Genomic DNA, 71,921 nt, shown 5'->3' with positions numbered 1-71,921 from the left:
AAAGGCACTTTTGATGCCCATTGAAATCCTAAATGCCAAGCCTTTCTCCTGTGTGGCTGAGAAGGGAGACTCCCCCATCAGCAGGGAGAAAAAAAACCCATCACACTGTTGAGCAAAAGCAAGAAGAAGCAGTCAGTGAAGTCAATGGGAGGGGAAAGTTCCAAGTAAATGCATTGAAGGGGTGCACTCCTATGCATGCCTACTTAGAAGCAAGCCACACAGATTGCAATGGCACTTGCTCCCAGAAAAGGAAAGCCTTTCAGCCAGTGAGTTTACTCAGAAGTAACACACTAGCACACACCCACACAAAGTGGAACAAAACGCTAAGGCGAAATACACAGGGTGGAAATGGTAAAGAGAGATGGTGGGTGATATGCTAGTTCGGCATAGTTCGGAACCTGCCACAAGGGCTGATGCTGGGAGGTGGCAGCAACGTGTTAAGGAAGAGACCTGTTGCCCACTGGGCGTATTTAGCCTTAAGAAGAGAAGACTGAGGGGAGAAAGGATAGTGCTTTTCAAGTACTTGAAAGGGTGTCACAGAGAGGAAGGCCAGAATCTCTTCTTGATCATCCCAGAATGCAAGACATAGAATAATGGCCTCAAGTGACAGGAAGCCATATTCCAGCTGAACATCAGGAAAAACTTCCTGACTGTTAGAGCAATACGAGAATGGAACCAATGACCTAGGGAGGTGGTGGGCTCTCCCACACTGGAGGCATTCAAGATGAGGCTGGGCAGCCACCTGTCTGGGATGCTCTGACTTGGATTCCTGCATTGAGGAGGGGGTTGGACTCGATGGTCTTATACGCCCCTTCCAACCCTACTACTCTATGATTCTATGATTCTAAGTCACCAGCATGGCTAATGACAAGTGTCAAGGAAGTTATTAGAGAAAAGAAACACTCGCTTCAGAAAATGGAAGTCTTGTCCAAATGAGAAGAACAAAAGGGAGCACAAGCTTGCACAAATGTGATGCTAGCAGACTATAAGAGATGGAAAAAAGCATTTCAAAGAACGTATCACTTACAATATCAAGGCCAACAATAAATGATTCTTTAAATAAATCAGAAGCAGGAAACCAGCTAAGGAGGAAGTTGGACTCTTGGATGACACTGGAGTTAAACGCGTACTAAAGGAAGACAAAGAGATTGCAGAGAAGCTGAATGAATTCTTCTTGGTCTTCACTGCAGAAGTTTAGGACAGATACCTGTGCCTGAACTGATATCTTCAGGAAGAAAGTCTGAGCAACTGAGGCAAACTCTGGTGACAAAAGATGAAGTTAATAAATCACCACACCCAGACTGTATCCATCCTAGAGTTCTCAAAGAACTCAAAGATGAAATTGCTGACCTTCTTACCAAAAGAATCAACATAGCCCTAAGATCAGCCTCTATTCCAGAAGCCTGGAAGATTGCCAATGTAACACCAATCTTCAAAAAGGGATCCAGAGGGGATCTGCGAAATTACCTACTGGTTTGCTTAATGACTCTTCTGGGTAAATTGGGGGAAAGTATTATTAAAGTTCAAATGATTATGAATGTAGAAGGAGAAGCCCTACTGAAAAAGAATCAACATGGCTTCCAGAATGGGAACTCCTGTCTCATTAATAGGGATGTACGAAAGTCATGTCATCCCAGTGTGCAGCCACTGTAAAAAAGGCCAACTCCATGTTAGGCAGAATTAGAAAAGGAATGGAGAACAAAATGACCAATATCTTACTGACTTTCTGCAAGTCTATAGTGCAACCACATTTAGAATATTGTGTATAATCCTGGTCACCAGACGTAAAAACAGATACTGTCGAGCTGGAGAAAGAGCAGAGGAGGACAACAAAAATGATGAAAGGGCTGCAGAAACTCCCCTAGGAGAGAAGGCTACAACAGCCGTCAGTGTTTAGCTTGGAAAAACGGAGGGTACAGGGAGACATGATAGAGGTGTTCAAAATGATGCATGGTGTGGAGAATGTGGATAGGGAGACATTTTTCTCCCTCTCTCATAATAGTAGAACCCGAATGGGGTCATCCCATGAAGCTGATGGGGAGCAGACTGGAGGCAGATAAAGAGGAAGGGCTTCTTCACACAGCACATGGTTAAACTATGGATTTCTCTACCACAAGATGTAGTGAGGCCCACCAGTTTGGATGGTGTCAAAAAGGGGTTGGACAAATGGATGGATGATAAGGCTATCCATGGTCCAGAAGGCTATATGGTACCTCTAGTTTCAGGAGAAGTGTGCCTAGGTATGCCAGTTGCTGGGGAACATGGGTTGGAGCGGTAGGAGTGATGTGTCGAGTTTTGTTGGGGCAGAGATTCCTCTTTAGGTTACAACCAGCCAGAAGCCTAAAGGAGCTATCCGAGATGTTGCACACATTTGGGGGATAGGGTCCAGGACCTTGGACAGATCGTTGAGACATCTGGCTGGTTGTAACTCAAACCCAAAATGGAAACTCCACCCCACCAAAATCAGATCCACCTTGGTAGGAGAGTGCTGTTGTTCTCTGTCCTGCTTGTGGGTTTCTGGTGGACAGCTGGTCGCCCCTGTTTGAACAGAATAGTGGACTAGATGGACCCTTGGTCTAATCCAACATGGCTTTTCTGATGCTCAGATGTGAGGGGGCTCCATTTTGCCCTTTGCCTCAGGCAGCAACATTCTCCTAATTCTGATCAATTCTTGGAGATCATTACAGATCTGGACTGGTGAAGTTTTCCCCAGCACAAGCATATGTGTGTCTACTCACACACTTGAGAGCCAGTGTGGTGCAGTGGTGAGAGTGTTGGACTGGGAGCCGGGAGTTCCGGGTTCTAGTTCCCACTCAGCCATGGAAGCTCACTGGGTGACTTTGGGCCAGTCACAGCCTCTCAGCCCAACCTACCTCCAGGGTTGTTGTTGTGAGGATAAAATGGAGAGGAGGAGGATAATGTAAGCCACCTTGAGTTCCTCGGAGGAAAAAAGGCAGGACGTAAAAGCAATAATCTAAATAAATAAAATAAAATACACGGAATGAACTCCCACTGTGCTCAGTGAGGCTTGCTTTTGAAATGCAGGTGCATCTGGAGTTTCATGGGACAGGAGAAAGCGGGGAGGGGGTAAGCCTCTCATATTGGTTGAGGACCCCTGTCAATCAGATGATGTTCCCTCCAACTACCACCCACAAGTATGTTTGGTGAAGAAATGAAAATTGCTTCACAGAACATGCTTCGTGGTGGGGTTTGGAACCTGGCATGGACCAAATCACAACCCTGAGAAGCTCTGGATGGCTGCCGGGTGGTCATGATGTCATGTATCCCTTACGACCTTCACACACAGCCAACTCAGAGTAAATCACTGGTGGAGACACCCCTCTTCTCACCAAACATTCAGTGAAGATATGTGTGTTGTTCTGCTTCCTATCAAATGGCTGCAACACAAATACACCTAACTACATTTGCTCCCTGATTATGGGAGGTAATGCTGGGGATGGAGGGGGAAGCTGCCTGATGGCAGTTGTGTTCAGACCACCCCCAAGAAAGAGCCACCCTGGCTCCACTCTGTGTCCTGTTACAAGGTTGAAAAGCAAAGGGTTTCCTTCTTCTTCTTTCAGTTGAAACTATGATAGGGAACCGTATTTATCCAGCCATATGTCATCATACTGAAATAAATGTTGCCTCACTGTTCATGGTACTCCTAATTCACCTTCAAAAGGCACAATGGGGGAAAAGAAGGAGAGTGAATAGCTAGGAATAACCAGATGTACCAGGAAATAGGGTTGTGTCCCGGAAACAGGACCAATCAGAATGCAGGTTGGCAAAAATTACATCTTATTAACACATCTGTACTTACCTATGCAATCCGGTGAATGGTGGCTTGCAGAAGACATATGGTTCTTGTTTGCGTATGTATCGTACAGATACGACTCCGCTCACAAGCTGATCTCCCGGCCGGTAATAATGGATGGATCCATTTTGATCTCTGATCACGTTCAAGGGGCACTTTCTCTTCTGCATCCCACAGGCTGCACCGGGCAGAAACAGCAGCAGGAGCAGTGATATCATTGCAATTCGGCCGGCTTGCTCTACCTCCCTTTTGACTGCTCCTCTGAACTCGAGAGCCAGGAAACCAGAAGAAGGCAAATAAATAAAGAAATTACCACCCACCCACACCCGCAAGGCTGGTGCTGCAGGATCTTTACAAACACTGATGGTGCCCAGCTCTGGCTTCAGACCCTACGGGGAATTTGATGGAACCTCACACAGACAGAGTCACCTTAGCAGCCTGCCCTAAAGCCCAAGCTCTCAGTGGTACAGAGATATTTTGCCACCAAATGTTGCAGGCAAGAAGTTACCCCATGTTTTCTTTGATTCCAATGGTTATCTTAATGGTCTCAACTGCAGTCTCTGGAAAAACCTCTTGAGCTTTGGTAAGAATACAAATAAATCACTATGATTTTGAGAATTCTCAGGGGAAGGAGTATTACCTGTGCCACTCTCTCTGTAGAGCTTTTCGTGCAGGTGGAGAGCAGCAGAAAAACATGTTTGTGAGATCTGACTGGAAGCTTCAGCATCTGATACAGGTCAAGCAGGGGGAAAAGTGAGCATGGCTGGACTTCAGCTTGACAAAGTCAGGTCAACACTGACCTTGTCATAAGAACGCTGCCATAAGAACCAGGATCAAGACAACACTTTTGGATGCATTGTCTATGAATGAGCACTCACAGCACCATTGTTACTAGTGAACATTATGAGCACATGAAACATTTCCTTCTACTGGGGGAGGAGGAGACTGCATTAGGTGGACCAGAGGGCTGTGGAGGACCAGACCTGTGCCCACCAGTTTTTACCTGGCAGTTCCTGGGCATGAGCGTATTGTAAAACGTGACGGCCAGACAAAAAGCCAAAGGGCCCTAGGGTAAAACACACCCACAAGACACTTCTGGAGGGGGATACCATGGATGGGTGTTGGTATGCTGTATTGCTCTGGAGTCCTGATCCGGTCAGTTCCAGTCCTCAGAGTCTTTTGTTTATCAAGCTGAAACAAGCCACGTGTGCAAAAGATGACAGTTTCTGGATAGAAAATGGATGCAGAATAAATATGTACAAAAAAGGTCCACACCTCCCTTCAGGTGACGAAGCAGTAGCCACACCCTGAATGTCTGTCTGGGTCCCAGGGGCACAATGAGCAATGCCTCTCCCCTCCTTTCTCATACCAGCAGGCTGACACACACGCAAGAGAAGGCAGGCTTCTCCCTCACCCGAAAAGGTGGTCAAAACGTTTCTCCTGGGGCTCTGCTTGCCTTTGGGGTGGGGGAGTCTCCCAACTCTTCTGTGAGCCTCAAGGTAATTCACCCCAATCACTTCCTTCAGGATGATGTAACTGACCCTGCATAAACAGCTTCAAGGCAGCTTGTGATTTGCCAGCCCGTGTCCAAGGCCTGCTTTCGTAACCATAAAGTGTGGGTTACGTTACACTACACAGGTCTCTAGGCATGTTGGGAACTATGTGGAGTCCATGTTTTCTGCTCACTAACCAGCTCACTACATATACCAGTGCTACACGCCTTTGATTCAAAATGGGAGAGTTGGAGTGCTGCTTTTTTTTTTAAGGGGGAATATAGAGGGCATAACGAAACTTCATAGAATGGAGAGAACCGGTGGGACACGTTCAGCTCTGGATGCAAATGCTATAGGAAGAACAGGGAAGAGCGTACCAGAGATGGCGTCATTCTGAATGTCAAAGCAGGCAGAATGTCAAACAAACTACAAACATAACAGGGGGCAGGCCCCTCTACAGGATCACTGTGGGTGACACCATCTGGCCCCCAAAGCAGTTTAGTACTGGGGACATGCTATCGTCCCACTGAGCAAAATGCTCAGGTCGCTCTTCAGATGGAGAATAAAATCGGGCAGTCATCTGAAGGAGAACGTTTTGCAGTAATGCATGACTTCGAATACTGCATCGGGAGATCCTGAGTGGGGATCCTCTTGGCAAGTAGGGAAGAACAGCTGGGAGGGTTCCTTGAATGGAAAGAGATCAAGCACATTTGACAGGCGCGAGGGCAGAAATCGCCCGCCACCTGCGCACTCTCTCCATGTCTGCCATGTAAATGCTTGAGCACATTGCCCAAAGGGAGGGAGAAGAGGGTAAAAAGCCTCCCTGCAAAGAAAGGTGACAGATCTGATCCCCCACCCACCAAGCTCACAATCAGCATCCTCTGTTGATTCAGAGCACCCTCTTGAGTTCAGTGAGGCTTACTTCCAAGTAAGTGTGCCGAGGTTCCCAGACTTACAACACAAGCTTATGTCTGCTCAGAAGTAAGTCGTAGCTTTCCTGGGGGCTGCGAGGAAAAAGTACAGCACAAGTTAAGAGATGAAAAGCAGACCTCACCTCCACTGCTCCTTTGCACACATGCCAGGGAGGGAGGGAGACACTCCTTTGATTCAAACCATGTGTGTGCTGTGTAGTGGATCAAATCCTAATCCTGCAAAGAAACCAAAAGCAGAATGCCCCAGTAAGGTTGTGGGGCTTTTTGCTAATGTAGAGACACCCATGTTGTTGTTTATTCGTTCAGTCGCTTCCGACTCTTTGTGACTTCATGGACCAGCCCATGCCAGAGCTTCCTGTCAGCTGTCGCCACCCCCAGCTCCCCCAAGGTTGAGTCCATCACATCCAGAATATTATCTATCCATCTAGCCCTTGGTCGGCCCCTCTTCATTTTGCCGTCCACTTTCCCTAGCATCAGCATCTTCTCCAGGGTATTCTGTCTTCTCATGATGTGGCCAAAGTACTTCAGTTTTGCCTTTCATATCATTCCCTCAAGTGAGCAGTCAAGGCACTCTCAGAATTTTCCTCCAGCACCACAGTTCAAAAGCATCCATCTTCCTTCACACAGCCTTCCTTATGGTCCAGCTCTCGCAGCCATAGGTTACTACAGGGAATACCATTGCTTTCACTATGCAGACCTTTGTTGTCAGTGTGATGTCTCTGCTCTTCACTATTTTAACAAGATTTGTCTTTGCTCTCCTCCCCAGAAGTAACCTGTTTTCTGATTTCCTGGCTGCAGTCAGCGTTTGCAGTCACCTTTTCACCTAGAAATACATGGTCTGTCACTGCCTCCACGTTTTCTCCCTCTATTTTCCAGTTATCAATCTAGCTGGTTGCCATAATCTTGGTTTTTTTGAGGTTTCACTGCAACCCAGCTTGCAGAGACACCCATAGACTGGACAAATGCGGGTTCTCATCAAGACAAAGATGTAGCATTGCTTCATTTCCTAAATGACCATGCTCTAGAACTTTTGGCACAGCACTAGGGATGACAGAGAATCCCACCACGGATTCCAGTGAGAATGTCCTCCTGCCCCCCACCCCCCACACAGAATCCCCCCGGAATGGAACTTACCTGGGGCGGATGCAGCAGTGGCGGCAGCTCCGGCAGCTCCGGTGGTGGCTCCGGCGGCAGCTGCGGCAGCTGGTCTCTTGGCCGGCCACAGCCAGGCTGCTGCGGCTGCCATTTGCATCCTTGAAGCTGTGATAGGCTATGTAAGTATTCACATAGCCTATCACGGCTGGGCAAAAAAAAAATCAGCGTACGTAAATGGCGGTGGCTATGGCTGCTGCCATTTGCGTTCCCTATTTTTGCCATTTTATCTTACGTAAATATTTACATAGGCTATTACAGTGAAAAAAAAAGGGGAACACAAATAGCTCCCTCTACGCTATTTGCGTTCCCCTTTTTTTCGCCGTAATATCCACGTAAATATTTACGTAGGCTAAAACGGTGAAAAATAGGGAACGCAAATTACAGGGGCCGTAGCCGCGTCTATTTGCGTACGCTGTTTTTTTTGGGGGGGGGTTGCCCAGCCGTGATAGGCTACGTAAATACTTACATAGCTTATTACAGCAGCCTGGCTGGATGCAAAGGGCAGCCGCTACAGGGGCCGCCATTTGCATCCGCAGCAGCCCGTCCACAGCCGGAGCTCCTGCTGCAAATGGCCCTGGCTGGCTGCGCCGCGGAGCTGCTGTGGAGCGGAGCTGGCCAGGCAGGATTCGGGGGGGGGGAGGATCAGATCACTTCCCCCCCTGTCGTGGATTCCGGTGGGAGAGGTGGAGCGCCTCCCCCCCCACCGCGAATCAATTCCGCGAAAAGGAAGTGACTTTCGTACACTATGTAGGTAATAATGAAATAATTGTTATTTTTATTTATAGGTAGTGAAACAGCATGGATAAGTTGTTCAGTCGTTCAGTCGTGTCTGACTCTTCATGACCCCATGGACCATAGCACGCCAGGCCTTCCTGTCCTCCGCTCTCTCCCGGAGCGTGCTCAAGTCCATATTCATTGCATCGGTGATGCTATCTAGCCATCTCATCCTCTGCCGTCCCCTTCTCCTTTTGCCTTCAGTCTTTCCCAGCATCAGGGTCTTTTCCAGGCAATAGGTGGCCAAAATATTTCAGCTTCAGTTTCAGTATCTGTCCTTCCAATGAGCACTCAGGGTTGATTTCCTTTAGGATGGACTAATTTGACCTCCTTGCAGTCCAGGGGATTTGTAAGAGTCTTCTCCAGCACCACAGATCGAAGGCATCAATTTGTTGGCGCTCAGCCTTCCTTATAGTCCAGCTCTCACAGCCATATGTTACTACTGAGAAAATCATAGCTTTGATTATGTGAACCTTTGTTGGCAAGGTGATGTCTCTGCTTCTTACTATGCTGTCTGGGTTTGCCATAGCTTTCCTCCCAATGAGCAAGTGTCTTCTAATTTCATGGCTACAGTCACCGTCTGCGGTGATCTTGGAGACTAAGAAAATAAAATCTGTCACTGCTTCCATTTCTTCACCTTCTATATGCCAGGAAGTGATGGGGCCAGATGCCATGATCTGAGTGTTTTGAATGTTGAGTTTCAAACCAGCTTTTGCACTCTCCTCTTTCATCCTCAACAAGAGGCTCTTGAGATCCTCTTCACTTTCTGCCATTAGGGTGGTATCGTCTGTGTATCTGAGGTTGTTGATCACTCTCCCAGCAATCTGAATTCTGACCTGTGATTCATCCAACCCGGCGTTTCTCATGATGTACTCTGTATATAAGTTAAATAAGCAGGGCGACAATATGCAGCCTTGTCGTACTCTTTTCCCAGTTTTGAACCAATCAGTTGTTCCATGTCTGGTTCTTACTGTTGCTTCTTGACCCTCATACAAGTTTCTCAGGAGACAGGGAAGGTGGTCTGGTACTCCCATCTCTTTCAGAATTTGACACAGTTTGTTGTGATCCACTCAAACCTAAACAATATTGTTCTTTACAGCATCAGATTCTCTTTTCACCACCAGACACATCCACAGCTGAGTGTCCTTTCGGCTTTGGCCCAGCCGCTTCACTCTTTCTGGCGCTACTTGGAAATTCCCTCTGCTCTTCCCCAGTAGTATATTGGACACCTTCTGACCTGAGGGGCTCATCTTCTGGCGTCATCTCTTTTAGCCTTGTGATACGTTCCATGGGGTTTTCTTGGCAAGAATAGTGGAGTGGGTTGCCATTTCCTTCTCCAGTGGACCACATTTTGTCAGAACTCTCTGCCGTGACCTGTCCATCTTGGGTGTCCCTGCATGGCATAGCTTATGGCTTCACTGAATTACGCAAGCCCATTCCCCACAACAAGGCAGTCATCCATGAAGGGGAAGGCTGTCTTTACATGAGCCATTTATAGTGCACTTGTGATTGGTCACTCAAGGATGTTTTTGGATCATGTCCTCCTTCCCTCCCTCCATGTTGGTTATTTCCTTTGCTGTGGTCCGGATCTAAGGAGAAGCCCCGTTCTAAGGATCACAATGTTAAATTCTATCTTTAAACTGAACTGTGGTGGATCCAGGCTGCCTAACAATGGCTAAGCCTCCATTCAGTCTCCCCATCATCAGAAATAACACCCCCGCCTCTCAGGACACTCTGTCACTGACATGAAGTGGCCATACTGGAGCATGCAAACTTCAAAGAGGCAGTAGAACAAGAGACCCCTGAGCCACAATTAACTGAGAAGTTCAACTCTATCTGTTGTGGCTTGAACTGGGATAGAGAATTTTATCACACTAATAAAGCAATCCTATGGTCACTGGGAGAACATCCTGGTGACCACAGAACATGGTGGATTCCCACTTCTGAGGCCATAGGCACCACTACGCCCCAAGTACAGTTGATGCCCTTAACATCTTTCCAACTCCTTTAATCTACCAAGTGAAATCCTTGGGGTTTCCTCATTCTGCTGCAGGGTTACTGTAAGCCTTTGTCCTCTTTTCCTCCTCCTTGCCTCCTTAATCATTTTTTGTTGTTGTTATGATCAAAGTTTATATGCTGTTTTCCAGTGGGATATCAAAGTGGTTAACATGGAACTATGAAATTATAACAATAAAATTACAATAAAATTTTATATGTTTTAATTGTTTTATAATAGCCGAAGCTCTCTGGGTGGTTCACAAAAATTGAAACCACAAAGTGCAGCATAATACGGACGCTTAAAACTAGGGCTGTGCATGGATCCCCCACTTTGCTTTGGATGCTGCTTCAGACCCTCCTAATCAGTGCCCCTTTTACTCGGACTGATTTAGCCACCCCCCACGTTCTGCAATAGCTCAGGCTTCCGGAGCAGCCTTACGGACAGCCTCAAAGAGAACGCATATTAGAGTACTCCAGCCTTGAGCTGACTAATGCCTGCAACACCATGGCCAAGCTATCCCTGTCCAGGAACACGGTACTGAGAGCCCTGATCCGCAACAGAAAACCTGTTCACTCAGAAGTAAATCCCAGCAGGTTCAATGGGGCTGAAGTAAACATGCCAATGTTTCCTCTCTTCAGACCCTTCATTCCATCTGACATTTTGAGTTGTATCTGAATGGCCAGAGGAAAAAAAGACTCTGCCTTTCCCAGGGACACAAGCTAAAGGCATCTCTCTGCATCCTGGAGCACTGAACCAGGGGGACAGACAGCTGTGATGAGGATATGGAAATAACTGTTTAGAGAGTTAAGCACCCCATGATCTTTCTGCCTGTGTGTACAATGGATTTCTAAGATAAAGTCCATGATTTCATAGTTCCTGTCGATATTATGTTCCATATCAGCAAGGGGCTTGGGGAGGTGGGGAGGTGGGGGAGACCAAAAGATTGGAGCAACTTAAACCTCTTTCCCAACCTAACGTCCTAAATGTAATTTCTTTCTGATTAGCTCTGTTTTCACTCCCTTTGAACAAGACACATTAAGGGCTGACTCCCACAACTCTTAGCAATGTTGTCAGAGAGCTGTATATTGTGAGAGGTTTGGAGCCCAGAGGAACTCCAGTGCCTGCTGTGAGTTTCAAAGTATCCACTACCATCCAGGAAGGGAGGTCCTTTGCATCCCCCTTACTCTGGAACAAGGTAAATATACCCGCTTGGACTTTTGTTTCTCTCCCTCCTTAAGGCCTTTTCACTTGGCAGGGGCACAATTAATTACATTGCCGATAAATCGGTTGTGCTCACTAAAACATTTCCTCCATTCAAAGCTTTGATATGAATTTATCTCCTATATGAACCACACTCCTGGTCCTAAGAATTGTCCTTGTTCCAGATCTAAATGCCTTGATGCATTTTATTTAATATATTGCTTGATTGATTATATTTATTAAACGTTCTCACTGCTACTTTCTCAAAACTCCTTCCCCGTTCTAATTCTTTCTGCTCACTTAATCTAATCTACCCGACATTACATGTTTTCTTTCCATTTTCGGGGGGGGGGAGGGAATTCCTTCATGTTGTGTTTGTGGGCTTCCCATTTGCCCCTGTAAGAATTGTGGTACTGCACAAGACTCTTGGACTGAACCAGCGGGGTTCTGCTTATGTTCCTAGACTATTCTTCCACTATTAGTCTCAAGGCACCTTTCCTCAAATCTCTTCCCTTGTCCTAGTTTTTCTTGCTCATTGAATCTCCTGGGACTGATCATGATGTTCTTCATTCTAAGCTCCGTGTTGCAGCGGTGCCTTGCCAAATATGAACAGAATGCCGTGAACAAAATACTGGATGAGATGGACCCTTGGTCTGATCCAGCATGGCATTTCTGAATATGCTGTAGCAAGCTTTAAGGGCTGGGGCAAAGACACTTGCTGAATCTTTGGAAGAAGAAATCTTCTTGATTTAGGATCTCTCTCTCCCGCTCTCTTTCCCTCTCTCTCCCCAGGGTGCAGAACCTCCTGTTGGACCTGCTGTGGCAGCCAGTGCCAGAGGAATAGATGATCTCCTATGAGCTGTTCTAAGTATGGAATTCGGTGGAAATTGGTGCGTGCTGGGAAAGGATTTCTGTTTCACCAATGAAAGGAGGGACCTGTGTAGTCCCTCATGAATAGGCAGACTGGTGAAGAGCGTTGGGCTTGGACTGTGGAGAAGAGAATTCGAATTCTTGCTCAGAACCAGGGATCACTGCCTTGCGCCAGTCCCTTTCACTCCGCCTAACTGAACTCACAGGGTTGTTGTGAGAACAAGGTGGATATTTGTAGATTGCTTTAAGAAAGAAGAAGGGGAAGAAGAAGAAAAAGAAGGAGAAGGAGAAGGAGAAGGAGAAAGAGAAGAAGAAGAAGAAGAAGAAGAAGAAGAAGAAGAAGAAACATATATGCATCACCCTTCACTCTTCTCCACAACCAACCTGCAATGAAATAGCAGACACCGTGGCTTCTTTGGCTAGAGAGCAAGCTGAAAGGAGGATAGGACAACCAGGAGAGGACAAAGTTGTCTCTGGTGGGCTTGGGACCCTGGTCTTTTTCAATCCAAATGCTTGTCTTATGGGTCTAACATTACCAGCCTGACTTTCAGATCGGTGTGTCTTCTTTATGCAATGAATAAAAAGCTTGTCTGGATAATCTCAAAGAAGGGGAAAGAAACTGCAAGTGTGCTATCAACATTTATATTTTGTAAACTAAACAAATTTCATGTAATAGACACTCCCCAGGGATCTACAAGATCTGCATGGCCTACAATGTAATACAATGGAAATTTGGAAGTTGAGATTGTTCCTTAGGGTTGTCTCCTTTTGTCATCTTCGATGGGCTGGAGCCTGGAGTGCTACTCTGCGGCACTCCCGAGTGGTGGCGCTACTGAGATGCTCCAAGAGAGACTGAGCCCCAATATGCCTCCCTGAGCAAGACTCTGGGGGACAGAAAGAGGAAGGCAGTTGGACCTTCCCTTTCTGGATCATCCTGGGGCCCACTAGAAATTAACTAGCAATGTACGAATGCTATGAAATCCGTTCCGTTTCTTTTTCATAGCTTGTTAGGGGTCTTTCGTTCCATCATCCGCTGTGATTTGAGAAAGTGTATTGAATCTGGTCTGCGTTATCTGGTTCACCATTTGCAAACTCCGGAGGTTTGCCTGTGTCTGCCTCTTGTCAAGAAGGGAGGGAAATCCCATAGAAAGCAAATTGCCTTCTGATTGGGGGTGATACAGGCACTGCTTTCCCACCCAGGCACTGCTTTCCCACCTAAAGCAACTGCTTTAGAAAAAGATCGTAAAAGTTGCCAAGCTCTGCCAGATGAATTATGGCTGGGGAATGCTGCGAGTTGTGGGACTTTTTTCCTGTCAAAACATGCATAGGGTTGTCCCCTAAATAGCCAGTGAGATCCAGACTTTGAAGGCTTTCTCCTGCTTGGCTGAAGAAGACTCCCCCATTAGCCCAGGGAGCCAATTTATTGGGAGTAGGGGTGTACGAACCCCACTCACCATTCCGGCTGGCGGCATCCATGGGGGGGGAGGTGCTCCATCCCTCCCTCCAGAATCCTGCTTGGCTTGCTCCATGGTGAGTCTGCGGAGCTGCCAGCCGGGCCCATCCGCAGCGGGACTGCTATCCGCTGCTGGGCTGCTGCGATCGCCATTTGCGTCCCTGCCCGTGGCCGTGATTTAGGTCCGTCCCAGGGGGATTTTGGGGAGTGGCAGTGTGGGGGGGTAGTCCATTCCACCATGGACTCCAGGGGGGGCAGTTTCTAAAGAATCCAGCATCGCTGGAGTTTGTGGCAGATTTCTCTGCCATCCCTATTTGGGAGGTACTGGGTAAAACAAGGGTACATACAATCAAAAAAGGGATCCTCCTAATTTCATATGATTTTTAAAGGGGAGATGCACAAAACCAGTATCCAGTCACAGAGCACATCTCCCTCCACTGACTGAATTTTTAAAAAATGCACCTGCCCTCAATCCTGCATTTAAAATGGGGTTTTCTGCTTCCATTTTTAATGCAGGATCACAACTGACTGCCTTTACACAAGCTCCCTTACAAATTCCTAGTGGCCACTATTTGTGCCCCTGTCTTTTGCCATGATAGGCTACGTACATATATATGTAGCATATCATGGCAAAAGTGGGAATGTGAATGGTGGCCGCAGATGTGGCCGCCATTCACAAAGCACTGTGAACGGCAGCAAGTAAGTGCTCAGTTTCGTGTGCCTTTCGCGGGGTGGGGGGTGGGGGGCTTCGCTCCACCACAGATTTCAGGGGGCTGAATTCACTGGAATTCGGCCTCCTTGGGATACGTGGTGGAATTCTTTGATGCCCCTACTACCAGAGAGCCGCTTCGCATGAATATCTCTAGAGCTGGATGTAAGTGATGTTGTTCTGCTATGGAATCCAGAGGTTGGATTCTCATGAATCTGGCCTCATTTGAATCCTCAGCAGAATTCTCTGACATCCCTAAAATTAACCAGCCCTGCATGCATTCTAGAATAGTTTCCTGCCATCAGAGGAACTATGGTTTAGATCAAGATTCTGGCAGGAGAAGAAGCTTTCCCCATTCTTAGCACTCAGTGTCAACATTTCTTTTGATCATGAGATGCTCTTTTGTATTCACATCAGGCCTCCATAAAATAATGTAGCATTTGGGAAGAAAGATGCAGCCCAGCAAGCCAGCACTGGAGGCCAAGATGGAGAAGACCTGCACAGCCACCATGTATTTCCCCTTGGTGCTCAGGTAGGTGGGCACAAAGGACACCCAAACACTGCAGAAGACCAGCATGCTGAAGGTGATCAGCTTGGCTTCATTGAAAGCCCCAGGCAGCTTCCTGGCGAGGAAAGCCACCGTGAAGCAGATGGCAGCCAGGAAGCCCATGTAGCCAAGGGCAGTGTAAAACATGGTGACAGATCCTTCGTTGCATTGCAGGATGATCTGTCCAGGCTGGGAGTGCATGTCAGAGTCAGGGAAGGGTGGAGAGATCCCCAGCCAGACAATGCAGATGATAACTTGCACACTACAACAAGCAAGAACAATGACATTGGCCAAACTCTTTCCCAGCCATCTTCTCACCCCATTCCCTGGCTTCGTGGCCAGGAAGGCCAGCACCACAGTGATCGTTTTGGCCAACACAGAAGAGACAGCAACTGAGAAGATGATGCTGAAGGTCGTTTGTCGGAGAAGGCAGGTGGCTTTCCTTGGCTGGCCAATGAATAGGAAGGAGGATGAAAAGGAAATGAAGAGGGAGACAAGGAGAAGGTAGGAGAGGTCCCGGTTGTTGGCTTTGACTAGAGGAGTTTCAAAGTATTTAATGAAGATTCCCAACACGAATCCCGTGGTTAAGCACAATAATAGAGCAAAGGAAGCCAGGGTGATCCCCAAGGATTCTTCATAGGACAGGAAGGTTATAATCTTGGGGACACATTGATCTTGGTCCTGGCTAGGCTGTTGATGCGCTGGGCACTTGTTGCAATGGTCTGCATCTGAGAAGAAGAGTGACTTCGTTTTCACTAGCATCAATATACATCCACAACAGTCTCTTACCTAGGGATGGGGGAGAATTTCTCCCCGAAACTTCGGGGGGCCAAGTGCCAACGTATTCGGCCCCCCGAAGTAGTTTTGGGGAGAAATTCTCCGCACCCTCCCGCCCGCCCGCCCCCCCGGGATGGGACTTACCTTTCCTGAATGTCGCTCCCGTTGGTGGGTCGCAGTGGCGGTTCGGCAGGGCTTCGACAGGGGCAGGGGCGGCAGCCAGTCTTTCGACCGGCTGCCGCCGCCGCCATTCCAAGAAAAGTAAAAAAAAAACAAAACGCCCTTGTGATTAACGTAGCCTATCACGGTTAGATTTGCAAAGTCAGCCATGATAGGCTACGTAAATCGTCACGTAGCCTGTCACGGGGGCGTTTTTTTTTTTAACTTTTTATTTCGCGGCCGGGCGAGGCGAGGCGCCTCCTCCTCGGCCTGAATTTCGGCTGGGAGAGGCGGGAAGCCTCCCCCCCGGCCTGAACTTCTGGGGGAGCAGCGAAGTGCCTCCCCCCACCGCGAAGCAAGCTGCGAGACCAGGTAAGTGACTTTTGTGCATCCCTACTCTTACCTATTTTATTACAAGGATGAAAGATGGCAAGATGGGAGAGAGAATGTTTAGTAGGGATGAAGAGACGCAAAAGCTCAGTGGGAGAGGACATCCCTTCTAGATGCTCTTTGATAAGATGATGGGCTTTGCACGTGCAAATATGCACGTTCAAATTTGATGTCACCAGTGAGTTCAGTGCAAACACAGAATAGCATAAGATGGGAATGATAGAAAAAAGATTCATGTATTACATTTAAATCGTTCAATGTTGAAGTGCTAATTGATTGTTGTGTTGATCTTGAAAAACTGATCTCCCTCAACTTTCCCTTCCCACCACTCCCCTTCCCTTCCTTGTCTTCAAAATTTTCTTTTCTTCACCTCTTTCTCCCCCTCCCTCTTTTTATTGATCTGATCCTGTTTGGGAGAGAGTAATTTTGGGAACCCTAGGATACAAATGTAGTAAATAAATAACTGTACAAAAATATAAATAAATTCTACACTCCCCTGACAGTAGGGTCAATGGTGGTGTATTCCAATGTGTGTAAATAAAATAATATGAAATAAATATCCTATGTTATGCTCACAACAACCCTGTGAGGAAGGTTGGGCTGTGTGGCTGTGAATGGCCCAAGTCAGGAAGCCCCCACTCTGAGGAGGGATTTGAACTCAGCCCTCATCATTTCCAATTTAACACTTATCATCAGCCTGGCTAGTTCTGACAGACCTCATGGTGAGGCAGTTCCATGCCAGTAATAGCCATTTTCACAAAACCTTAACTCACCCTCTGATGAACCCTATATCTTGATGTACCAGCTTGCATGTCTGCAATGGGGCACCCCTCTGAAAGTCCTGAATAGACACAGATCTTGGGTTTTATTTCCAAATTCACATTCCCATGTCAATACGCCCCACTTTTTTTCTTTACAATAACCCAATTAGTTGGATCTGGCTAATTCTTTTGTAATTAAGTTTCAGAATCATTAAATTGGTGGAAGCATCCTTGAAATACATTTCTGGTTGCCTGCCTAACATCATAGATGGTGCGTCTATTTCCAGTGCCCCCCCAAAAAAAATCTGTCTTGGTGAAGAGGTTGGCTTTTAGTATTCTCACACTCTGTTAAGTAGGTGAAGCTTCACCCTAAGTCTGTGTCCCTTTGGAACCATGTGATTCAGGAGTCCAGAGATGCTCTGTAAGGATTTAGAGCTTTCCTGCATGAGAACAGTTTTTATGTCACTTCAATCTCTTCTCATGGTGATGACACACTCACATGATCCAAGGCCGACAGTTGTTTTCTTGTGCTTCTTCATAATTAGTTGAAAGACTTAATAAAAATCATCATATCTACAAGGGATTTAGCAGGGTGGGTCAAACCATCAGTATAACCAGAATCATTTTACATGGTGGAATGGCTGAGCAAATGATAATGCTTTAAGCAAACTTCCTTGGGGAGGCCATTTCAAGAGCAGGGGGCCATGACCAAAAAGCCCCCCCCCCTCTGGTCACCACATACCTAATTTCAGATGCTGGGGAGAACTGGAAGAGAGCCTCTCCTTATAAATATAATGTTTGCCCATGCTCCAATATTGTCCCCATTTCCCAAGGGAACACCCTTTCCTCTGAGGTCACCCACCTTCCTGAGTGGAGATTGACCCTTCCGCACATGGCGCACAGGCATAGCAGCAAGGCGGCTCTCCTTCCTGGACCTCCTTGGCATGCCCAGGGTGACAGCTCTCGACGCACCTGGAACGAGGCACAGTCTGGCAACAAAGACAAGGAGCATCAAGGAACAACTATTAGGTGCATTTGTCTCTGTGGAAAGGAATCGTGGTTTTGAAAAGGATACAAACCCATGAGGAACTCCGGTCCCAGAGACTCCAGGCTCTTATTCGGTGGGAAGCACTATTGGTGCAATTGTGGATTTCAACAGTCATATGCCACCTTTATTTCCATAAGTCAACTCAAGGAGGCAGAGAATGTGAAAGGCCCCACAGTACAATAAGAAAAGAGGCTAAAATATAGGGATGGCAGAGAATTTCTCCACGAATCTCGGGGAGGTCGAATGCCAACGCATTCGGCCCCCCGAAATTAGCGGTGAAATTCTCCACCACCCCCCTGCCACCCCCCCGGGATGGGACTTACCTCCCTCAAATGTCCCTCTCGGCGGCGGGTCCCGGAGGTAGTTCAGCAGCGGTTCGTTGGGGGCGGGGGTGGCGGCAGGTCTTCCGACCAGCTGCCACTGCCGCCATTACAAAATAAAGTAAAAAACAAACAAACACGTGATAGGCTACGTAACGATTTACGTAGCCTATCACGGCTAGATTTCCAAAGTCAGCCATGATAGGCTACGTAAATCGTTACGTAGCCTATCATGGGAGACTTTGGGGGGGAAAAAAAGCACGCACACAAATGGCGGCGCCCATGGGTGCCGCCATTTGCGTTCCTTATTTGGTCCCGGGTAGTCTATGTAAAGATTTACGTAGACTATGGCGAAAATCAGGGCAACGCTAGAGATGGCGGAGAATTTCTCCACGAATCTTCGGGAGGCCGAGTGCCGACGCATTCGGCCCCCCGAAACTGTTGGGGAAATTCTCCGCCAGCCCCCTGCCCCCCCGGGATGGGACTTACCTTTGGCCAATGTCCCTCTCCACGGCGGGTCCCGGCGGCGGTTCGGCGGCGGTTCGGCGGAGGCGGGGGCGGCGGCCGGTCTCCCAACCGGCTGCTGCCGCCGCCATTACAAAATAAAAAAGTACAGTAAAAAACAAACAAACAGACACCCGTGATAGGCTATGTGATGATTTACGTAGCCTATCACGGCTAGATTTCCAAAGTCAGCCATGATAGGCTACGTAAATCGTCACGTAGCCTATCACGGGTGACTTTGCAGGGGGGGGAAAGCGCGTATGCAAATGGCGGCTCCCCATGGGCGCCGCCATTTGCGTTCCTTATTTGGACAGGGGTAGTCTACGTAAAGATAGGTAGAAAAATAAAAAATAAAAAAGTAGAAAAATAAAAAAAGATTTACGTAGACTACAGCGAAAATAAGGGAACGCTATTTGCATTGCCCTTATTTATTTATTTTTTTTCCAAAGTCACCCGTGATAGGCTACGTGATGATTTACGTAGCCTATGACAGCTGACTTTGGAAATCTAGCCATGATAGGCTATGCAAATTGTTACGTAGCCTATCACGGGTGTTTGTTTTTTTACTTTTTTTTCGCGGCCGGGGAGACGGGGCGCTCCTCCCTGGCCTTTCGCCGGCGAGGGAAGGGGAGCCTCCCCCCCCGGCCTGAATTTCGTCCGGGCAAGGCGGGGTGCCTCCCCCCCTCAACTGAACTTTGGGGGGAGAACCGAAGCGCCTCCCCCCACTGCGAAGCAAGCTGCGGGACAAGGTAAGTCCCGTTCGTCCATCCCTACTAAAATACGACCATGTTAGGGATGGCGGAGAATTTCTGATAATTTCTCCATGAATCTCGGGGAGGCCGAATGCCAATGAATTCGGCCCCCCGAAATTGGCGGTGAAATTTTCTGCTAGCCCCCGCCACCCCCCCCGGATGGGACTTACCTCCTGCGAATGTCCCTCTCGGCAGAGGGACCCGGCGGCGTTTCGGTAGGGGCGGGGGCAGGGGCCGGTCTTCCGACTGGCTGCCGCCACCATTACAAAATAAAGTAAAAACAAAACAAAACCACACACCCGTGATAGGCTACGTAACGATTAACGTAGCCTATGACGGCTAGATTTCCAAAGTCAGCCATGATAGGCTACGTAAATGCTACGTAGCCTATCACGGCTAACTTTGGGGGGGGGGGAAAGCGCGTACATACACACACAAAAAAAGCTCATACGCATTTGCGTTCCTTATTTGGGCCCGGGTAGTCTATGTAAAAAATTCGACTATGGTGAAAATAAGGGCAAAGCTAGCCGGGTATACTGGCCCTGGCCAGGGGAGTGCCTTTCACCATGAGCCCAGTCAAGAGGTTCCTGTGATTCCCAGCACAAACATATGTCTGACTACTCAGAAGTAACTCCCATTGTGTTCAATGAGGGTTGGTCCTGAAAAGTGTACTCCTGAAATTACTGAGATTCCAATGAATTAAATGTTTCCAAGCTTTGAAGCTTCAAAGGATTGCAACAGGATGGGGGAACACTGTGTTCTGATAATGCTTGTTGTTCAGTAATTAATGCGATGTGGAGGGAGAGAAAAGAAGAGTGATTTCTGTGAAGACATAGGAGGAAACCTCCCAGGATTCTATTGAAGGAGAAAGGGGAGGGAGAGCCTGGGGGGCGGGAGGTACTGTTATTATTGAACAGCCCCTGCTAGTCAGACGACATTCACTCCAACCCCCACACCCCACAGAGAAGTATGTTTTCTGAAGTGGCAGTGGGATTTTCTCTCCAACCCTTGCTCCTATGGGAAGATTTCTGGATGTCCATGGAACAACCGGGACAAGGAGCTCAGGACTAGGGATGTCAGAGAATTCCACCACTGATCTCGGTGAGGCCGAATGCCAGTGCATTCGGCCCCGCAAAATCTGTGGCGGAATGGCCTGCCACCCCCTTGCCCCCACACGGATCCCCCCCGGGACGAGACTTACTTGGGGCGGATGTTCCGGGGGGCAGCGGCTCTGGTGGTGGCGGTGGCAGCGGCTGTGGCAGCTGGTCTTCCGACCGACCTCCGCCGCTGCCATTTGCAGTCTGGAGGTTTTTTGGGTTTTTTTACAGAGACGTGATAGGCTACGTAATGATTTAGGTAGCCTATTACGGCTGAGTTAAAAAAAAAAACGCATACGCAAATGGCGGTTTTATTTGCATTCCTTTTTGATTCGCTGCTTTAGCCTACGCAAATATTTACATAGGCTAAAATGGTGAATCAAAAAGGGACGCAAATAGCGCCTGCTAAGCTATTTGCGTTCCCTTTATTTTCGCCGTCATAGTCGATGTAAATATTTACGTAAACTAAGACGGCCAAAAATAAGGAAAGCAAATGGCGGCGGCCGTAGCTGCCACCATTTGCGTATGCGTTTTTTTGTTGTTGTTTTTACCCAGAGCCCTCCACAGCTGGAAATCCGCCTGCGGACAGCTCTGGCCTGGACCTGGCCAGCTGCTCTGCAGAGCCACCAGAGAGCACAACCGGCCGTCGAGGATTCCCGGGGGGGAGGAACGGATCTTCTCCCCCCATCGAGGAGTCCGGGGGGTGGGACGGAACGCCTCCCCCCCCATGAACATAATACATGGAAAGGTAAGTGACTTTTGTACATCCCTACTCAGGACCAGAATGCTTGAATGCCATCATGCCATTATTCTAAGGAACAGATGCAGAAAACCTCCTTACAAAACCTCCCCTTCACTCTGCATTAGAATCAGAAAACAGGCAGATGGGGAGAGATGAAGTCTGACCAGCCCACCGTGCTATGAGAAAGCACCTTTTTACAGGGCAATTCTGCACTGGTTTGCTCAAAAGTCAGCCCCATTAAGCTCAATGGATTTACTGCCACATCAGTGTCGATAAGAGTACAGCCATTATTCAGTGAATTACTCATGCTTAAATGATGTCACAGGCAATTGAATGAAACCAGACATTCCCCTCACCTCCGAAAGCCGAGAGGGCCACACCATGGCATTGGGGTTAATGGTGAGCTTTATGCCAGCCGGCACCTGTCCCTCTAGACTCCCCACTGTAACCCTGGCCTGAGTCTGATTGGGAAACTGCACCCAGTTCACGAGGTCAAAGTCAGCTGCCAGCTCTCCGTTCTCTTCCAAAGACAGTCGGTCCATGGAAGCATTGTAAAACTTTTCCAGGAAAATGTGAAGCTAGAATGACAGAGAAAATAACCAGCTTTTAGGAAACATGAAGCCATGTTAGGTATGTCAGTTGGGTTCTACTTGCACTCTATGGATTGGAGCTGATGCACACCTAAGACTTTTCTACATGATGGAAAAATCCCACAGCCTCATTGGGGCTTTCAAGTAGAAAGCCCCATCATCACCCTTTCCATGATGCAATGAGGATGGGCTTCTTTGGACGACCAACACTTGACATGGAACTGATGATGCCCTTTCTCTGCAGCCTTATTGGGGCTTCCTATATTTTCAGTGACAATATCAGCTAAACTTTAGTACTACAACCAGCATTATGCACTGGCGATATGCCTTGTTTTTGTTTTCATTCCACCTTATCTCCTATTGTTTTGAAGGTGGGATATATAGGGGAAGTGTGGGAGACATTCTGGGCATTGAGGACATTGTGTAAGGGACCCACAAACTTCCAGGAGTGACCAGTCATAAGCATGCCATAAATTGCACATGTAGAGATGCCTGTAGACACACTGTTGCTTTTCCAAAGTCAAAATTGAGATACATTCTTGATTCCCCTCTTGTAGGGATGTACGAAAGTCACTTACCTTTAACGAAATTTGATTCGTGGGGGGGGAGGTGCTCCGTCCCTCCCCCTCCGAAATTCTGGTGGGGGAGGCGCTCCATCCCTCCACCCCCGAATCCTGGCCAGCTGGGCCCGCAAAGGGCCGCCGCTGTAGCCACCGTCGTTTGCATCCCTGCAGTCAGCCATGATAGGCTACATAAATGTTTACATAGCCTATCATGGCTGAGTAAAAAACAAACAAACAAACCGCGCGTTTGCGTTCCTTATTTTGCGTTCTTTATTTTGGCACGTCTAGTCTACGTAAACATTTACGTAGACTATGGCGAAAATAAGGGGAAAGCAAATAGCAGGTTTTGGGTTTTTTTACTCAGCCGTGATAGGCTACATAAATCTTTACATAGCCTATCACTTTTTTTTTTTTACTGGAAATGGCAGCGGTGGCAGCCGGTCGGAAATACCGGCTACCGCCGCCGCCTCCGCCGAACCGCCGCCAAACTGCCACCGGAGCCACCGCCGCCGCCAGGAGGATTCACCCAAAGTAAGTCCCATCCCAGGGGGGGCGGGGGGGCAGACCATTTCGCCACCAATTTCGGGGGGCCGCTGGCATTCGTCCTCCCTGAGATTCGTGGTGAAATTCTCTGACATCCCTACCTCTTTCAGCTCCAGGACCTTGTGATGAACAGGCTCAGCTAGGGATGTCGCGAATGTTCGTTTCCAGCTTTGTGTTCAATGACTGTCTCCCTGTTTGGCCCCCCGTACTGGAGTTCATGAAGCTTCCCTCGCCCGACTCTCCTCTGTTCTAGTCAGAAGATTTCCTTGAAGCTTCGGGCGCTATGGCGATCCTGTTCGCCCGCCCCTCCCCCCAGCTTTCAGCGATCGTCTGCCCCGCGAATGGCTCCAGCAGCAATTTTGAGCACTTACCCTTCATCTTTGGACATTCCCCCCACCCCATGTGCTCATTTTTGGAGGAAAGGCGCAGCTGCCAGGGGCAGGGCCCTTTTGATTTTGGGAATTCAATGTAGGGATGGACTAAAGTCTTGGTGGACTAAAGCCACCCTGCAAAGTCTTGGTGGAGCGGCTCCTACCTACCTTTGGCAGGTACGGATCCAGCCACTGCTGTCTGCCATCTGGTTTGTGGATGCAAATGGCGTCCCCTACATGGGACGCCATTTCTGGCCACAACCCAGAAGCAGAAGGATGTCCGGCTGCGGGCGGCCCCCGGATGGTGGCTCTGCGGACTTGCCGTGCAGCGCAGCTGGCCGGGGAGGATTCCTGGGGGAGGAACAGATGGACTCTCCCCCTGGCAGAGATCCCCTGGGGACACAGGTAAGTGGGGTTTCATACACCCCTACTCCAAATATCCCTGATTTACCAGGGGGTAGCCCCATAGCCCAGTCCATTGCCTGTCCCAGTGAAGTCCCAGCGCCCTCCTCAAAGAGTTTTGGCACACTTTCTGGGTTTACAAAGACTCAAGCTTGCTTCTGGGGGAATTAGCAAATGTAGCCTGAAGCCTACACACACCCAGAAGGAAAAGTAGGGGTGGAGAAGGGCAAGCTACAAGAACAGCATCCTCCAAAGTAAAGCCTGAAGCAATAAGCCCTCTTCTGCAGACAGGACAGGAGCTCCTGCACAGAAAAATCCCATGTCTGATAATGTGCGAGTCAGGCAACAAAAGACTCAAGTGCCCTGCCCAGGATTAGAAAAACAAAGGAACAGTCATCATGCTAACAGAATGAAAAAGCCTCGGATTCATTCACTATATGGAAAGTTCATTGCTCAACTGGGAAACACAGGGGCCTGCCCAACACACATGAGATGAGAGCAAGCTAGCCCAAGAGGAAAATAAATAGTAAACTTAGAATGTAACTCCACCATTTGAGAGAATACCTTCACAAGTAGAAGAAACTGAAAGACAAGGAGTTCTTTCATAAATGAGAACAGAGAAAGACTGACTGACCATCGCATGCCCAGACCAGACCCCAGCATATAATTGTGCATGTTCTAAGACAAGAAAGCACGCAAGGGCCCAGATCAGAAAACTGATCAGAAGACAAGAAAATGGTCAGAATCATTCAGTACATGGAAAGATCATTGTAATGGTAGTGGTGGGGTCTTGACCCCATATCTCCTGATCTAGTCCAACACTCTAGCCACTACACCACACTGCCTCCAACAGAGTGGCACCCTGACATCAGAGTCTATAGCCCCCCCCCCATGTTTTCCTGCACTGGATTGTGTACCCAAACAAACACACACACCCCAGACCCCAACATCACTTTTTGGATCACTTGTTGCCCCAGTTCGAGCAGCTCTGGTTTAGCCTTCCGCCCTTCCAGTCTGTTGAATTCAGTGTCACTATGAACATTGCTCATTTTCTTGCTGATCACAACCTTTAAATTGCATAGTTGTTGCATGGCATAGATGCAGTGTTTTGAACGAGCAACAGGTTTCCAAATGGGAAGATGTAGGGATGTACATAACACCCACCTGGCTCTGGGCCGCGCAATCTGCGGTGGGGGGGAGGAGCTCCATCCCTCCCCCCGGAATCCTCGATAGGGGGGTGATCCGGTCCTCCACCCCGGAATCCTGCCCAGCTGGATGCACTCCGTGGCCAAGCTGCGGAGCCGCCAGCCAGCTCCGTAGCCACCGCCATTCGCGTCCCTGTATTGAGTCGTGATAGGCTACATAAATATTTATGTGGCCTATCACGGCAGGGGGAAAAACCCCAGCATACGCAAATGGCGGTAGCCGCCACCATTTGCATATGCTGGGTTCCCCCCCACACACCGTGAGAGGCTACATAACTACTTATGTAGCCTATCACAGCCTCTGCAGGGATGCAAATGGTGTCCTTGCATTAGCCGTGATAGGCTATGTAAATATTTACGTAGCCTATCATGGCTATGAAGAGGAGGAAGTGAATGGCGGCCGCAGGACGGCCGCCATTCGCCAAGCAGCGTGGACGGGAGCAGGTAGATGCTCCATTTCGCACGCCTTTTGTTGGTTGGGGATGGCAGGGACTTCATCCCGCGTGCCTTTCATGGGTTGGGGGGCGGGGCTTCGTTCTACGAAGGATTTCGGGGGCCCGAATGGACTGGCATTCAGCCTCACCGAGATCCGTCGCAGAGTTCTTTGACATTCCTTGGAAGATGCCTCTGCAAAAAAGGGCACCTTGTGATACCTGCTGCACAATCACGCATCCTCACATGCAATGCTTCACTGTTATCTCCACCAGCATTGCTTGGGAGACGGGGCACAATTATGCCAGGTCTGTCCCTTCAAATGGAGAGTGATGCACAGCCAGTATGTTGCCAGTGCGGCAGAGTGGCGAGAGTGTCGGACTGGGAATCGGGAGATCTGGGTTCTAGTCCCCACTCAGCCAAGAAGCTCACCAGGCGAGTTTGGACCAGTCACTGACTCTCAACCTAACCTACCTCACAGGGCTGTTGCGAGGTTAAATAAAGAGGATGGGTTAGTTGGAAGAGGAAAAAATGTGGGATGTAAGAAAATAAATAAATAACGCAGGGAAGACTTGTTTTTAGATGGGAAATTTGTTGTTGTTGTTCAGTCGTTCAGCCACATCCGACTCTTCATGACCCCATAGACGATAGCACGCCAGGCCCTCCTGTCCTGCACTCTCTCCCGGAGTGTGCCCAAGTCCATATTCATTACATCGGTGATGCTATCTAGCCATCTCATCCTCTGCCGTCCCCTTCTCCTTTTGCCTTCAGTCTTTCCCAGCATCAGGGTCTTTTCCAGAGAGTTTTCTCTTCGCATTAGGTGGCCAAAATATTTCAGCTTCAGCTTCAGTATCTGTCCTTCCAATGAGCAGTCAGGGTTGATTTCCTTTAGGATGGACTGATTTGACCTCCTTGCAGTCCAGGGGACTCGTAAGAGTTTTCTCCAGCACCACAGTTCGAAAGCATCAATTCTTCGGCGCTCAGCCTTCCTTATAGTCCAGCTCTCACAGCCATACATTACTACTGGGAAAACCATAGCTTTGATTAGACGGACCTTTGTCGGCAAGGTGATGTCTCTGCTTCTTACTATGCTGTCTAGGTTTGCCATAGCTTTCCTCCCAAGGAGCAAGCGTCTTTTAATTTCATGGCTACAGTCACCGTCTGCGGTGATCTTGGAGCCCAAGAAAGTAAAATCTGTCACTGCTTCCATTTCTTCCCCTTCTATATGCCAGGAAGTGATGGGGCCAGATGCCATGATCTTCATTTTGTTAATGTTGAGTTTCAAACCAGCTTTTGCACTCTCCTCTTTCACCCTCAACAAGAGGCTCTTGAGATCCTCTTCACTTTCTGCCATTAGGGTGGTATCATCTGCATATCGGAGGTTGTTGATAATTCTCCCCGCAATCTGAATTCTGACCTGTGATTCATCCAACCCAGTGCTTCTCATGATGTACTCTGCATATAAGTTAAATAAGCAGGGTGACAATATGCAGCCTTGTCATACTCCTTTCCCAATTTTGAAACACTCGGTTGTTCCATGTCTGGTTCTTATTGTTGCTTCTTGACCCTCGTACAAGTTTCTCAGGAGATAGGGAAGGTGGTCTGGTACTCCCATCTCTTTCAGAATTTGCCACAGTTTGTTGTTATCCACACAATCAAAGGCTTTAGCATAGTCAATGAAGCAGAAATAGAGGTTTTTCTGGAATTCTCTTGCTTTCTCCATGATGCAGCGAATGTTGGCGATTTGATCTCTAGTTCCTCTGCCTCTTTGAAACCCAGCTTGTACTTCTGGTAGTTCTTGGTTCGCATACTGCTGAAGCCTAGCTTGTAGGATTTTGAGCATCACCTTGCTGGCATGTGAAATGAGCGCAATTGTGCAGTAGTTTGAACACTCTTTGGCGTTGCCCTTCTTTGGAATTGGAATGTAAACTGACCTTTTCCAGTCTTGTGGCCATTGTTGAGTGTTCCACATTTGTTGGCATATTTGAATGCAGCACTTTAACAGCATCATCTTTTAGGATTTTAAATAGCTCGGCTGGAATACTGTCATCTCCCTAGCTTTGTTGTTACTAATGCTTCCTAAGGCCCACTTGACTTCACTCTCGAGGATGTCCGGCTCAAGTTCAGTGACCGCACTATCATGGCTATCAGGGACATTCAGATCTTTCCTGTATAGTTCTTCTGTGTATTCTTGCCACCTCTTCTTAATCTCATCTGCTTCTGTGAGGTCCCTGCCTTCTTGGTCCTTTATCATGCCCAATTGCACAAAAGGTTCCCTTGAGATCTCCAATATTCTTGAAGAGATCTCTAGTCTTTCCCGTTCTGTTGTTTTCCTCCATTTCTTTGCATGGTTCATTTAAGAAGGCCTTCTTGTCTCTCCTTGCTATTCTCTGGAACTCTGCATTCAGTTGGGTATATCTTCCCCTTTCTCCCTTGCTTTTCGCTTCCCTTCTTTCCTCAGCTACTTGTACAGCCTCATCAGACAGCCACTTGGCTTTCTTGCATGTCTTTTTCTTTGGGATGGATTTCGTTGCTGCCTCGTGAACAATGTGACAGACCTCCATCCATAGTTCCTCAGGCACTCTGTCTATCATGTCTAATCCCTTAAATCAATTCCTCACCTCCACTGTATATTCATAAGGGATATGATTTAGGTCATATCTGAATGGTTTAGTGGTTTTCCCTACATTCTTCAATTTAAGCTGAAATTTTGCAACAAGAAGCTCATGATCTGAGCCACAGTCAGCTCCAGGTCTTGTTTTGACTGCCTGTATAGAGCTTCTCCATCTTTGGCTGCAAAGGACATAATCAATCTGATTTCGATATTGACCATTTGGTGATGTCCATGTGTAGAGTCATCTCTTGTGCTGTTGGAAAAGAGTTTTTGCTATGATCAGCGTGTTCTCTTGGCAAAACTCTATTAGCTTTTGTCCTGCTTCATTTTGTACACCAAGGCCATGCCTGCCTGTTATCCCAGTGATTTCTTGACTTCCTACTTTAGCATTCTAATCCCCTATGATGAAGAGGACATCTTTTTTTGGTGTGAATTCTAGAAGGTGTTGTAGGTCTTCATAGAACCAATCAACCTCAGCTTCTTCGGCATCGGTGGTTGGGGCATAGACTTGAATTACCGTAATGTTGAATGGTTTGCCTTGTATTCGTACTGAAATCATTCTATCATTTTTAAGATTGTACCCCAGGACTGCTTTTCCCACCCTTTTGTTGACTATGAGTGCTACTCCATTTCTTCTAAGGGATTCTTGCTCACAGTAGTAGATATGATGGTCACCTGAATTAAATTCGCCCATGCCTGTCCATTTTAGTTCGCTGATTCCCAAGATGTCGATGTTCAATCTTGCCATCTCATGTTTGACCACCTCCAGCTTACCTTGATTCATTGATCTGACATTCCAGGTTCCTAAACAATATTGTTCTTTACAGCATCGGATTTTCTTTTCACCACCAGACACATCCACAGCTGACTGTCCTTTTGGCTTTGGCCCAGCCGCTTCACTCTTTCTGGCGCTACTTGGAAATACCCTCTGCTCTTCCCCAGTAGTATATTGGACACCTTCCGACCTGAGGGTCTCATCTTCCGGCATCATCTCTTTTAGCCTTGTGATATGTTCCATGGGGGTTTTTTTGGCAAGAATACTGGAGTGGGTTGCTGCCATTTCCTTCTCCAGTGGACCACATTTTGTCAGAACTCTCCGCCATGACCTGTCCATCTTGGGTGGCCCTGCACAGCGTAGCTTATGGCTTCACTGAGTTACGCAAGCCCCTTCACCACAACAAGGCAGTGATCCATGAAGGGGAGATGGAAAAAACTAAGGAAGGGAAGACTTAGTTTTTAGATGGGAAATAGTGCACCATTAAACCAATCACAGATACGATTTATAAGGATGCAAAATAATAATTTAGAAAAATCATATAATGAGAACATTGCATGCCTGCTATTACAGGTAAGTTGTGTCCCTCGGATTAGATGCCAGCATTGGGCCAGGTAGAAATATCACCAGATCTTATCTTAATGGAAAGATTTCACTCATCGTCTCTTACAAGAGAGAGCTTCAGACTGAGTTTCAGTAAGATGGAAATGGGCCATTTCCCTCAATTTCTGCATCACAACACACATCACCAGCTTATTCTTTCTGCTTGGGGGATGGGGTCCTGGGGTTTCCCTGTCTGTGGGTCATCTCAGATTTAATCATTGAATGGTTGGCAAAATCATGATGCAAACATTGCGGTCAAAACCATATTTTTTTCTTGTAGACTACCCCCCTTCATTTTCCTCTCTGAGCTCCCTCCAAATATCCCTGATTTACCAGGGCTTTTCCCCATTGCCCAGTCGAACGAGTTTTGTTTTGCGGGAATTAGCAATTGTAGCCACAGAGAGATCCAGGAGGACCTGTTGTGGAGGCTGAAGAGACGGGAATAGAGAAAGAGAAGAGCACCGCAAGCACCTTTTTCCTGAGTGAATCACTGAATGGCCCTTCGTCCTGAATGTCTGCATAACAATTTGAAAGTACTCCAGCTTGTCTTCCTGTGTGTGTTTGGGCATAACTTCGGTGAATGGAATGAGTCATCATGCTAATGGCTTCCAGAAGGAAAAAAAAAGGTCGAATTCATTCACTATATGGAAGATCATTGTTGGATGGGAAACATGGGACCCTACCAGCTTCTTTTTGCTGGGAGGAGGGAGCTATCTGTGTCAGAAGGGCAGGCTAAAGCACATGGCAGGAACAACTGAACACACCTCATGTTCCCTCCTCCAGGAAATCATTGCAATGCAATGGCGAACAGATGATTGAGCAATACTGAATTGAAATGTTGTGCAGATGTAGTTGAAAGTCCGCATTTAGGGGATTTAAAAGTGTGCAAATTTGAGTCTCTGCGTGGGAACATGCCCTCTTTTGCACATATAGGTTCCTGAATCAAAAAAGAACCACCAAAGAGGCAAAGAGTTCGAGGGACGATTGACAGTGATCGCAGATCACTTGTGTGCTTCGACGAAGGTGAGGAGAAGCAAACAACGGGAAGTTCTCACATCCCTGGGCTCAGCATCAGCATTCCTTTTAGCGATGTCGGAGAATTTCTCCACAAATCTCCGGGAGGCCGAATGCCAACACATTCAGCCCCCCGAAACTGGTGGGGAAATTCTCCGACACCCCCCCGCCCCCCCGGGATGGGACTTACCTCGTGCGAATGTCCCTGGTGGCAGTGGGTCCCAGCAGCGGTGTGGCGGCCGTGCGGCGGCAGCAACGGCCGGTCTTCTGACCGGCTGCCGCCGCCGCCATTTCCAAGTAAAGTAAAACAAACAAACAAAAATGATAGGCTACGTAAAGATTTACGTAGCCTATCACGGCTGACTTTGGGAAAAAAAAAAAAGAAGAAGCACGTACGCAAATGGCGGCGCCCATGGTAGGGCTGGGGGAGAATTTCTCCCCGAAACTGTGGGGGGCCGAGTGCCAATGCATCCGACCCCCCAAAATCGGTGGTGAAATTCTCTGCCCCCCCACCCCCCCCGGGATGGGACTTTCCTTTCACGAATGTCCCTCCCAGTGGTGGGTCCTGGCGGCGGTTCGTCGGGTCTGCGTCAGGGGCCGAGGCGCCAGCCGGTCTTTCGACCGGCTGCCGCCACCGCCATTAAAAGGAAATTAAAAATAACAACAAAACCCCGTGATAGGCTACGTAATGATTAACGTAGCCTATCACGGCTAGATCTCCAAAGTCAGCCATGCTAGGCTACGTTAATCATCACGTAGCCTATCACGGGTGACTTTGAAAAAAAAAGTGCGTACGCAAATGGTGGCCCCCATAGGGCGCCGCCATTTGCATTCCTTATTTGGTCCCTGTAGTCTACGTAAATCTTTACGTAGACTACAGGGACCAAATAATGAACACAAATGGCGGCACCCTATGGGGGCCGCCATTTGCGTACGCACTTTTTTTTTTCCAAGTCACCTGTGATAGGCTACTTTACGATTGACGTAGCCTATCACGGCTGACTTTGGAAATCTAGTTATTATAGGCTACGTTAATCGTTACATAGCCTATCAGGGGGGTGTTTGTTCTTTGTCTTTTTTACTTTTTTTTTGCGGCCGGGTAGATGGGACGCTTCTACCCAACCTGAATTTCGCCGGTGAGGGATGGGGCGCCTCCCCCCCAGCCTGAATTTCGGCTGGGCGAGGCGGGGCTCCTCCCCCCCTCGCATGAACTTCGGGGGGAGAACCGAAGCACCTCCCCCCCACCACGAAGCAAGCTTTGAGGACAGGGAAGGGACTTTCGTCCATCCCTAGCCCATGGGCGCCGCCATTTGCGTTCCTTATTTGGGCACAAGTAGTCTACGTAAAGATTTACATAGACGACAGTGAAAATAAGGGCAATGCTTCACGTAGATTTACGTAGCCTATCACTTTCTTTCTTTTTTTTACTTTCCTTTTTTCTTGCACGGCCGGCCAGAACTTCGGCGGGAAGGGATGGGTTGCCTCCCCCCCGGCCAGATTTTTGGCAGGGAGGGGCAGGGCACCTCCCCACCCACCAAGAATTTCAGGGGGAGAAACAGAGCGCCTCACCTCCCCGAAAATGCTGTGGGCCCAGGTAAGGGACTTTCGTCCATCCCTAATTCCTTCTAATACCAATTAGAGTAGGGGTGCTGAAGTGTTTTGGAGTGGTGGTGGGGAGATTGCCTCCCACCACCACAGATCATGGGCTGGATGATTCCCAGGGTTTGGCACTCCCCCTGATGACACCCACCCCTTTATCTCTCTTTTTTAAAATGTATATTTTTATTTATTTTATCTTTATAAATGAAATAGACAATAGCAAACATACCAACAACCGGATCAATACTAGAATTTCCCAACAATACAATATTCTGATGAGGACACCATAATAACAAAAAGAGAAGGAAAAAGAAAGTAGAAGAAAAATGGGAAAAGGCAAAGCGAGGAGGAAAGGAGGTGAAGAAAAAGGAAGAAGATTCTTTCCCCTTCCCCCCTCTTCCTCTCCCTCCTCCTTAAAGAATTAAATTTAAACTCCAATACCCCCCCAGCCTCTGATGCCATTCTATTTTACAAACTATATATATAACCTTAACAACCTTACAGTTTAATAAACAACCTTACATTTCAGTATCATATCATCAATCTTATATCCAAGAAAAAGGTCTAGAGTTCATTACCAGTAGCCTAGATGATGATGATGAATAATGACCATAATAGAGGAATATAGTGTTATACAATAATAAAAAATAAACCCTCAACGATCAGTAATATATTTTATATTTTATATTTGATGTATGAGTACACATTGTACCCTCAAACAATTAATTTAAATACAGCATACCACATCTATTTTGAAATCAAAAATATAAAGAAAAGCAAGAAAAAACAAAGACGAAAGAGAATAAATGAATATATACACACACATATATATATATATATATATATATATATATATATATAAAATCATTTATCTTCTGACCTAGCCTGGATCATGTAGACTAAACACAGTTCACAAAGCTTGTTTAAAGACTCCAGTTCATGGCGCTGTGACAGAAATCTCATTCATTTTTACATTCAACCATGCCTCCACCATTTCATGATTTAGAAACTTCTTCATCTGACCTTCAGACATGATACACAGTGTAGCAGGATATTTTAAGTAATATTGTAATTTCATTTGTTTTGCCATATGTTTTGCTTTGATAATTTGCCTTCTTTTATTCACCACCTCTTTGATGTAATCTGGAAATAACATGACTTTATCTTGTTTCCAGGAAAGGCTTCCGCCCTCTCTTGCCAAACGCAGGATATAATTCTTTGTGGAGACTTTTGCAAATTGGACTATGATGGTATAGTCAGTCCCTTTCGCATTTGACACATGAAATGCCTGCTCAATATCAAGTAACTAATCAGATGGCTTAGGGAGTATCTCATGCAAATGTTTATCCACAAAAATAGGCAATTTTACATCATTAGACAGACTTTTAATCCCAATAATACATACATTGGATCTTCTTGTGAAGGCCTCTAGTTGAGAAATTCTGTCAGAGGTATTTTTAAAACAAATTTGTGTCGAAGTTTCATTTGTTGCTACTCGGTCTTCTAGCTCAATAATTCTCGTCTCCATTTTTTGCCATGACTCATTAATTTAATTGAGGGCTCCTTGAAAGGTGGTGATGGAATTTTGGATTAAATCCAGCCTTCTGGCTTGCTCCGTAAATTGTGAAGATAAAGTCTTTATCAGAGTAATTAATTCCCCTAAGTCATCTGTTTTCAAAACTTTTGACACAGGAGATACGGGGGGAGTTGGCAGTGAAGCCATCCCCTTTCTTCTCCTCAGTGCATTCATGATTCTCTCAAACAGATCTTACTGGTCCTCAGATGTTCTCAGGTGTTGTTAATATTTCTTAAATCATCCCACAAGAGTTGTTGATATTTCTTGAAGCATATATTACTATAGAGCACGTCAGACCTGTTTTCTGCTATGAAATAGGAGTCTCATCACAGCTTTTTTCTTTGGTAAAGGTCTGGGGAGATAATCCTGGAATCCAGCCCCCCTGCTATCTTGAGGGGGGCACTTTTCTCCAAGATGTTGTCCAGATTCCGCCTTGCCACCCTTTGATTCCAGGGGGGAGATGAAAAGGTTTTTCAACCTTTTAAAAAGCTGTTTGAGAAAGCACCCATGGGGGAACCCGTGGGAAGTTGCCAGAACGACATCGGTTCCAACTGGAAGTCACCCCCCCTTTATTTCTTCATGCTAGAAGGAGGCACAGAACTGTGTCTCCACTCATCAGGAAGAAATCCCAGCCCTCCCCCACACCTCTGCTGGCATCACAACTTTGAGACTGGAGATAGCGGTGGGGTTGGGAGGTGGCAGAGGCTGTGAGTCACCAATGTGTGTCTGTGCTGGGGGGGGACACTCTCTCCCCCCGTTTGCCAGCAAGTCCCCCCACCTCTCAGAGATTGGAGGGAGCAGTGGGGATCCCCTCTGAGGGGTTTCCTTCACAGGGTGGGCCATAAAAATATAAGAACCTAAGAAGAGCCCTGCTGGATCAGACCAGCAAGGTCCATCTAGTCCAGCATTCTGTTCCCACAGTGGCCAACCAGCTGCCCCAATGGGATACCCATGAAGAGGATATGAGGACACCGGAACCCTCCCAGCCATGTTCCCCAGCAATGGGTGTACATAGACTCCCTTTCTCTGGTACTGGAGGAAGCTGTGACACTGGAGGTAAAATACAGTGGTGAAGTCTGATCCTCATGGGAAATGAAATTGAAAAAGAAATAAAAGAAAGTAGAAAGGAAGTATAACCTGGGAAAGTCCTTTATTGAAAGCTATCCATGACCCTTTTTAAAGATAAGGGCCACGGTGGCTTAGTGGTTAAGACGCTGAACTGCAGACAGGAAGGCCTGCAGGACAGCAGTTTGAGACCCGAGTGCTGCGTGACGGAGTGAGCTCCCGTCTTCAGTCCCAGCTCCTGCCAACCTAGCAGTTCGAAAGCAAGAAATTGCAAGTAGATAAATAGGTACTGCCTCGGTGGGAAAGGTAACAGCGTTCCGTGCACCTCGGTGTTCAGTCATGCCAGCCACATGACCACGGAAGCGTCTTCGGACAGCGCTGGCTCTTCGGCTTAGAAACGGCGATGAGCACCGCACCCTAGAGTCGGACACGACTGGCTGGGGACACCTTTACCTTTTACCTTTTTTATCCATGACCCAAAACATCTAGCCCAGGGCCCAATTTACATGGAAATAGAATGAAAAGCACTTACTGGTCATATCCTGATTTTGGTCCCTCTGCGGCACATGAAGCAAGTGGAATGGACATGACCCGCTTTCCTGGTCCCGCTTCCCCTGCTCGGGGAAGTTTAATGGAAGCACTATATTGAGCACCTGTAGTTTCCCCCACACCTCTCTTCTGCCCATCACTATTGGGATATTGCGGATGCTTGAAGCAGCTCTACTGTGCTGTTCTGGAGGGACAGAATGGCTAAGAGCTGTGAATGGGGAAAGCAGCTTTTCCGCTACTGTGAATGCCTGGAAAGGAGCAGCTGCATTACTGTCAATGGGAAAAAGAGGGAGGGAGGGGGAGGGGTGGCCCCACTCTTTGGCCAGATTGCTGCCAGGTCACATCCAGGGCACAAAAGCAGGCCTGCCTGGGAAGTCAGGGGCGAGGGGATGGGGCACTTTGCCGCAGGATCGCATGAGTGATGTGTTTAAGGAAGAAAGAGTCACTGAAAGGACTTTCTTAAAATGTGCCTTTTCCACAAGGAGGCAGCAGGGTTGCTGCAGTTTGGCGACAGTGTCATCTGTCACGAGCGACCTGGATGTGCTGTTGCTCCACATTGAATCAGCTCAATGTTGCACCAAACAGTTTTTATCAGGGGGGAAGAAACTCTCCCAAAGAAGTAGCAAGCACTGATCTGAAGGAGTCTGTGTAACACTCAGCACAGGAAGAATAAATCCATGGTAAACTTGTTGCCATTCAAAATACATAAATCTAAACACAATGATATGGAACAGAAAAGTTCTGTTCTCTTTGTATACTAGAGAGGAGAGATAGGGTTTTAGCTGAAATATGTTGTTTCACCGTAACAGGCATTTGTGTGTTGGGGGTGGGCAGATGTGCAGCTACTCAGACATCCAGACTGAGGCCCCAGGTTTTACTAGGAGCAGACTTGAGCAGAACTCAATAGCAGAGCAATAATATAACACAGCTCTGGCTTCTGTCCCAAGCGTTACCTCAGCCAGGAGATAGAACAGGGGAGGCAGAGACAGAGAGAGATCCCCTGTCTGAGACAAGTCCTGGGAAGATAGGCCCTACCTCAAGTGGTGGCAGGGCGATCCTGTGGAATGTAGGGATGTCGGAGAATTTCTCCACGAATCTCCGGGAGGCCGAATCCCAATGCATTTGGCCCCCTGAAATAGGTGGGGAAATACTCCGACAGCCCCCTGCCCCCCCAGGATGGGACTTACTGTGGCCAAATGTCCTTCGCGGCAGCGGGTCCCGGTGGCGGTTCGACGGCGGTTCGGTGCCGCCATTTCCAAATAAAGTGTAAAAAAAAAAAAAAGTGATAGGCTACGAAAAGATTTACGTAGCCTATCACGGCTAGATTTTCAAAGTCAGCCGTAATAGGCTACATAAAGAATTACGTAGCCTATCACGGCTGACTTTGGGGGGAAAAAAAGCACGTTCGCAAATGGCGGCGCTATTTGCATTGCCCTTATTTTCGCCGTAGTCTACATAAATCTTTATGTAGACTACCCGTGCCCAAATAAGGAACACAAACGGCGGCGCCCATGGGCACCGCCATTTGTGTACGTAAATCTTTACGTAGCCTATCACGTTTTTGTTTTTTTTTTACACTTTACTTTTTTCTTTCGCAGCCGGGGAGATGGGGTGCTCCCACCCGGCCAGAACTTCGGCAGGGAGGGATGGGGCGCCTCCCCCCAGGCCAGAATTTTGGCGGGAAGGGGCGGGGCGCCTCCTCACCCACCAAGAATTTTCGGGGGGAGAAACGAAGTGCCTCCCCCCCACCCCGAAAAAAGCTGCGGGACCAGGTAAGGGACTTTCGTCCATCCTTAGTGGAATGGGACTCAGCAGAGACAAATTTGATAATTTGGTAACTAAGAAGGATGGATCTCTCTCAGGACACCAGGGATCAACCACTGGATACGGGATTCTTCTGATGTCACCGTAGTGGGCAAAATTATAAACCTCTACCAGGAGCCCCACAAACTAGGTTTACCTCAGAATTGGGCAAAATTTGACCTCACTACTATATTTGAGTCTGGATCCAGGATAATGATTTCAGAGTTCAACCATGGGCTACTATATGCTGTGGAAGTGCAGTGAAAATAAAGAGCAATACCTGCCATGGCTGCAGGGTTCCACGTTCCAGCCAGTCTCCTCCACCCACCCTCAATATCCGCTTTGATCTTGAGGAATATGCCGCATCTAAGGCATGGGCCACAGCTTGCACACTGTTGTATGTACTGTAGCCATCTTGAGACAGGGCTCTCTCTTCCTCCTCCCAGGGCAGCGTCTCCAGTTTCTCTCTCTCTAAGCATTTTGTCCAGCCTTTTATGGGCAAGGCATACGTGGAATAGAAACAATGAAATGCTTTACCAAAAAAATCTCCAAGAGAAGAGGAATATGGTAGATAGTAGTCATATTTTGTTCTTTTTTTGGTCTTCATTGCGAAGGAGAATGAGCCATGCAAGTACTTGAACTCATGAGACACATGGTAAAGGTACATGTTAATGTCCTGAGGAGCTGTTCCGATCCAGACTTTTGTCCCAGTTTCATGTGATACAATCACTGGAACAACTGGGTTGAAAGAGTCTTGGTAGTAAAGCAATACAGTGACTTGTGTACTCCAGACAGAGGGTACTTCCTGATGGAACGTTTCCTGTAGAAACATCTGTGGTAGTCTTCTTGAGAAGGCAATGCAAATCCCACTGCTCAGCAACAGGGGGGTCAAAGCACTCAGGAACCTCTCTCCATTGTCATTGTCTGGAGCAAAGAGACCAATCCAGGTCCATCCAAAATACAGGAGCAGTTGGACGACCCCCGGGTACTGGGCTTCTTCCTTTGGGGCCATCCGGTAGATAAAAGGGAACTGAGTTTTGGCATTCAGAGGGTGAGCAGCAAAGCCATAACTGATCTACTGAGGAAAGGAGGAGACCGGTGTTTTGTTTTGTTTTCAGCATAAAGTTTAGATACTTATTCACCTGAGATTGTTGATATCCAACTAAGGGCCGGTCATTTCGATGGGTCTGTGATGCATGCGGTGGGCAGGAGAAGTACCAAAACGTCTCAAGGGCCATTTGCAGTGTAGCTACTCTTTGGCTGATTTGCCAGAGATTTAAATCGGTGGGCCCCCCAGAAAGCTTCAGCCATGGGGAGGTATGGAAAAGAAAGAAATAAAAAAATAAGGACATTGCAACCCCTGTGGCATCCAAGTAACACCCAGGATCAGACTGGGCCCTGACCTATTGGAAGACCCACGCCTTGGTAAAGGGCAGGTTTGGGTACCTTTGTTATCTATCTATCTATCTATCTATCTATCTATCTATCTATCTATCTATCTATCTATCTAATCTATCTATCTATCTATCTACCTCCAAGAGTCATTTTCAAAGCCTGCTCTGTTCTGCTGTGCATTGCTCCTCTCGCCTTTCCCTTAGCCAGTAAACTATCACCTCTCTCCACAGAATGAATGGGTTTTGTTCCAGTTAAGATTCAAGAGCTTTCCTCTCAGTTGTTGCTACAGTTTAAAATTTCAGGCTTGGAGACAGGGTGTGATAGTTGAACCCCTTATTCCCTTAGTCTCAAGGGTGTCCTGCACAGCCTGAGAGTCCCCTGGCTCAGGCTGAAGTGGACGTAAGGGATGGGGGCAGCCTCTTTAGCTAGGCTGGCGTTCAGAATGACAAACCTCTCATCCCTCCCTTCACTGCAGGGTGGTAGAACAACTCCCTCCCTCCCTTCTCACTAGTGCTTTAGGGAGGCCCACCCTGTCAGCACCAGCAGAGACCAGGATGGTACCGGCTCTTCTTCCTGGAGGTTGTTCACCTACTTCCTACCGCCATACCTGTGGGATCTTGTAGATATCCGACATGGTTGAAATCTGGATGGAGGTGTCAGATTCTGCCCCTTCCAGAATGGCCAGCAGGTTATTCTGTCCTCCACAGTTGTAGTTTGGAACGTTGGTTGCTCCACCGGCAAGCAGGTCCAGCATGGCATCAGAGGTCAATCTTCCATGGAAATGGGTCTCATAAATGTTGTAGCCCAGGGTGATGTTAGGCAGGAGCCCGGGATTCTGACTGATCTCATGAATGGCAAACAGGAAGGACAGGATGTGCCAGTATCTGACCTCTGCTAAACTGCAGATGATGATAATGATGTTCAGTGAAAATACATGGAGGATAAGGCTGCCCTTGGCTATGACTAGGGATGGCGGAGAATTCTGGCATGGACCCCAGTGAGGCTGGATTCCAAAGAATCAGTCCTCCGGAATCCATGGCAGAATGGCGCCACTCACCTCCACCTCCCTCCAGAACCGCCCAGACCCGTATCCTGCCCTTGTTGATCCCGTGGAGCTGTCAGCCGGCTCCGTATTGCTGACAATACAGCCAGCTGCCATTGCCGTCCCGTATTGCTGGCTGAGTGAGGCTGACTCCAGTTGCAAATGGCTGCAATTAGCTTAAATGAAGGGCTTTACAGCAGCAAATGGAGTAGTGGACACCATTTGCATCCAGAGTCAGCCTTCACTCAGCCAGTGATATGGCACGGAAATGGCAGCCGGCCATATCACCAGTGATACGGAGCTGGCAGCTGGCTCTAGGGATGTACGAAAGTCACTTACCTTTTCGCGGACGTGATTCGTGGGGGGGGGGAGGCACTCTGTCCCTCCCCCCAGAATCCTCGACGGGGGGAGAGGAGATCCGGTCCTGCCCCCCGGAATCCTGCCTGGCCAGCTCCGCTCTGTGGCGGCTCCGCGGTGCAGCTGTCCAGGGCTGTCCGCAGCTGGAGTTCCAGCCGCAGACGGGCTGCTGCAGACGCAAATGGCAGCCGCCATAGCGGTCGCCATTTGCGTCCAGCCAGGGTGCCATGATAGGCTACGTAAATATTTATGTAGCCTATCACGGAAAGTAAAAAAAAAAACCAAAACACGGTGGCCGCCATTTGCATTCCCTATTCTTTGCTGTTTATCCTATGTAAATATTTACATAGGCAATTACAGCGGGGGGGGGGGAAGGAACGCAAATAGCGCCCACTACACTATTAGCAGGTCCCTTTTTTTCTCCGTAATTGCCTACGTAAATATTTATGTAGGATAAAATGGCAAAAAATAGGGAACGCAAATGGTGGCTGGCATTCGCAATTCAGCGCGGATGGCAGCAGGTAATTGCTCCATTTCGCGTGCCTTTCGTGGGTTGGGGGGGGGCTTCATTCCGGCATGGATTTCAGGGGGCTGAATGCACTGGCATTCAGCCTCACCGAGATCTGTCGCGGAATTCTCTGACATCCCTAGCTGGCTCCATGGAATCAGTGTGGAGCGGAGCCAGCAGAACAGTATTCCGGGGCGAGGGATGGATCACAGATTCCTTTCCGGGACAAATGGTCTGGAATCCACCCATCCCTATCTGCAACTCATTGTAGATATAAGTTTCCTCTGTATCAGAGGCAGGGTGCCTCTGAAAGCCAGCTGCTGGGGAATATCAGTTGGAAGGCGCTGGGCATTCAGGCCATGTGTCTCTCAGAAGAGCTGACCCCGTCACATGTCAGAACAGAAAGGAAAGAGCAGGGGTGTGTATCCATACTGTCACTTTGTTTGCAACTTTGTTGCGATGTTTCCCCAAACGCATCTTCTCCTTTACCAGTTTCCACAGTCCTTAAAGACCCAGCTTCTCATCGCTGTGTTTGCAGCATCCCCATCCCTAGCGCCCCCCCCCCCCCGGTCCCTAGTGACCACTTCATGGAGACGCTTTCTTCATTAGACTCAGCTTGCTCCACACACAACCCTGGCACTGTTGTTTCTCCTCCCCTTATTCTGGCTTCCCAATGACCCTGCATGATGGGCTAGAAGAAGTAGTGGCTAGCTGGCTGGCTTCTCAATCGAAGGCACTTTTGATGCCCATTGAAATCCTAACTGTCAAGCCTTTCTCCTGTGTGGCTGAGAAGGGAGACTGCCCCATAAGCTGGGAGGAAAAAACCCCATCACACTGTTGAGGAAAAGTGAGAAGAAGCAGTCAGTGAAGTCAATGGGAGGGGAAAGTTCCAAGTAAATGCATTGAAGGGGATGGACTCCTATGCATGCCTACTCAGAAGCAAGCCACACAGATTGCAAAGGCACTTGCTCCCAGGAAAGGAAAGCCTTGCAGCCAATGAGTTTACTCAGAAGTAACACACTAGCACACACCCACACAAAGTGGAACAAAGCGCTGAGGCGAAATACACAGGATGGAAATGGTAAAGAGAGATGGTGGGTGATATGCTAGTTGGGCATCTCTTCATCTCTGCACCCCTCACCCCCTTCTGCTCCACTCCAGACCTTTAGTTTTTTCCTTTAAAGTGCATTTTAAAGCACACTTTCACTTTAACAAAGAGGAGCATGAAAGCAAAGTTGTGTGTGCAGCATCCCCCCCCTTTTAAACCCTTCCTTCCCCTAAACAGGGGGTGTGCCTTAACTAATTTATGACTTAACAACTCTCCATGAAGCTGTCTTTGCACCTTGATACCTTAACGACTATCTGAGAAGCCATCTTTGCAGATCTCCTGATTTCCCTGCCACCACCTAGACTGGGAACTTCATGGGGATACCGAGGGTGGGCAAACACTGCACTGGCATGCCAGGGGTGCTTCTGTGTCATCTCTCAATCTCCGTCGGGGTAGACACCCCAGGGGCAGGGCTATGATACCCAACCCAGTGCAGTCTAGTCTCAGAAGAAGCAGGTTTTCCGTGATAAAATGCAGGGCTGGTGCTGAATGGCCATGATGTCGTGGAAACAAAGAGACCTCACCACGCAGCCAGGTTGGAGTAAATTGCTGGTGGAAACACAGCCCAGGAGTAAATGGCATTGGAGTGAGGTAAACAGCTGGATCCTCCAAAATACAGTTCATGAAATATTGGGAACCTACCACAAGGGCTGATGCTGGGAGGTGGCAGCAACGTGCTAAGAAAGAGACCTGTTGCCCACTGGGCATATTTAGCCTTGAGAAAAAAAGACTGACGGGAGAAACGATAGTGCTTTTCAAGTACTTGAAAGGTTGTCACAGAGAGGAAGGCCAGGATCTCTTCTTGATCATCCCAGAATGCAGGACACAGAATAATGGGCTCAAGTGAAAGTAAGCCATATTCCAGCTGAACATCAGGAAAAAACTTCCTGACTGTTAGAGCAATACGAGAATGGAACCAATGACCTAGGGAGGTGGTGGGCTCTCCCACACTGGAGGCATTCAAGACGAGGCTGGACAGCCACCTGTCTGGGATGCTCTGACTTGGATTCCTGCACTGAGCAGGGGGTTGGACTCGATGGTCTTATAGGCCCCTTCCAACCCTACTATTCTATGATTCTATGATTCTAAGTCACCAGCATAACTAATGACCAGTGTCAAGGAAATTATTAGAGAAAAGAAACACTCCCTTCAGAAAATGGAAGTCTTGCCCAAATGAGAAGAACAAAAGGGAGCACAAGCTTGCATAAATGTGATGCTAGCAGAGAATAAGAGATGAAAGAAAGCATTCCAAAGAACATATCACTTACAATATCAAGGCCAACAATAAAGGATTCTTTAAATATATCAGAAGCAAGAAACCAGCTAAGGAGGAAGTTGAACTGTTGGATGACACTGGAGTTAAACGCGTACTATAGGAAGACAAAGAGATTGCAGAGAAGCTGAATGAATTCTTCTTGGTCTTCACTGCAGAAGTTTAGGACAGATACCTGTGCCTGAACTGATGTCTTCAGGAAGAAAGTCTGAGCAACTGAGGCAAACTCTGGTGACAAAAGATGAAGTTAATAAATCACCATGCCCAGATTGTATCCATCCTAGAGTTCTCAAAGAACTCAGAGATGAAATTGCTGATCTTCTTACCAAAAGAATCAACATAGCCCTAAGATCAGCCTCTATTCCAGAAGCCTGGAAGATTGCCAATGTAACACCAATCTTCAAAAAGGGATTCAGAGGGGATCTGGGAAATTACCTGCTGCTTTGCCTAATGACTCTTCTGGGTAAATTGGGGGAAAGTATTATTAAAGATAAAATTATTATGAATGTAGAAGGAGAAGCCCTATTGAAAAAGAATCAACATGGCTTCCAGAAAGGGAACTCCTGTCTCATTAACCTTTAAAGTTCTTGGGAAGTGTCAATAAACAAGGGGACAGGAGTGATGTGGGAGACGTGAGTTTCTTGGACTTCCAAAAGGCTTTTGCAAAGTTCCTCACCAAAGACTCCTAAGTAAACTTAGCAGTCATGGAATAAGAGGAGAGGTCCTCTAATGGATCAGTATCAGCTGAATGCACAGAAAGCAGAGATTAGAAATAAATAGCAAAATTCTCCCAAAGGAGGGATGAAAAGAGTGGGGTCCCAAAGGGATCTGTATTAGGACCGATGCTTTTCAACCTGTTCGTAAATGATCTGGAAGCAGGAGTGAGCAGAGAAGTGGCCAAGTTTGTCAATGACACCCAATGCTTTGGTTGGTGAAAAGAAAAAGGGATTGTGAGGAGCTCCAAAAAGATCTCTCCAAAGTGGGCAATGGGGATCCCAATGGCTAATGCTGTTCAATGTAAGCAATCAAACTATCACTGTGTAAAAGGGATTCCTGCTGGGGAAAACAAAAATCCAACATCAAGTATAAGCTGAAAGGATGTGAGCTAGTGGGGACTGACCAAGAAAGAGATTTGGGGGGTTTGGTGGAGAACTTGATGAAAATGTCATCCCAGCGTGCAGCCACTGTACAAAGGCCAACTCCATGTTGGGCATAATTAGAAAAGGAATGGGGAACAAAACGACCAATATCTTACTGCCTTTCTACAAGTCTATGGTGCAACCACATTTAGGATATTGTGTATAGTTCTGGTCACCAGATGTAAAAAAAAGATACTGTCGAGCTGTAGAAAGAGCAAAGGAGGACAACAAAAATGATGAAAGGGGTGCAAAACCTCCCATAGGAGAGAAGGCTACAACAGCTGGGAGTGTTTAGATTGGAAAAATGGAGGGTACAGGGAGACAAGATGGAGGTGTCCAAAATGATGCCCGGTGTAGAGAATGTTGATAGGGAGACATTTGTCTCCCTCTCTCATAATAGTAGAACCCAAATGCGGTCATCCCATGAAGCTGATGGGTAGCAGACTGACGACAGATAAAGAGAAAGGCCTTTGTCAAACAGCACATGGTTAAACTATGGATTTCTCTACCACAAGATGTAGTGAGGCCCAGCAATTTGGATGGCGTCAAAAGGGGGTTGAACAAATTGATGGAGGATAAGGCTATCCATGGTCCAGAAGGCTATATGATACCTCTAATTTCAGGAGAAATGTGCCTAGGTATGCCACTTGCTGGGGAACATGGGTTGGAGCGGGGGGAGGAGTGATGTATCAAGTTTTGGTGGGGCAGAAATTCTATTCTGTGTTTGGCTTACAACCAGCCAGAAGGAGCTATCCAAGATGCTGAACCCATTTTGGGGATAGGGTCCAGGACCTTGGACAGATCCTTGAGACATCTGGCTGGTTGTAACTCAAACCCAGAATGGAATCTCCACCCCACCAAAATTGGATCCACCTTGGTAGGAGAGTGCTGTTATGCTCTGTCCTGCTTGTGGGTTTCCGGTCGACAGCTGGTCACCCCTGTGTGAACAGAATAGTGGACTAGATGGACCCTTGGTCTAATCCAGCATGGCTCTTCTGATGTTCAGATGTGAGGGGGCTCCATTTTGCCCTTTGCCTCAGGCAGCAACATTCTCCTAATTCTGATCAGTTCTAGGAGGTCATTACAGATCTGGACTGGTGAAGTAAAAACCACATCCCCTCGAAAACACAGGAACAGCTGAAATGCTATAGAGATTCTGTGTGGGCTGGTTGGCCTTCCCTGTGCCCCCCAATTTCCCAGCACAAGCATGTGTGTGTCTACTCACATACTTGGGAGACAGTGTAGTGCTGGAGTGATGGTCTGGGAGCCAGGGGTTCTGGGTTCTAGTCCCTCCTCGGCCATGAAACCTCACTGGGTGACTTTGGGCCAGTCATAGCGTCTGAGCCCAACCTACCTCCAGGGTTGTTGTTGTGAGGATAAAATGGAGAGGAGGAGGGCCATGTAAGCCACCTGGGGTTCCTTGGAGGAAAAAAGGCAGGATATACATGCAATAAGATAAATAAATAAAATAAAATACTTGGAAGGAACTCCCACTCTGCTCAGTGAGGCTTGCTTTTGAAATGCAGGTGCATCTGGAGTTTCATGGGGCAAGAGAAAGGGGGGAGGGGGGAAGCCTCTCATATTGGTTGAGGACCCCTGCCAGTCAGATGACGTTCCCTCCAACCACCACCCACAAGTATGTCTGGTGAAGCAACGAAAATTGCTTCATAGAACATACTTCCTGGTGAGGTTTGGAACCTGGCATTAGGGATGGTGGAGAATTCCACCACAGATTCCAGTGAGGCTGAATGCACTGGCATTCGATCCCCTGGAATCCATGGCTGGACGGCCTCCTGCCCCCCTCCCGCCCTGCGGTATCCCCTGGGATGGCACTAACCTGGGGCGGATGCGGCAGCTTCGGCGGCAGCTTTGGCGGCTTCGGCAGCAGCGGAAGGTGCAGCGGTGGGGGCAGCAGGTGCAGTGGTGGCGGGGGCAGCAGGTGTGTCAGGTGTGGCAGCGGTGGAAGGTGCAGCGGCGGGGGTGGAAGGGGCAGCAGCGGAAGTGGAGGCCGCAGGGGCAGCAGCAGTGGCGGGGGCAGCGGCGGGGGGTGGCAGGGGCAGCGGAGGCAGCAGGGGCGGCAGTTGCGGCCGCATCGGCGGCAGTGGAAGGTGCGGCAGCAGGGGAGGAAGGTGCAGTGGCAGAGAAAGGGGTGGTGGCAGAGGCAGTGGCAGAGGCGGGGGCAATGGCGGGGGGCGGCAGGGGAGGTGGCGTTGGGGGCAGGAGGTGCGGCAGGTGCGGCGGTGGGGGGTGCGGCGGCAGCAGGTACAGCGGCAGTGGGGGCAGGGGCAGGGTCGGCGGCTGGGACGGCAGTGGCTGGTTTCCTGGCCAGCTGCAGCTGGGCACAGCGTATGCAAATGGTGGTGGCTACGGCGGCTGCCATTTGCATTCGCTATTTTCAGCCATTCTAGCCTATGTAAATATTTAATATGTAAATGTGTAAAAATAGCGAACGCAAATGATGGCTGCCGTAGCCACCGCCATTTGTGTACGCATATTTTTTTACTTTGCTGTGATAGGCTATATAAATATTTACGTAGCCTATCACGGTTAAGTACAGGGACGCAAATGGCAGCGGCTACGGCTGCCTCCATTTGCATCCCTGCAGGTTGCCCAGCGGAGCCTGGAGCAGCATGGAGCGGAGCCGGCCAGGCAGGATTCCGCAGGGAGGGAAGGAGCACCTCCCTCCCCCAGCGGAAACAGAACGGAACGGAAGGTAAGTGTTCCATCCATCCCTACCTAGCATGGACCAAATCACAACCCTGAGAAGCTCTGGATGGCTGCCAGGTGGTCATGATGTCATGTATCCCTTACGACCTTCACACACAGCCAACTCAGAGTAAATCGCTGGCGGAGACACCCCTCTTCTCGCCAAATGTTCAGTGAAGATATGTGTGTTGTTCTGCTTCCTATTGAATGGCTGCAACAGAAGTACACTGAACTACGTTTACTCCCTGATTATAGGAGGTCATGCTGGGGATGGAGGAGGAAGCTGCCTGATGGCAGTTGTGTTCAGACCAGCCCCAAAAAAGAGCCACCCTGGTGGCTCCACTCTGTGTCTTGTCACAAGGTTGAAAAGCAAAGGGTTTTCTTCTTCTTCTTTTGGTTGAAACTATGACAGGGAACCATATTTATCCAGCCATATGTCATCATACTGAAATAAATGTTGCATAACTGTTCATGGAACTCCTAATTCACCTTCAAAAGGCACAATGGGGGAAAAGAAGGAGAGTGAATAGCTAGGAATAACCAGATGTACTAGGAAATATGGGTGGTCTCCAGGAAATGGGACCACTCTGAATGCAGGTTGGCAAAAATTACATCTTATTAACACATCTGTACTTACCTATGCAATCCGGTGAATGGTGGCTTGCAGAAGATGTATGGTTCTTGTTTGCGTATGTATCGTACAGATACGACTCCACTCACAAGCTGATCTCCCGGCCGGTAATAATGGATGGATCCATTTTGATCTCTGATCACGTTCAAGGGGCACTTTCTCTTCTGCATCCCACAGGCTGCACCGGGCAGAAACAGCAGCAGGAGCAGTGATATCATTGCAGGTCTGCTGACTTGCTCGACCTCCCTTCTGACTGCTCCTCTGAACTCGAGAGCCAGGTAACCAGAAGAAGGCAAATAAATAAATTACCACCCACCCACGCCCACAAGGCTGGTGCTGCGGGATCTTTACAAACACCGATGGTGCCCAGCTCTGGCTTCAGTCCCTATGGGGAATTTGATGGAACCTCACACAGACAAAGTCACCTTAGCAGCCTGCCCTAAAGCCCAAGCTCTCAGTGGTACTGAGATATTTGTGCCACCAAATGTTGCAGGCAAGAAGTTACCCCACGTTTTCTTTGATTCTGATGGTTATCTTATTGGCCTCAAAAGCAGCTCTGGAAAAACCACTTGAGCTTTGGTAAGAATACGAATAAATCACTATGATTTTGAGAATTCTCAGGGGAAGGAGTATTGCCTGTGCCACTCTCTCTGTAGAGTTTTTCGTGCAGGTGGAGAGCAGGAGAAAAACATGTTTGTGAGATCTGACTGGCAGCTCCAGCATCTGACAGAGGTCAAGCAGGGGGAAAAGTGAGCATGGCTGGACTTCAGCTTGACAAACTCAGGCCAACACTAACCTTGTCATAAGAAAACTGCCATAAGAACCAGGATCAATGCAACACTTTTGGATGCATTGTCTATGAATGAGCACTCACAGCACCATTGTTACTGGTGAACATTGTGAGCACATGAAATGTTTCCTTCTACTGGGGGAGGGGATACTGCATTTTGGGGCCCAGAGGGCTGAGGAGGACCAGACCTGTGTCCACCAGTTTTTACCTGGCAGTTCCTGGGCATGAGCGTATTGTAAAAGCCAAAGGGCCTTAGGGTAAAACACACCCACAAGTTCCAATCATCAGAGTCCTTTGGTTATCAGGCTGAAACAAGCCACATGTGCAAAAGATGACAGTTTCTGGATAGAAAATGGATGCAGAATAAATATGTACAAAAAAGGTCCACACCTCCCTTCAGGTGACGAAGCAGTAGCCACACCCTGAATGTCTGTCTGGGTCCCAGGGGCACAATGAGCAATGCCTCTCCCCTCCTTTCTCATACCAGCAGGCTGACACACACACAAGAGAAGGCAGGCTTCTCCCTCACCCGAAAAGGTGGTTGAAACGTTTCTCCTGGGGCTCTGCTTGCCTTTGGGGTGGGGGAGTCTCCCAACTCTTCTGTGAGGCTCAAGGTAATTCACCCCGATCACTTCCTTCAGGATGACATACCTGACCCTGCATAAACAGCTTCAAGGCAGCTTGTGAATTGCCAGCCCATGTCCAAGGCCTGCTTTCGTAACCATAAAGTGTGGGTTACGTTACACTACACAGATCTCTAGGCATGTTGGGAACTATGTGGAGTCCATGTTTTCTGCTCACTAACCAGCTCACTACATATACCAATGCTTTGATTCAAGATGGGAGCGTTGGAGTGCTGTTTGTTTTTTAAGGGAAATATAGATATACTGGGCATAACGAATCTTCATAGAATGGAGAGAACCGGTGGGACATGTTCAGCTCTGGATGCAAATGCTATAGGAAGGACAGGGAAGAGCGTACCAGAGATGGCGTCATTCTGAATGTTAAAGCAGGCATGATGTCAAACAAACTACAAACATAACAGGGGGCAGGCCCCTCTACAGGATCACTGTGGGTGACACAAGCTGGCCTCAAAAGCAGTTTAGTACTGGGACATGCTATCATCCCGCTGAGGAAAATGTTTTCTAGTCCATGAGTAATGTTTCTCCCCTCCTCTCTCGCACCTACAGGTTGACATACACAGAAGAGAAGGGGGGCTTCTCACTTACCTGAAAGGTGCTCGAAACATTTAGCTTGGGAATCAGCTTGTCTTTGGGGTGGGGGAGTCCCCCAACTCTTCCATGAGACTCAAGGCAATTCACCCTGATCTCTTTCTTCAGGTTGACATAACTGAGCTGGCATAAACAGCTTCAAGGAAGGCTGTGAATTGCCAGCCTGTGTTCAAGGCCTGCTGTCTTAACCATATACTGTGGGTTACGTTACACTACACAGGTCTCTAGGCATGTTGGGAACTATGTGGAGTCCACATTTTCTACTCACTGGCAGCTCACTACATATGCCAATGCTATGAGCCTTTGATTCAAGATGGGAGAGTTGGAGAGCTTTTTTTTTTTTTTTTTAAGGGGAATATAGATATACTGGACATAACAAAACTCCATGGAATGGAGAGAAATGGTGGGACATGTTCACCTCTGGATTCAAATGCTAAGGAAGGGCAGGGAAGGGCCTACAAGAGATGGCATCATTCTGAATGTCAAAGTGGGCATAACGTCAAACAAACTAGACACATAAGAAGGGGCGGGCCCCTCTGCAGAATCACTGTGGGTGACACAAGCTGGCCCCAAAAGCAGTTTAGTACTGGGGCCATGCTGTCATCCCACTGAGCAAAATACTCAGGTTGAACTTCAGATGGAGAATGAAGTTGGGCAGTCATCCAAAGGAGAACATTTTGCAGTAATGCGTGACTTCGAATACTGCACTGGGACATCCTGAGTGGGGATCCTCTTGGCAAGGAGGGAAGAACAGCTGGGAGGGTTCCTTGAATGGAAAGAGACCAAGCACATTTGACAGGCGCGACGGCAGGAATTGCCCGCCACCTGCACTCTCTCTGTGTCTGCCATGTAAATGCTTGAGCACATTGCCCAACAGGAGGGAGAAGAGGGTAAGAAGCCTCCCTGAAAAGAAAGGTGACAGATCTGATCCCCCACCCCACCAAGCTCACAATCAGCATCCACTGTTGATTCAGAGCACCCTATTGAGTTCAGTGCGGCTTTCTTCCAAGGAAGTGTGCCAAGGTTCCCAGACTTACAACACAAGCTTATGTCTACTCAGAAGTAAGTCGTAGCTTTCCTGGGGGCTGCGAGGAAAAAGTACAGCACAAGTTAAGAGATGAAAAGCAGACCCCACCTACACTGCTCCTTTGCACACATGCCAGGGAGGGAGGCACTCCTTTGATTCAAACCATGTGTGTGCCGTGTAATGGATGAAATCCTAATCTTGCAAAGAAACCAAAAGCAGAACATCCAAGTAAGGTTGTGAGGCTTGTTGCTAATGTAGAGACACCCATGTTGTTGTTTATTCATTCAGTCGTCTCCGCCTCTTCGTGACTGCATGGACCAGCCCACGCCAGAGCTTCCTGTCGGCTGTCGCCACACCCAGCTCCCCCAAGGTCGAGTCCGTCACCTCCAGAATTTCATCCATCCATCTAGCCCTTGGTCGGCCCCTCTTCCTTTTGCCTTCCACTTTCCCTAGCATCAGCATCTTCTCCAGGGTGTCCTGTCTTCTCATGATGTGGCCAAAATAGGGATGTCAGAGAATTCTGCCACGGATCTCGGTGAGGCTGAATGCCAGTGCATTCGGCCCCCCGAACTCCATGGTGGAACGGCCTGCCACCCCCCTGCCCCCCTGTGGATCCCCCCGGGGTGAGACTTACCTGGGGCAGATCTTCCAGGTGGCGGCAGCTCCGGTGGCAGCTTCGGCAGTGGCGGCTTCGGCGGCTGGTCTTCTGACTGGCCGCCGCCGCCGCCATTTGCAATCTTGTAAAAAAAAAAAAAAGACGTGATAGGCTACGTAAAGATTTACATAGCCTATCATGGCTGGGTTTGGTTTAAAAAAACAAAAAAACAAAACCGAGTACGCAAATGGCGGCGGCTATGGCTGCCGCCATTTGCGTTCCTTATTTTTGGCCGTCTTAATCTACGTAAATATTTACGTAGACTATGACGGCGAAAATAAAGGGGAACACAAATAGCATAGCGGGCGCTATTTGCATCCCTTTTTGATTCCCCGTTTTAGCCTACGTAAATATTTACGTAGCCCCCCCAGCTTTCAGTGATCGTCTGCTCCTCGGACAGCCCCAGCAGCGATTTTGAAAACTCGCCCTTCATTTTTGCACATTTGCCCCCCACATGTGTGCATTTTGGGGGGAAATGTGCAGCTGCCAGGGCCAGGGGCAGGGCCTTTTTGATTTTGCACATTCAATGAATTCAGAATTGAACTGCCACACACCAGTGACCTACAGCCACAGAGAGATCCAGGACGGTGTTGTGGGGGGTGGGCTGGCAAAATCATGATAAAAATGTTCCAGGCAAAACCATGTTTTTACTTGTCCATTCCCCCCCACACACACATTTCCTCTCTGAGCTCCCCCCAAATATCCCTATTTGCCAGGGGTTTGCCCGATAGCCCAGTCCAGTGCCTGTCCCAGTGAAGTCCCATCCCCCTCCTCAAAGGCTGCTGGCACATTTTCTGAGGTTTACAAAGACTCAAATAAGTTGCCTTCTGGGGGAATTAGCAAATGTAGCCTGAAGGCTACACACACCACGCACACACACACAAAGCCAGAAGGAAAAGTAGGGGTGGAGGAGGGAAAGCTACAAGAACAGCATCCTCCAAACTAAAGCATGAAGCAATAAGCCCTCTTCTGCAGCCAGGACAGGAGCTTCTGCGGAAAAAAATCCCATGTTTGATAATCTGTGAGTCGACAGGCAACAAAAGTCTCAAGTGCCCAGGATTAGAAAGAAAATGGTCAGAATCATTCAATACATGGTAAGATCATTGTAATGGGAAACACATGAGGAGACCCTGCCAGCTTCTTCTTTTTGCAGGGAGTGAGGAAGAGCTGCGGGTGGATCCTGGCTTTGGCTCCCCCCCAAATGAGGACTCCAACCCAGATTTCCTGACTCCCAGTCCAACACTCTAGCCACTACACCACACTGCCTCCATTGGAGTGGCACACTGACATCAGAGTCAATAGCCCCCGCCCCCATGTTTGCCTGCACTGGATTGTGCACCCATGCAAACACACACACCCCAGACCCCAACATCACTTTTTGGAGCACTTGTTGCCCCAGTTCGACCAGCTCTGGTTTTGCCTTCGACTCTGTTGAATTCAGTGTCACTATGAACGTTGCTCATTTTCTGGCTGATCCCAACCTTTAAATTGCATAGTCGTTGCATGGCATAGATTCAGCGTCTTGAGCAAGCAACGGGTTTCCAAATGGGAAGATGCCTCTGCAAGATGCCTGCTGCACAATCACACAGCCTCACATGCAATGCTTCACTCTTATCTCAACTGGCATTGCTTGGGACACAGGGTGCAATTACGCCAGGTCTGTGCTTTCAAATGGAGAATGATGCACAGCCAGTATGTTGCCAGTGCGGCGGAGTGGCGAGAGTGTCGGACTGGGAGTCGGGAGACCTGGGTTCTAGTCCCCACTCAGCCAAGAAGCTCACCGGGAGAGTTTGGACCAGTCACTGACTCTCAACCTAACCTACCTCACAGGGTTGTTGTGAGGACAAAATAGAGAGGATGGGTTCCTTGGTGAGGAAAAGATGTGGGATATAAATGTAAGAAAATACATAAATAACCAAGAGAAGTCTTCGTTTTTAGATGGGAAATAGTGCGCCATTAAACCAAACACAGATATGATTTATAAGGATGCAAAATAATAATTTAGAAATATCATATAATGATGACATTGCATGCCTACCAGTGCAGGTACGTTGTGCCCCAAGGATTAGATGCCAGCATTGGGCCAGGTAGAAATATCACCAGATCTTATCTTACTGGGAAGGTTTCACTCATCCTCTCTTGCAAGAGAGAGCTTCAGACTGAGTTTCATTCAGATGGAAATGGGCCATTGCCCTCAATTTCTGCATCACAACACACATCACCAGCTTATTCTTTTGGCCTGGGAGATGGGGTGTGGGGGGGTCCCGGTCTGTCTGTCATCTCAGATTGAATCACTGAATGGTTGGCAAAATCATGATGAAAATGTTCCAGTCAAAACCTTGTTTTTTCTTGTCCAAACCCTCCCCCCTGCTTTTTCCTCTCTGAGCTCCCTCCAAATATCCCTGATTTACTAGGGATGGCGGAGAATTCCGCCACAGATTTCAGTGAGGCCGAATGCACTGGCATTCATTCCTCCGAAATCCGGGGCGGAACAGCCTCCCATCCCCTGCCACACCGCAGAATCCCCTCGGAACAAAATATACCTGGGGCTCTGGCGGCGGTGGAAGCTGCTCTTTCGGCCAGCTGCTGCAGCCCCATTTCGTCCTGCCAAGCTGCTGTGATAGGCTACATAAGTATTTACGTAGCCTATCACAGCAAAGAGCAGGGGTGCAAACGGCGGCCGCTACGCCATTTGCACCACTGCTCTCTCTGTGATAGGCTACGTAAGTATTTACGTAGCCTATCACAGTAAAGGCAGCCACACAAATGGCGGCCACTACGCCATTTGTGTGGCTGCCTTTATCATATTAGGCTACGTAAATACTTACGTAGCCTATCGCGGAAAGAGCAGTGGCGCAAACGGCGTAGCGGCTGCTGTTTGAACCCCTGCTCTTTGCCGTGTGATAGGCTATGTAAATACTTACATAGCCTATCACGGCAGGCCGGAACTCCAGCTTCAGATGGCCCTGGTCAGCGGCTCCACAGAGCCGCCACAGTGCATTGCCAGCCCAGGGAAGATTCCGGGGGGCGGGACGTAGCACCTCCCCACCACCATGAATCCAAGCTGCGAAAAGGTAACATACATCCCTATGATTTACCAGGGGTGAATCCCAGAGACTCCAGGGTCTTATTCTGTGGGAAGCACATTTGGTATAATTGTTCATTTCACCAGTCATATCGCACCTTTCTGTACAGACGTTTCCAAGCTTTGAAGCTTCAATGGATAGCAACAGGACAGGGGGGACACTGTGTTCCGATAATGATTGTTGTTAAGTAATTAATGTGGGGAGGGGGGAGAGAAAAGAAGAGTGATTTCTGTGAAGACATAGGAGGAAACCTCCCAGGATTGTATTGAAGGAGAAAGAGGAGGGAGAGCCTGGGGGTGGGAGGTTCTATTATTATTGAACAGCCCCTGCCAGTCAGATGACATTCACTCCCATACACACACCCCACCCGGAAGTATGTTCTCTGAGGTGGTCGTGGGAATCTTTCTCCAACCCTTGCTCCTATGGGAAGATTTTGGTATGTCCATGGAACAACCTGGACAAGGAGCTCAGGACCAGAATTTTATGTATGTATGTATGTATGTATGTATGTCTTTATTAAATTTATTAATCGCCCATCTGGCTGGTCACCCAGCCACTCTGAGCAATGTACAGCATATAATAAAACAGTTTAAAACAATAAAATTCTACAGTAAAAACGTTTTCTACAATACCTTGTTGTTCAGTCATTCAGTCGTGTCCGACTCTTTGTGACCCCATGGATCATAGCACGCCAGGTCTTCCTGTCCTAGGCACTCTCCTGGAGCATGCTCAAGCCCATATTCATTGCATCGGTGATGCTATCTAGCCATCTCATCCTCTATCGTCCCCTTCTCCTTTTGCCTTCAGTCTTTCCCAGCATCAGGGTCTTTTCCAGAGAGTTTTCTCTTTGCCAAAATATTTGAGCTTCAGCTTCAGTATCTGTCCTTCCAATGAGCACTCAGCATTGATTTCCTTTAAGATTGACTGATTTGACCTCCTTGCAGTCCAGGGGACTCGTAAGAGTTTTCTCCAGCACCACAGTTTGAAAGCATCAATACTTCAGTGATCTGTCTTCCTTACAGTCCAGCTCTCACAGGCATACGTTGCTACTGGGAAGACCATAGCTTTGATTAGATGGACCTTTGTCGGCAAGGTGATGTCTCTGCTTCTTACTATGCTGTCTAGGTTTGCCATAGCTTTCCTCCCAAGGAGCAAGCGTCTTGTACTTTCATGGCTACAGTCACCATCTGCGGTGATCTTGGAGCCCAAGAAAATAAAATCTGTCACTGCTTCCATTTCTTCCCTTTCTATATGCCAGGAAGTGATGGTACCAGATGCCATGATCTTCATTTTTTTAATGTTGAGTTTCAAACCAGCTTTTGCACTCTCCTCTTTCACCCTGAACAAGAGGCTCTTGAGATCCTCTTCGCTTTCTGCCATTAGGGTGGTATCGTCTGCGTATCTGAGGTTGTTGATAATTCTCCCAGCAATCTTAATTCCAACCTGTGATTCATCCAAGCCGGCGTTTCTCATGATGTACTCTGCATATCAGTTAAATAAGCAGGGTGACAATATGCAGCCTTGTCATACTCCTTTCCCAATTTTGAACCAATTGGTTGTTCCATATCTGGTTCTTACTGTTGCTTCTTGACCCTCGTACAGGTGTCTCAGAGACAGGTAAGGTGGTCTGGTACTCCCATCTTTCTAAGAATTTGCCACAGTTTGTTGTGATGCACACAATCAAAGGCTTTAGCGTAGTCAATGAAGCAGAAATAGACCTTTTTCTGGAATTCTCTTGCTTTCTCCATGATCCAGAGAATGTTGGCGATTTGATCTCTAGTTCCTCTGCCTCTTCGAAACCCCGCTTGTAATTCCGGTAGTTCTCGGTTCGCATACTGCTGAAGCCTAGCTTGTAGGATTTTGAGCATAACCTTGCTAATAATTTTCGTACATCCCTACCTGGATGATGTCTGGGGCTTCTCACTGACCCTGATGTCACCTCCCCTTTATTTCTTCATGCTAGAATGAGGCACAGATCTGTGTCTTCACTCATCATGAAGAAATCCCAGCCTACCACCACACCCCTGCTGGCATCACAAATTTGAGATTGGAGTTAGTGATGGTGTTGGGAGGTGGAAGAGGTTGGGACTCACCAAAGTGTGTGTGTGCTGGTGGGGAGATACTCTCCCCCCCCACTTTGCCAACAAGTCCCGCCACCTCTCAGAGATTGGAGAGACAAGATGCGATCCCCTCCGAGGGGTTTCCTTCAGGGGGTAGGCCATAAAATTATAAGAACATGAGAAGAGCCCTCCTGGATCAGACTAGCAAGGTCCATCGAGTCCAGCATTCTGTTCCCACAGTGGCCAACCAGCTACCCCAATGGGAAATCCATTAGCAGGACATGAGTACAGTGGAGCCCTCCCACCCATGTTCCCAAGCAATGGGTGCACATAGGCTCACTATCTCTGGTTCTGGAGGAAGCTCTGATACTGGAGGTAAAATACAGTGGTGAAGTCTGAACCTCACGGGAAATGAAATTGAAAAAGAAGTAAGATAAAGGAGAAAGGAAGTAAAACCTAGGAAAGCTCCATTATTGAAAGCTATCCATGACCCAGAACATCTAGCCCAGGGCTCAATTTAAATGGAAACAGAATGAAAGGCACTTTCTGGTCACATCCTGACTTTGGTCCCTCAGCGGCACATGAAGCAAGCAGAGAAGACACCACCTAGAAACCCGCTTTCCCCCATCATGATCCCCTGCTCAGGGAAGTTTAATGGAAGCACTGAACTGAGCACCTGTAGTTTCCCCCACACCTCTCTCCTCCCCTCCACTATTGGGATATTGCGGATGCTTGAAGCAGCGCTACTGTGCCATTCTGGAGGGACAGAATGGCTACAAGCTGTGAATGGGGAAAGCAGCTTTTCTGCTACTGTGAATGCCTGGAACGGAGCAGCTGCAATACTGTGAATGGGAAAAAGAGGGAGGGAGGGGGAGGGGTGGCCCCATTCCTTGGCCAGATCCCTGCCAGGTCACAGCCGGGGCACAGAAGCAGGCCTGCCCAGGATGTCAGGGGAGAGGGGATGGGGCACTCTGCAGCAGGATCGCATCGGAGATGTGTTTAAGGAAAACAAGAATCACTAAAAGGACTTTCCTAAAATGCACCTTTTCCACAGGGAGGCAGCAGGGTTGCTGCAGATTGGCGACAGTGTCATCTGTCACGAGCGACCCAGATGTGCTGTTGCTCCACATTGAATCAGCTAAATGTTGCAACAAACCATTTTTATCAGGGGGGAATAAACTCTCCCCAAAGAAGTAGCAAGCACTGATCCAAACTACACAAGGAGTCTGTGTAACGCTCAGCACAGGAAGAATAAAGCCATGGTAAAATCGTTGCCAGCAAAGAAGGCTGGATCCCTCTCAGGGCACCAGGGAGCACCCATTGAATGGGGGATTCTTCTGACCTCACCATAGTGGGCAAAGCTTAGACCTCCACCAGGATCCCCACAAACTAGATTTACCTCAGAATTGGGCAACAATGTGACCTCACTACTATATTTGAGTCTGGATCCAGGATAATGATTTCAGATTTGGACAATGGACGGCTATTTGCTGTGGAGTTGCAGGGGAAATAAAGGGGAATACCTGCCAAGTCTGTAGCATTTGAAGTAGCAGCCTGTCTTCTCCACCCACCCTCAACATCATTGTCTGGAGCAGAGAGACCAATCCAGGTCCATCTACAATACAGGGGTGGTTGAACACCCCCCAGGTTCTGTGTTATTTCCTTTGGGGCCATCCAGTAGATAAAAGGGAACTGAGTTTTGGCATTCAGAACATGAGCAGCAAAGCCATAACTGATCCAGAGAGGAAAGGAGGAGACTGGTGTTTTGTTTTGTTTTCAATGTAAAGTTCAGATATTTATTAGCCTGAAATGTTTAATATCTAACCAAGGGCTGGTCACTGAGATGTATGTGGTGGTTTGTGATGTATGTGGTGGGCAGGAGAGGTGCCAAACGATCTTAAGGACCATTTGCAGTTTACCTACTCTTTGGCTGATCTGCTCAAACAGGTACATTTTAAATTTGGGAGCCTCCCAGAGAACTTCAGCTATTGGGATGTATGGAAGTGAAATAAATAAATAAAATAAGTAGGTTGCAACCACTGTGGGATCCCTGTACCTACTCTTGGGCTGATTTGCTCAGAGAGGTACACTGCAACCGCTGTGGGGTCCTTGCCCCAGCTAGGGATGTACGAAAGTCACTCACCTGTTTGCGGATTATGCTGATGCTGGGGGGGAGGCGCTCCGTCCCTCCCCCTGAAATTCTGGCCGGGGGGGAGGCGCTCCGTCCCTCCCCCCCCCAAATTCTGGCCGGCCGGCTCCGCTCCGCAGGGATTCTGTGGAGCCGCCAGCCAGCTCTGCCAGCGGCCGGACATCCGGCCGCTGGCTAGCAGGGACGCAAATGGCGGCGGCCGTAGCCACTGCCGTTTGCGTCCCTGCAGTCAGCCGTGATAGGCTACGTAAATGTTTACGTAGACTAAGACGTGCCAAAATAAGGAACACAAATGGCGGCGGCCATGGGCGCCGCCATTTGCGTACGCGCGTTGTTGTTTTTCTTTTAAATCAGCCGTGCTAGGCTACGTAAACATTTACGTAGCCTATCACGGTGTTTTTTAAAAATCTAGCCATGATAGGCTATGTAAATCTTTATGTAGCCTATCACTTTTTTTGTTTTTTTGGTTTTTTTACTGGAAACGGCGGCGGCAGCAGCCGGTCGGAAGACCGGCCGCCGCCGCCGATGACAACAAACCGCTGCCAAACTGCCACCGCCAGGAAGATCCGCCGAAGGTAAGTCCTGTCCCGGGGGAGCGGGGGGGCAGACCGTTCCGCCACCGATTTCAGGGGGCTGAATGCGCTGGCATTCGGCCTCCCCAAGATCCGTGGCAGAATTCTCTGACATCCCTACCCCAGACACTTAACAAAAGACAGTGTCCCAAAGGCTGCGTCCTTTCCCCCATAGGAGCCAAAGCTAACCCTTCCCCTAATCAAAAGAGTGCTCCTGATAATTGAATGAGATGTGTGTTAATCTTTCTCCCTGTAACACCTAGGATCAGACTGGGCTGTGTCCTATTTGAATGCCCACATTGAGTTAGAGGGCAGGTTCAGGTAGCTTTGTTATTTTATTTTTTAAGTGTCATCTCCAAAGATTGTTCTGTTCTGTTGTGTGTTGTACCTTTCCCCTTTCCCTTTGGCAAATAACGTACCACCTCTCTGCATAGAATGTGTGTGTTTCATTCCAGGAAAGCCTTGGCCCTAACTACAGAGCTTCCCTCTGGGTTGTTGCTACTGTTGAAACTTTCAGGCTTGGAGACAGGTTTCATGGTTTGAACCCCTTCTTATCTTCCCTGAGCCTCTAATGCAGTGGTTCTCAACCTTCCTAATGCCGCGACACTTTAATACGGTTCCTCATGTTGTGGTGACCCCCAACCATAAAATTATTTTCGTTGCTACTTCATAACTGTAATTTTGCTACTGTTATGAATCGTAATGTAAATATCTGATATGCAGGATGTATTTTCATTGTTAATTATTGAGGTAAAACCATACTGTAAAAAATCCTCACTATATTTTCTTTTCTTAACGTACTTCTCTACACGATCCATTGTCATGGGATGGTTTGCTAATGAAAATAATATATAAAAATAGCTTTAATCATACAAAAGATGATACATGGCATAGTTCAGTCAATACAGTTCATTAAAGTTTCCTATGATTTACCATTCTCTGTGTTGTTGTTTTTACATACCTGTTGCTATCACAAGGGGCAATATTCACATCACCCACAGCTGAATATAAAAAGACTGATCAGCATCCAGATTAAGTTCCCATGGTACAGATAATTTTTTTTGTGCAGTAGTTGATGATTTTACAGTACATGATTTTACATTTACCCAGTAATTATAATTCATGAAGTTTCGTTTTACCTCCAATACTGCTTCTTTCAACACAGCAGCTGCTTTCTACACAGTAGCTGCTCTCTACACATGTGTGACTGGTCCGCATAAGTACATTATGGCACCAACCCTGTCACATACACCTGTATTTGTACGGGGTGTATGTGATGGGGTTGGCACAATGATGTCATCACGCTGGGTACTCGTATGTGGGCGTATCTTCATGTGGGCGGACCCACCTGGAGACGGATAGAGGAGCTGTGTCTCGGTTCCTAAGACCATCGGAAATATGTGTTTTCTGATGGTCTTAGGCAACCCCTGTGAAAGGGTCATTCGACCCCCAAAGGGGTCGCGACCCACAGGTTGAGAACTGCTGCCTAGGGTGTCCTGCAGGGCCTGAAAGTCGCCTGGCTCAGGCTGAGGTGGATGTAAAGGATGGGGGCAGCCTCTTTAGTTAGGCTGCTGTGCAGCACAAGAAATCTCCTGTTCCCTCCCTCTTCACACCTGTGGGATTTTGTAGATGCTCGACATGGAGGAAATGTGGAGGGAGAGGTCTGACTCAGCCCCTTCAAGGACGGCCAGCAGGTGATTCTTCCTCCCACAGCTGTAATGTGGCATGTTGCTTTCGCCCCCAGCAAGGAGTTGCAGCATGGCGTAGGAGGCGGATCTTCCATCGAAGAAGGACTTGTAGAGGTTGTAGCCCAGGGTGATGTTGGGCAAGAGCCTGGAATTCTGACTGTTCTCATGAATGGCAAACAGGGAGGACAAGATGTGCCAGCATCTGAACTTCCTTACAGTGCAGATGATGATGATGATGATGATGTTCAATGAAAATACAGTGCCATGTTCTTTGCAATATACATCTAAGGGCCTCATCAGGCAATATCGGTCTCAGAAGACCTGATCCCCTGTTTAGCTCAGAAAAGTGCAAGTATCACAACATAGAGGGGCATAAAATTAAACATGGAGTGGAGATGCTAGAACCTGGGGTCACCCATGAAGCTGATTTCTGGGAGACTCAGGACTAGGGTTGGCGGAGAATTTCTCCCCGAAACTTCGGGGGGACGAGCGCCAACGTGTTCGGCCCCCCGAACAAGTTTCGGGGAGAAATTCTCCGCCCCCCCCGCCCCCCGCACCCCCCCCCCAGGACGGGACTTACCTTTCCCGAATGTCCCTCCCGGCGGCAGGTCCCGGCGGCAGTTCGTCGGGTCTTCGTCAGGGGCGGGGGCGGCAGCCGATCTTTCGACCGGCTGCCGCTGCCGCCATTCCAATAAAAGTAAATTTTAAAAAAACGCCCCCGGGATAGGCTACGTGACGATTAACGTAGCCTATCACGGCTGGATTTGCAAAGTCAGACGTGATAGGCTACGTAAATCGTCACGTAGCCTATCATGAGTGACTTTAAAAAAACAAACAAACAAAAAGCGCGTACGGATAATGGCGGCCCCCATAGGGAGCCTCCATTCACGTTCCTTATTTGGTCGCTGTAGTCTACGTAAAGATTACGTAGACTACGGCGAAAATAAGGGCAACGCTATTTGCATTGCCCTTATTTTCGCCGTAGTCTACGTAAATCTTTACGTAGACTACAGTGACCAAATAAGGAACGCGAATGGCGGCTCCGTATGGGGGCCGCCATTTGCGTACGCGCTTTTTTTTTTAAAAAAAGTCACCAGTGATAGGCTACGTGATGATTCACGTAGCCTATCACGGCTGACTTTGCAGATCTAGCCGTGATAGGCTACGTTAATCGTCACGTAGCCTATCACGGGGGCGTTTTGTTTTTTTTTTAACTTTTAATTTCGCGGCCGGGCGAGGCGAGGCGCCTCCTCCCCGGCCTGAATTTCGGCCGGGCGAGGCGGGAAGCCTCCCTCCCGGCCTGAATTTCGGCCGGGCGAGGCGGGAAGCCTCCCCCCCCGGCCTGAACTTCGGGGGGAGAGCAGCGAAGAGCCTCCCCCCCACCGCGAAATGCTGCGAGACCAGGTAAGTGACTTTCGTGCACCCCTACTCAGGACAGGCAAAAGGAAGTCATTTTTCACACAGCACAGAGTTAAACTATGAATGTTGGGGACTCAATACAAAGTTGATGCTGGGAGTTGGCAGCACGCTGTTAGAGGAAAGAGCTGTGGGCCATGAGACACAGGTTTCGCTCCCTACGCTAGCCATTTGTCTTCAGTTGTGGTGGAGGATGCTCTCCTATTGCCAATGTAAAAGGAAAATTCAAATGACAGAACTGGTAAGAAGGAAATTGAAAGGGGAAGACAAGAGGATTAAATCCCTTCAAAATGCTTGGACGTTACTCAAAACCACAGTCACAGAAGCTCAGTTAGAATGCATAACACAGGTTAGGAAAGTTAGCACCAAGTCCAAGAGGTCACAAACATGGCTAATGACCAGGGTCCAGGAAGGTGTTAGAGAAAAGAAGGCTTCCTTCAGAAAATGGAAGTCATGCCCAAATGGGGAAAATGAAAGGCTTTGTACAAGCTTGTACGAAGGTGATGCAAGGAGACCATAAGAGATGCAAAAAAGTATTTTGAAAAGCACATTACTAACAACACCAAGGCCAACAATAAATAATTCTTTAAATATATCAGAAGCAGAAAACCAGCTAGGGAGGCAGTGGGGCCACTGGATAATAATGGAGTTCAAGGAGTACTGAAGGAAGACAAGGAGATTGCGGAGAAGCTGAATGAATTCTTTTCATCAGTCTTCACTGCAGAAAATATAGGACAAATACTGGTCCCTGAACTGCTGTTTTCAGGATGGGAGTCTGAGGAACTGAGGCAAATCGTGGTGACAAAAGATGAAGTTCTCAACCTTATTGATAAATTGAAAGCAAATAAACCACCCGGCCCAGATGCTATCCATCCTAGAGGGTAAGTTTGTTGAAAGCATTATTAAAGATAAAAATAGTATGCATGTAGAAGGAGAAGTCCTAATGATAAAGCATCAGTGTGGCTTCCGCAAAGGTAACTCCTGTCTCATTAACCTTTTAAAGTTCTTGTAAACTGTCAATAAAGAAGTGGACAGGGGTGACAGGGTAGACATGGTTTACTTGGACTTCCAAAAGGCTTTTGACAAAGTCCCTCACCAAGACTCTTAAGCAAACTTAGCAGCAATGGAATAAGAGGAGAGATCCCCTAATGGATCAGAAACACCTGCAAGAACAGAAAGCAGCCCGTGTCTTATCATAAAGTTGAAAAGCAAAGAGTTTTTCCTTCTTTGGCTTGAAGCTATGACAGGGAAGCTTATTTCTCCAGTCATATGTCATCATACTGAAATAACTGTTGCCTCAATGTTCCTAATACTCCAAATCCACTCTCAAAAAGCACAACAGGGGAAAGTAAGGAGAGAGAACAACTAGGAATGACCAGCAGTACCAGGATGTATGGGTGGTCTCCAGGAAAGGGGAGCAACCGGAATGCCAATACGGAAACATGACATCTTATGAAGATATTTTAATTACTGATGAAATCTGGTGAATGGTGGCTTGCAAAAGACGTACGGTTCTTGGTAAGGATGGGCGAAAGTCCCTTACCTGTCCTTGAAGCTTCCTTCGCGGTAGGGGGGAGGCGCTTCGGTTCTCCCCCCGAAGTTCAGGCAAGGGGGGGGAGGCGCCCCATCCCTCACCGGCGAAATTCAGGCCGGGTAGAAGCTCCCCGTCTACCCGGCTGCGAAAAAAAAGTAAACACACACACACACACACGTGATAGGCTACGTAACGATTTACGTAGCCTATCACAGCTAGATTTCCAAAGTCAGCCATGATAGGCTATGTAAATCGTCATGTAGCCTATCACGGGTGACTTTGGGGGAAAAAAAAAAGGCGTACGCAAATGGCGGCTCCCATGGAGACTGCCATTTGCGTTCCTTATTTTGACACGTCTAGTCTACGTAAAGATTTACGTAGACTACGGTGAAAATAAAGGCAACGCAAATAGCGTTCCCTTATTTTCGCCGTAGTCTACGTAAATCTTTACGTAGACTAGACGTGCCAAAATAAGGAACGCAAATGGCGGCGCCCATGGGCCGCCGCCATTTGCGCACGGGCTTTTTTTTTTTCAAAGTCACCCGTGATAGGCTACGTGACGATTTACGTAGCCTATCATGGCTGACTTTGAAAAGCTAGCCGTGATAGGCTACGTAAATTGTTACGTAGCCTATCACGGGTGTGTTTGGTTTTTTTTTACTTTACTTTTTTTTTTGCAATGGCGGCGGCGGCAGCCGGTCCGGAGACCAGCCACCGCCCCCACCGAACTGCCGCCGAACCGCCGCTGGGACCCACCGCCGAGAGGGACATTCGGCCACGGTAAGTCCCATCCCGGGGGCAGGGGGCCGGCGGAGAATTTCCTCACCAATTTCGGGGGGCCGAATACATTGTCATTCGGCCTCCCGAAGATTCGGGGAGAAATTCTCCACCATCCCTAGCAAGAATACAAATAAATCACTATGATTTTGAAAATTCTCAGGGGAGGAGTATTGCCTGTGCCACTCTCTCTGTAGGGCTTTTCGTGCATGCAGAGAGCAAGAGAAAAACATGTTTATGAGATCTGACTGGTAGCTGTATTACCTGACAGAGTTCAAGCCGGGGGAATGTGAGCATGATGGCTGGACTTTCACTTGACAAAGTCAGGCCAACACTGACTTTGTCGTAAGGACGCAGTCATAAGAACCAGGATCAAGACAAAACATTTGGATGTACCATACATGAATGAGCACACACAGCACAATTGTTACTGGTGACCATTACGAGCACGTGAAATGTTTCCTTCTGCTGGGGGAGGGGATATTGCATTAGGGGGCCCAGAGGGCTGCAGAGGACAAGAACTCTGCCCATTGGTAGTGCCCTAGCAGTTCCAGGGCATGAGCAGACTGTAAACTCTGACAGCCAGACAGAAAGCCAAAGGGCCCTAGGGAAAAACGCACCCACTTTTGGAGGGGGATACCATGGATGGGTGTTTCTATGCTGTCTTGATCTGGAGTCCTGATCCTGTCAGTTCCAGTCATCAGAGTCTTTTGGTTATCAAGCTGAAATGAAACGAGCCAGTTGGGCCAAAGCTGACAGTTCATGGATAGAAAATGGATGCAGAAGATGTATCTACAGAAAAGGTCCACACACCTCCCTTCAGGTGACAAAGCAGTTTCCACACCCTGGACGTCTGTCTTGGTCCCCAAGTTAGACGAAGGCCATTCCTCAGGAACACAAGTTTCTCTAGGCCGGTAGCTTGCCTCTTCCTCCTTAGACCACGACCAAAGGAGCCAGCAAGCCGGATCTTACAAGCTTCTCTGTGAGATGCCTGCTTCTACCCATGAGCAACGCCTCTCCCCTCCGCTCTCACACCACCAGGCTGACACACACACAAGAGTCGGGGGGCTTCTCCCTTACCCAACAAGTGCTCTAGACATTTAGCCTGGGAATCCCATTGACCTTGGGGTGGGGGAGTCGCCCAACCCTACTGTGACACTCAGGACAACTCACCCTGATCTCTTCCTTGAAACTAGGGATGGCGGAAAAATTTCTCCCCGAAACTTCGGGGGGCCGAGCGCCAATGTGTTCGGCCCCCCAAACAAGTTTCGGGGAGAAATCCTCTGCACCCCCCCGCCCCCGCACCCCCTCCCCCGGGACGGGACTTACCTTCGCCGAATGTCCCTCCCGGCGGCAGGTCCGGCCGGCGGTTCGGCGGGTGTTCGAGAGGGGCGGGAGCGGCAGCCGGTCTTTTGACCGGCTGCCGCCGCCGCCATTCCAATGAAAGAAAAAGAAAAACGCCCCCGTGATAGGCTACGTGACGATTAACGTAGCCTATCATGGCTAGATTTGCAAAGTCAGCCGTGATAGGCTACATAAATCATCACGTAGCCTATCACGGGTGACTTTAAAAAAAAAAAAAGCGCATACGGATAATGGTGGCCCCCATAGGGAGCCGCCATTCCCATTCCTTATTTGGTCGCTGTAGTCTACGTAAAGATTTACGTAGACTACGGCGAACATAAGGGCAACGCTATTTGCGTTGCCCTTATTTTCGCCGTAGTCTACGTAAAGATACACACAATGAAAAATAGCAGCAATGCAGAGATGTTAAAATTCAGAATGAAAACTCTAAAGCTAAAGGACTAGGAAGCTAAAATGCTAAAATACTGGGAGAATAAAGAGGTCTTCACCTGGCACCAGGAGGAGTACAACATAGGTACCAGGCAAAATGATGGAGACAGAAGCAAAGAGGTAAGTGGGCTTACCTCCCACTTATCAGGAAAAACTTATCAGGAAAAACTTCCTGAGTGTTAGAGCAATACGACAGTGGAACCCATGTCGTAGGGAGGTTGTGGGCTCTCCCACACTGGAGGCATTCAAGACAAGGCTGGACAGCCATCTGTCAGGGATGCTCTGACTTGGATTCCTGCATTGAGCAGGGGGTTGGACTCGATGGCCATGTAGGCCCCTTCCAACCCCACTATTCTATGATTCTATGATTCTAGTACAAGTTAAGAGATGAAAACCAAACTCCCCCCCCCCCCCGGTGCTCCTTTGCACACAAGCCAGGGAGGGAGGGAGGCACTCCTTTGATTCAAAGGATGTGTTTGCTGTGTAATGGATCAAATCCTAATCCTGCATAGAAACCAAAAGCAGAATGCCCCAGTAAGGTTGTGGGGTGTTTTGCTAATGTAGAGACACTGAAAGACTGGACAAATGTGGGTTCTCATCAAGACAAAGATGTAGCATTCCTTCATTTCCTAAATGACCATGCTCTGGAAATTTCAGTCACAGCATTGGCAAGAGGGGACGTGATCCTGAACTTAATATTCAGTGGTGCTGCCCAGGACCTCGTGTGATTAATGCTTTTTGTTGAACTGATTCAAAACTGTGACCGCAGTGGTATCAGATTAAATGTACATGTAAATGGAGAATTGCCAATGAAATCCAATATATTTGACTTCAAAAGAAAAAAAAAACCTGCTCGAAAATAACAGAGATGGTACAAAAAAAAAAAATTGGGAGGGTGGGGTCAAGAGGGTTAGATCCCTCCAAAGTGTACTCAAAACCACCATAAGAGAAGCTCAGCTACAGTGTATACCACACAGATAAAGTCAAGTAGCACCATGTCCGAAGCATGGTTGACCAGTGTCGAGGAAGGTATTGGAGAAAAGAAGAAGTCTTGCCTAAGGCTTTCTTTACATGAGGCATTTATAGTGTACTTGTGGTTGGTCACTCAAGGATGTTTTTGGATCATTTCCATGACTCCGTCAACTTCCAGGGCACATCCAGCTGTATTTGATGTTTACCCTGCTGAAGAAATCTGAGATAATCCACTCTTTAAATGTAAATCCACGTTAATGGCTGAGCGTAAATGTGTGGTTACGCCAAACCACAGCCTGGGAAGGAGAAGCCATTGTGAAGAACAGCTGAATCACACCTGTTCTCCCCCTCCCCTCCTCCAGCACGTCGGCCTGTCGACCTGGGCTGGGAGGAGCGTTTTCTTGGCTGTGCTAGGAAAGGCTCAAAGCGAGTGCAGAGCTGGTCGGGGGAGGAAGAAGAAGATGGTGACCCCCCCCCCCATGTAAATGGCTGACAGCAACGAAGCCAGCCCACCACTTGTCTGTGTGAAGAGCTGATCTTTACCTCTACTTTGACTCCAAATCTCCTGAATCATGCACTGCTCCTTTTTTGCCTGACTCCTTCCTTCACGTCCCCCTTCCCTCCCTCCATGTTTGTTATTTCCTTTGGTGTGCTCCGGATCTAAGGAGAAGTCCCGTTCTAAGGATCACAATGTTAAATTCTGTCTTTAAACTGAACTGTGGTGGATCCAGGCTACCTAACAATGGCTGAGCCTCCATTCAGTCTCCCTATCATCAGAAATAACACCCCCACCTCTCAGGATGCTCTGTCACTGACTTGAAGTGGCCATAGCAGAGCATGCAAACTTCAAAGAGAGAGTAGAACAAGAGACCCCTGAGTTACAATTAACTGAGAAGGTCAACTCTATCTGTTGTGGCTTGAAATGGGATAGAGGATTTTATCACACTAATAAAGCAATCCTATGGTCACTGGGAGAACACCCTGGTGACCACAGAACGTGGTGGATTCCCACTTCTGAGGCCACAGGCACCGCTATGGCCCGAGCACAGTCGATGCCCATAACATCTTTCCATCCCTTTTTAATCAACCAAGTGAAGTCCTTGGGATTCCCTCATTGTGATACAGGCTGCTATAAGCCTTTGTCCTCTTTTCCTTCTCCTAGCCACCTTAATCATTTTTTGTTGTTGCTTTGATCAAAGTTTATATGCTGTTTTCCAGTGGAATATCAAAGCGGTTGACATATAACCCTAAAATTATAACAATAAAATTACAATAAAATTTTATATTTTTAATTGTTTTATTTATTTCTATGCCTCCCAATAGCTGAAGCTCTCTGGATGCTTCACAGAAATTGAAACCACAATGCGCAGCATAAAACAATACAAAATATGAAAGCTTAAAATTAGAGCTGTGTATTGATAACCCACTTCACTTTGGATGCCGCTTCAGACCCTCCTAATCAGTGCCCCTTTTACTCGGACCAATTCAGCCCCCCTCCACTTCAACTCGGTTCCAGTTCCTAAGTGAGATTTGGATATCCAGACAACATAATAAATACATGGAACTTGGGGGCCTCTCTGCCAACATGGAGGGGAACCCACCTGCCAAATTGCAGACAGTTTGGCGACCCAGTACTCTTTGTGACAGGTGCAGCTGAAGTGTGAGTTTTCCATCATTTTCCTGCTTCAGTGCTCGGTGACTGGATGGTGGTTTGCGAAGTCTCTCCTTTATCAGCCTAAGATGAGAAAAGGTGCTCCATGCCAATGAGTTCACCTCTGCCTCAAGTGACAGCACTAGATCCAAGAGCACTCCCAAACTACGAACCTGATCCTTTAGGGGGAGTACAACCCCCTCTAGAACAGTTTGAACATCATCTAGCTGGGCAGATGAACCACCCACTTGCAGTACCTCCGTCACGGATGGATTGAGTGAAAGTTTCTTGGCTGTAATCCAATCCATTACCATGCCCAGGCACTGATTGTCAAGGGTCAAATATTAAGGGTCGAAAAAAACCTGTAACAATATTGTCGTCAGCACCCAAGATGACAACTGATTGGGAAAATGAAGCAACAGATTTCGAACTGTGGTCTTTGTGAGAAGAATATGCAACTGTGGCATGGATGGGGGTGGTGAGCATCCACTGCATGGGTGTTGCTAGGTGTCTAATGACACGTTTATTTATCTATTTATTTGCAACATGTGTATACTGCTCCACATCCAGACGATTCCAGAGCAGTGAACAATACAAAGACAAAATAGGGTAAAAGAATAAAATATCACCTTAAAATAACTACTACTTCTAAAAAGACACAGAATTCTGGTAAATCTGTGTCTGGTCAGTCAAGGAAGGTTTCCTGAAATAAAGACGTTTTCATGAGGAGTCAGAAACAGCATAATGTTGGCGCCTGCCTGACCTCCAGAGGCAGGGAGTGCCATAGGAAGGGAGCCACCACACTGAAGGTTCTTCTCCTGGTGGACTCAGCTCAGGCCAGAGGTCCATGTGGAACCACCAGGATCTTGCCCTCTGATGACCTCAGTGACCAGGCAGGGCAGTAAGGGAGAAGGTGCTGTCTCAGGTATCCTGCTCCCAAACTGTTGAGGGCTTTGTACACTACTACCGAGACCTTAAACCTGGCCTGGTAGCAAACAGGCAGTCTGTGCAGCTCCCTCAGCAAAGGCGCTGCATATTGAAAGGGGGCAGCTCCCAACTCAGCTGAGCTGCTGCGTTCTGCAATAGCTCCAGCTTCCGGAGCAGCCTTAAGGGCAGCCCCACAGAGAGTGTGTATTGGAATACTCCAGGTTTGAGGTTAATAACACCTGCACCACCATGGCCAAGCGATCCCTGTCCAGGAACACGGCACTGAGAGCCTTGATCCGCAACAGAAAACCTATTCATTCAGAAGTAAATCCCAGCAGGTTCAATGGGGCTTACTCTCAAATAAACATGCTGATGTTTCCTCTCTTCAGACCCTTCTTTCCATCTGACATTCTGAGTTGCATCTGAATGGCCAGAGAAAAAAGACCCTGCCTTTTCCAGGGACACAAGCTAAAGGCGTGTCTCTGCGTCCTGCAGCACTGAACCAGGGAGACGGACGGCTGTGATGAGGGTGTGGAAATCGCTGTTTAGAGAGTTAAGCACTCCATGATCTTTCCGCCTGTGTGTACAATGGATTTCTAACATAAAATCCATAATTTCATAGATCTTATCGATATTATTTTCCATATCAACAAGAAGCGTGGGGGGGAGGGGGTGGGGAAACCAAGAGATGAGGAGCAACTTAAACCTCTTTCCCAACCTAACGTCCTAAATGTGATTTCTTTCTGATTGGCTCTGTTTTCACTCCCTTTGAACCACATAGATTAAGGGCTGACTCCCACAACTCTTAGCAATGTCATCACATCAGTATATATTGTGAGAGTTTGAAGCCCAGAGGAAATCCAGTGCCTGCTGTGAGTTTCAAAGTATCCAGTACCATCCAGGAAATAAGGTCCTTTGCGTCCCCCTTACCCTGGAACAAGGTAAATATACCCACTTGGACTTCTGTTTCTCTCCATCCTTAAGGCCTTTTTACTTGGCGGGGGCCCAGCTAATTACATTGCAGAAAAATCGGTCATGCTCACTAAACATTTCCCACAGTCAAAGCACTGATATGAACCACCCTACGAATTGTCCTTGTTCCATATAGGGATGGCGGAGAATTCCGACACGGATTCCAGTGAGGCCGATTGCGGGTACGGCGGCGGCGGGTGCGGCGGCGGATGCGGTGGCGGCAGCAGATTCGGTGGCGGCGGCAGATTCGGTGGTGGCAGCAGCGGCGGGGGCGGCGGCAGCGGCGGGGGCGGCGGCAGCAGGGGTAGCGGCGGCAGGTGAGGCAGGGCAGTGGCGTTAGGTGCGGCGGGTGCAGCGGGTGCGGCGGCGGCATCTGGTCTAGGGGTGGACGAAAGTCCCTTACCTTTCGCCGAAGCTTGTTCGCGGTGGGGGGGAGGCTCTTGGCTGCTCCCCCTGCGAAGTTCAGGCCGGGGGGGAGGCTTCCCGCCTCGCCCCGGCTGAAATTCAGGCCAAGGGGAGGCTTCCCGCCTTGCCCCAGCCGAAATTAAGGCTGGGGAGGAGGCTTCCCGCCTCGCCCGGCCGCGATCTCAGAAGTTTAAAAAAAAAAAAACAACGCCCCCTGATAGGCTACGTGATGATTAACGTAGCCTATCACGGCTAGATTTGCAAAGTCAGCCGTGATAGGCTACATCAATCGTCACGTAGCCTATCACGGGTGACTTAAAAAAAAAAAAAAAGCGCGTACGCTAATGGCGGCCCCCATAGGGAGCCGCCATTCACGTTCCTTATTTGGTCGCTGTAGTCTACGTAAAGATTTACGTAGACTATGGCGAAAATAAGGGCAACGCAAACAGCTAGTCTGGTCTCCTGGCTGGCTGCAGCTGAGCGCAGAGTACGCTAATGGCTGCGGCTATGGCGGACGCCATTTGCGTTCACTATTTTTAGCCGTTGTAGCCCACGTAAATATTTACGTAGGCTAGAACGGCAAAAAATAGCGAACGCAAATGGCAGCCGCTGTAGCCACCGCTGTTTGCGTACGTGTTTTTTTTTACTTTGCTGTGATAGGCTACGTAAATATTTACGTAGACTATCACAGTTAATTACAGGGACGCAAACGGCGGCATCCAGGCAGGACTCTGGGGGGAGGGACGAAGCACCTCCCCCCCTGTCGAAGATTCTGGGGGGAGGGATGGAATGCTTCTCCCCCCCCACGAAGCAGATCCATGAAACGGTAAGTTAATTTCGTACATCCCTAGTTCC

At 48.2% G+C, this 71,921-nt stretch overlaps 1 protein-coding gene across 1 annotated transcript; it reads right to left on the bottom strand.

The window, feature by feature from the left end:
* Positions 1 to 14,757: 14,757 nt before the first annotated feature.
* On the bottom strand, positions 14,758 to 39,754 carry LOC146356454 (vomeronasal type-2 receptor 26-like). Its single transcript, XM_084830122.1, has 7 exons — positions 39,653 to 39,754; positions 37,481 to 38,275; positions 29,928 to 30,022; positions 25,754 to 25,823; positions 21,853 to 22,074; positions 18,113 to 18,164; positions 14,758 to 15,674 (listed from the first exon to the last, which is right to left on the bottom strand). The coding sequence occupies exons 1-7, from the start codon at positions 39,752 to 39,754 to the stop codon at positions 14,758 to 14,760; spliced, it is 2,253 nt and encodes a 750-aa protein (XP_084686248.1).
* Between the last annotated feature and the right edge of the window lie 32,167 nt (positions 39,755 to 71,921).

The sequence above is a fragment of the Heloderma suspectum genome, chromosome 2, assembly GCF_057233095.1.
Source record: "Heloderma suspectum isolate Gila_16-S chromosome 2, 16-S_ref, whole genome shotgun sequence".
NCBI lineage: Eukaryota > Metazoa > Chordata > Lepidosauria > Squamata > Helodermatidae > Heloderma > Heloderma suspectum.
This window is presented reverse-complemented; position numbering and strand designations above follow the sequence as displayed.

Excerpts from the sequence above, each read along its gene's own strand:
- LOC146356454 (XM_084830122.1), bottom strand. The coding sequence starts at position 39,754 with ATGGCAGCTGGCTGTATTGTCAGCAATACGGAGCCGGCTGACAGCTCC. Across the intron at positions 18,165-21,852 it reads GGCCCTCTCGGCTTTCGGAG|TGCTTCCCACCGAATAAGAG; the intron begins GTGAGGGGAATG and ends TTGCACCAATAG. Across the intron at positions 15,675-18,112 it reads GGGACCGGAGTTCCTCATGG|ATGCAGACCATTGCAACAAG; the intron begins GTTTGTATCCTT and ends TCTTCTTCTCAG.